At 60.8% G+C, this 67924-nt stretch overlaps 3 protein-coding genes across 5 annotated transcripts; 2 read left to right on the top strand and 1 right to left on the bottom strand.

Moving 5' to 3' along the window:
• Positions 1–1095: 1095 nt before the first annotated feature.
• LOC132248891 (C-type lectin domain family 4 member F-like) lies at positions 1096–17049 on the bottom strand. Its single transcript, XM_059723442.1, has 5 exons — positions 11275–17049; positions 3632–3739; positions 3302–3388; positions 1345–1496; positions 1096–1206 (listed from the first exon to the last, which is right to left on the bottom strand). The coding sequence occupies exons 2-5, from the start codon at positions 3708–3710 to the stop codon at positions 1096–1098; spliced, it is 429 nt and encodes a 142-aa protein (XP_059579425.1). The 5' UTR covers positions 3711–3739; positions 11275–17049.
• Positions 17050–23468: 6419 nt separating this feature from the next.
• On the top strand, positions 23469–36833 carry LOC102559314 (RING finger protein 145). 2 transcript variants are annotated; one of them, XM_019490076.2, is made up of 10 exons: positions 23469–23817; positions 26522–26630; positions 28486–28577; positions 30545–30780; positions 31082–31254; positions 31594–31734; positions 32185–32367; positions 33623–33770; positions 34181–34537; positions 35465–36833. In XM_019490076.2, exons 1-10 carry the CDS (start codon positions 23676–23678, stop codon positions 36020–36022), a joined length of 2139 nt encoding a protein of 712 aa, XP_019345621.1. In that variant the 5' UTR covers positions 23469–23675; the 3' UTR covers positions 36023–36833. The 2 variants fall into 2 exon arrangements, with proteins under 2 accessions (XP_019345621.1, XP_019345622.1); XM_019490077.2 differs by lacking the exons at positions 23469–23817; positions 28486–28577 and having other exon boundaries at positions 26542–26630.
• A 3889-nt stretch (positions 36834–40722) lies between these two features.
• EBF4 (EBF family member 4) lies at positions 40723–61046 on the top strand. 2 transcript variants are annotated; one of them, XM_059721240.1, is made up of 18 exons: positions 40723–40878; positions 41243–41346; positions 46407–46563; positions 46749–46812; positions 46903–46958; positions 47202–47275; positions 47592–47660; positions 54591–54672; positions 55215–55332; positions 55858–55991; positions 56415–56511; positions 57823–57911; positions 58163–58228; positions 58325–58502; positions 58656–58841; positions 58952–59155; positions 59268–59342; positions 59918–61046. In XM_059721240.1, the coding sequence occupies exons 1-17, from the start codon at positions 40756–40758 to the stop codon at positions 59336–59338; spliced, it is 1872 nt and encodes a 623-aa protein (XP_059577223.1). In that variant the 5' UTR covers positions 40723–40755; the 3' UTR covers positions 59339–59342; positions 59918–61046. The 2 variants fall into 2 exon arrangements, with proteins under 2 accessions (XP_059577223.1, XP_059577222.1); XM_059721239.1 differs by having other exon boundaries at positions 40724–40878; positions 56385–56511.
• Positions 61047–67924: the final 6878 nt, after the last annotated feature.

The following is a 67924-nucleotide window of genomic DNA, read 5'->3' as shown; positions in this document are numbered from 1 at the left end:
CAGGATCTACGCATGGCAGTCTGGCGCCTTGCTGCTGCCTCTCTACAACCCCAGTGAGAGACTTGTCGTGCCCCTCGCTTAGGAACACTGAGGCAAAGAACTCGTTGAGGAGTTCAGCCTTGTCCCCCCTGTCTGTCACCAATTGTTTCTGCCCATTTAGCAGGGGTCCTATTCCTCCCTGGGCCTTCCTTTTACTCCCAATATATCTAAAAAACAATTTCTTGTTGTCTTTTACTTGGGTTGCCATCCTCAGCTCCATGGTAGCTTTGGCCCGCCTAACTGCCTCCCTACAAGCACGAGCAGAGGAGGTATATTCATCTTTAGTGATCTCACCCTGTTTCCACTTTTTATGTGCTCCCCTTTTGGCCCTTAGGCTGCCCTGGATTTCTCTGGTCAGCCATGGAAGCCTCCTGGCCCCTTTCCCTCTTTTGCCTCGCTCGGGGATCGTCTTGCTTTGTGCCCAAAGGATCGTTTCCTTTAGGCACAGCCACCCTTCTTGGGCACCCATCCCTTCAAAACTCCTACTGTGCAGTGCTTCCTTGACTAATCGCCTTGACTTCTCCTTGTCCACACCTCCACCATCTCAAGGCCTACATGCACAACCCCTTGTCCCCTGTCCTCTTCTACTCCAACCATTACTGAATGAGGAGCTAGGACCATGTCACGCTGGAGCCCACTCATCTTTGCAAAACTGGTCTCTAGAGCAGCGCAGAGGTCCTGGAAGCCTGCGATGGGGAACACTTCAAGAAACACAAAGACGCCACGGAGGGACGCCAGCAGAACAACCAAAGGGATCAGAGGTCTAGAAACCTGACCTGCGAGGAAAGGCTGGCAGAACTGGGTGGGAGCTTAGGGAGACCTTTCCAGCTCTGAGGGTGTTCAGCACAAAAGCAGGTCCCTGGAGAGCGGGGAAATCTCTGTCTGGGGAAGTCGGTCAGACAAACCCTTGTGTGGGACGGTGCAGACTGGGAGGCCCTGCCTGGAGCAGGGACATGAACTAGAGGTCTCCTGAGGGCTCTCCCAGCCCAAGATTATGCTCTGAAGCCAGCAGAAATTTCCAAGAGGCTCCACCCAGGCCAGAGTGTCCCAGTGCCGTTACCCCACCGTGTACTTGGAGCCATCCACCCAGCGCCAGAAGCCTTCTGCCTCACGGTCGCTCAGCCCAATCCAGTGATCTGCGCCTTTGACTTGCGTGGCAAGATACTCCTACCAGACACAAATAGCAGCATTAGTGTGACCCCGGCTACAGGGCAGCAATGTCCTCACTGCCAAGCCCTTCTCCCCCACGGCAGGGAGGCTGTTGTGCTGCGGTTGGGGAAGTCCCTGAGACATCCCTGTACTCACCTGCTCTTCCCGGGAGAGGACGGAGCTCAGGTGCGAGTTCTGGGACACGCAAAACTGCTCGGCCTCCTCCCAGGACCTTTTCTCCTTTGAGAAGTAGTAGAGGTTCCCCCCATGATGTCTCCAGCCTTGGGAAAGCTTGGTCACGACGTTCCCTGGAAGCAAATGTTTTAGATGGAAGCATGAGATAGTATCAGAAAGCGAAGGCGCTGCACCCCCACGTGCACAGACAGGGGTGCACGGTTTCCAGTGCTACATCCAGGGCTGAGTGGTGAACACCGACACTCTCAGCTCCACCTGAAACCAGGTGCTGGTGACTGCAGACCCAGCGTGTGCATGTGCAGTGCCCACAGTGTCACGGTGCTCGCTCCAGCTTCTGATGGGCCTCAAGGTGTCATCCCTGGTTGAGGCCTTGCATGGATCTCATCACAAGGGGACAAGGTCTGGGATAGACCTTCAAATGCTGGAGGCTGAAAGTGAGACAGGAACAGTGGCAGAATAAACCCTCAAGTCCTGTTCACTCTCCCTTCCAGCCTCTGCTCTCTGCTGCTGTGCGACACAGGAGACTGGGCAAGGGGGCCAAGGTCTGACCCAGGACATGGCAGTTCTTATGTTCTTATGATAAACCTGGGTTTTCACTATCTGCTCCTGAGCATCTAGCAAAAGCCTGGGGCCTGCGGCCAGGGGGCGGGGAAGCAGTGCAGTCACATCCGCCTTTGATTCCTGCTCCACCCAAACTTTAAGCCAAGTGCCTAGGAGTGGCAGTGGCATTTCTATCCAGGCAGTGCTGGGGGAGTCACTTCACTTCATGGCTCATCATAATCTACTTGATTTCTTCTAAACTCCTCATTCCATAAGTGTTAATGACCCTCTCTCCTTCCTTTTTTTAATGGTCTTGATGTACTGGTCCAGCTAGCCTTTTTCCTACAATTCTGCTGCTTGCTCACTGTTCCTGCTCAGGTTGCTCCTACCTCACAGCCCTGCAGCCTGTTTCTAACTCCAGCTAGAAACATGAATTCAGGCATGGCAGGAACTTTGGGGAACACATTGGATGTGCTCTGAAGATGCTCAAGAAGCTGAGACTTAGTTTTATGGATCTGAGAGATGCACATCTAATTCTCATGATGACAGAAGTAATGAAACACCAACTTTTGAGTATTTTTGCCTCATTTGTTATGTGTTTCTATATCTCATTTAGCAAAGTACTGTGTATTCCAATAATGTCAAATATATATATATATTTGCTTTGGTCTTAAACTATATAATTTAGCCCTAGGCCCCTAGCTTTGTAGCAAGGCTTCTAGTTTCCTTTTAACGGGAAAGGAAGATGTTGTTATATGTGATGATGCACCACACCGCCTGCACCCCCTTTTCAAAATCCTGGATCTGCCCATATCTAAGGCCACTCATGTGGGGGTTGAAATCAAATGTCAATCATGTGCCTTCCACTAAGAATAGGGCCTGTCCACATGGAGTCATTCCTGATGAGCTGTTTCTCATTATTAGCTCCCTGATTAGCTCTGTATATAGATATTCTTTTCCCAGAAACCTAATATCTGACCCTTGAATGAATTGGGCAGAGGCAATCCACTTAAAAGTCACCCAGTGACTTATTCAGGATGAATTCTGAGGTGCAGATAAACCTTGGGTGGGGCCAGCTCTTCCCATGGCTTCCTCCGTCCCCTCCATACCATCTCAGCACAGCTGGTGATCCCACACCCATGCCCCAGGCTCAGGCAGGGCTGGCTGTTCCCCCATCACAGAGGGCAGCGCTTTCATGTCCTGGACAAAAAAAATCCTGCTGTGCTCAACGATCCCATCAATGTGCGACTGCCCTGGGAAATGCCGGATGTTGGTGTCTCAATCCCGGCCTTTAGCAGGAAGGGAACACTCCTTCCCCTCCTTATGTTAGTTCCTTCCAACATCAAATATCTCTGCAGCTTTTGCTTCTGGTACTTACTGAACTGGTTCTTCATCACAGCACAAGGGGTGATGACCTCTTCCCAAAGGACCTGTAAGGGCGCAATTTTGCCCACCAGCGGCTGATCTAGAGAGCAGGGAAAAGGTGAATGGGAGGCTGCTACATGGGGCTGGACCTGGCAGGTCACACAAGGTGATGCCCAAACCCAGGTGGAACATGCTTGACCCAGAGCACAGGAGAAAAGATGCTCCTGGCACTGCAGTCTGATCCCTCCCAGGGACGCCACCCTTGTGCCCACTGCTACAGTCCAGTCGGAGGGGGCGTATGGGCAGGGGCTGGTGGCAGACAGGTTCCCATGCTGCTGCTCACCTGTCTGATCCAGGTCGGGCTTGTTCAAGGTGCTATTTTGCTTCCAGAAGTCCCGGATTCCCTGAACTGCTTCAGCCATTTGGTGCTTCTCCCGCTGCTCCTGGAAATCTAGGGGTGATCACAGACATCATAGAGAGGTCGAGGTTGGAAGGGACCTGCAGGGTCACATCTAGTCCAAGCCCTGCCTGAGCCAGGATCAGCCCTGTCCAAACCAGCCCAGACAAACCATCATCTAAGGCTACCATCACAGCAGACACAGCACCAGACATCACACCCAAACCTGCCACAGGGAAAGCAGGGGGGCTGTGGTGGCCAATGTCCTGCTGCTGTAGGGGCTGTTAAAATAAGATCAAGAAATCCCAGGCAGAGGCCGTGCCCCCACTACAGAGGAAGACGAACCCCCCTCAAGTCCGTAGCAATCTGACTAGAGGGAGACATTTCTTCCTGATCCCCTGCCCTCGTGCCACCCAAACCTGCCCAGCCCCTTCAGCCTCTCCTCCTACGACTTGCTTTCCAAGCCCTTGATCATCTTTGATTCTCACCTCTGCGCCCTCTCTCACTTCTCCATGACCTCTCTGAAGCATGGAGCCCAAAACTGCACATATTCACACACACACATTCAAAGTTTAGGGCTGGAAGGGACCTGATGAGATCATCGGGTCCAGCCCCGCTGCTCCGGGCAGGAAAGATTGCGGGGATCATATAACCCCAACAAGATGTGCAAACTACCCTAGATGAGGCCTGACCAGTGCTGGGCAGAGAGGCACCATCACCTCCACTGTCTTGCACCTGGTTCTTCTATTGATATACCCCAGAGCCACATCCACCGCTGGTGCAGCTACATCACGCTGCAGGTTCATATGGAGCCCGTGATCTACCAGGACTCCCAGATCCTTCCTCGTAGAACTGCCGTCCAGCCGGGGGTCCCCCATTTTGTATTTGTATTTTTGATTCTTCTTCCTGAGGTGCAGCACCTTGCACTTGTGAGCACAATGATGGGACAGGTGAGCGCTCATGTAGAACAGTGAATTTCCTTCAGGCCTCTGTGGGGGCTGCATTTCCCTCAAGGATTCACATTTTTTGCACACTCTTCCTCATTACGTGATATGCCGTCTATGTCTGGTAAAGCAGCTGTCGCAAAGAAGCTGGTAGCAGCTCTGCTTTAGTCCACACCAGGGCTCGGCAGCCCACAGCCCATGGGCTGAAACTGGACCTTGGAGGTCTGGTCTGGTCTGGTCTGGTCTGGTCTGGTCTGGTCTGACACGGGACATGGGTGTCACTGCCACCCACCCCCTCGGCAGAGCCGTCTTCCACGCCGGCACCTGCTTCCTGGCCACGTCTATGCTATCCTCATGGCAGAGGGGATGGGATCAGTGACCAGAGTCAATGCCAGGACTGGGGCTGCCACACCAGCAAGCCCTGGACTGGACTTCCAGACTTTGAAGCTGCATCTTCCAGCTTCAGCGTCTGTCAACGGTTGTCACCGATCTGCGCTCCATGTTAACAGAAGTCTTCTTTCCATAGACAAGAGAGACCCAAGGACCAGCCCAACTAGGGAAATTTCTATCCTGCGTAGGTAGGGGAATTTCTGGAAACCTTCTTTTCACTCGCATGGTTAGTACTGAAGACTCGGGTTCACCGCTGTTCCCCATGGGGACATCCAACGGATGGAAGACACTGGAGGAGATGCAGGATGCTTGGAACAAATCATCAGGCCTGAAGGGACCACTGAATCCAGTCCATCCTTTTGTCTGTAAGGCTGGAGAGTCTCATCCAGCAGCACAGCTGCTTCCAGGAGCATCCGTCCCCTGGGGTTTTGAATAGCTTTCCATTGCACTTCTCATTCCTACCATGTGTAGTAACCTGTGGCATGGGGTATGGACTATGGTTTCTAGGTGCTGACATGCTAAAAGACCTTCTCAGTGGAGTTCAGCTTCCTTCTACTTTCATGTTTGGGACTAAAACCTTTGGATCTGCAGCTTCTTTGGTGCCAAGTCTATGTATGTGATGTGAGTTCAGAGAGAGGTATGCAGAGAACAAGGCAGGGCTGTGCCTAATGGAAAGGAGGGCAAAATACCCACTGCAGAGCTTCCCTCCCCGCTCCTTGAGCTTCATGCTGTGTGAGGTGGGGACCTGCAGATCATATATCATGTCATCTTCTAATTAAAAGCTGTAGGAGTCCAGTTGCGCTAGGCTGTAGTAGCATTAAGCTATAGTCAGCTACGGTGCCGGAAAGAGATTTAGGAGAAAGGGGCCTCCTGACAGCTGGATCACCAGGTAAGAAAGAAAAGAAACACCCCAATGAGCAAAAAGACATCGGTCCAAAGAAGGGAGCATGAAAGCAGCCGCAGGAAAACTCCAGGACAAATGTAAAAAGTAAAAGCTCACTAATGAGACAGAGATAAGAAGCAACAAAAACCTAGGTGCACAAACTTGGCAAGTAAAACAAGCAGAGGTGAGCATCTTGACACAGGAAGACAGAACTGGCACAAGACGGAGGCCACACCAGTATAAATACAGGGGTTGGGAGACCGGTCCCTTGTAGAGACCTAAGGGAGCGTGAATAACTGTCTTCACCTGTCAAGGACAAGCTTCACTGCCTTGGACTGACTATTCATCGGACCCGCTGGTGCCGTGTCCAAGGACAATGAACCTTTCTGAGCTTTTGCCCCTGAACACAGATTTGAGTTGCTTTTTCCACGCTGTCTTTGGAGCATGGATGATGGCATGCAGAACACACAGACCCCAGCAGCCTGTACATCACCGCCGACAGCCACCAGACACCACCTGAGAAAACACCACGTGTCTCCGAACACCCTGGTGACCTAACCCTAACCCTAACCTCTGATTTGGTAAGTGGCGCACTGCCCTCTACACGGGTCCGATCTGCAAGGGCAGAATCCTCCGAGTTAGGTAACCCTCTTTTTTCCCCGCTTCAAGTCCCCCCGGACTTTGATGCAGTTTGGACCCTCTGGGTAATGGAGAAAGACGCTTCATATGGGTTTCAAAAAAGACAAAGGGAGACTTGGACAGGGATCTGCAGGGTCATGCTAGAAACCTTGAAGAATAGCAACAGAAGTCAAAAATGTAGGATTTTAAAAGCTATGCCTATTAGGTGGTGGAGACAGAAAGCAACCATGTTAGCCCAGCAAACTAGAAGGGGAGGGAAGAAGTTAGCTACTAACTTAGCTAAGTTAGCTAAAGACTTAATAAGGAAAAATAAGGAGGAAGCTACACAAGCCATGAAGCCTTGGAAGTCACAGGCGGTACTGGCAGGACAGCAAGATGCACAAACGCGTGGCATGCTACAAAAAGTACAGGAGCAACATGAAAAGTAATTGAAAATCTGCAGCGAAGAAAAGTACCACCCCTGGTAATAGGTCTTAGGGGTCAGCAACAGCCACTAAATACCCCTATAATCCCAGCAGCGCGGTGCTAGAAGTGGGAAAAATTGGCTCTGACAAAATAAAAAGGAACCAGGGATGACTGGGGTGGCTGCCGGAGCAGAGATCTGGACCTGAACTGGCCGCTGTCCTTGAACCCCTGGGAAGAAGCCACAGCACTACAACCGAGGGTGTTGGGTCTCTGTTGTGTCAGAGCTGAGGGTAGTCTTATGTAGAGTTGAGATTCATAGATTTCATAGACATTCGGGCTGGAAGGGACCTCGGCAGATCACCGAGTCCAGCCCCCTGCCCCAGGAGCAGGAAGTCAGCTGGGGTCATAGGATCCCAGCAAGATAAGCATCCGATTTTCTCTGGAAGGTGTTCAAAGTAGGTGCTTGAACCACCTCCAGCGGCAGTCCATTCCAGACCTTGGGGTCTCGGACAGTAAAGAAGTTCTTCCTTATGTCCAGCCTGAAACAGTCATGGAGGAGTTTGTGACCGTTCAATTTTGTCATGCCCTGGGGTGCTGTAGTGAACAGACGTCCCCCCAGGTCCTGGTGAACACTCCGATAAACTTACTAGTGGCCACCAGGTCCTCCCTGAGCCTGCGCTTTTCCAGGCTGAAGAGTCCCATGGCTCTCAGCCTGTTGTCGTAAGGTCTGTTTTCCTGACCTGATCATGCGCGTGGCTCTTCTCTGGACTCTCTCAAGCTTCTCCACATCCTTTTTGTATTGTGGAGCCCAAAACTGGACGCAGTACTCCAGCTGTGGCCTCACCAAGACCGAGTACAAGGGGAGAATGACGTCCCGGGATTTGCTTGAGAAGCATCTATGGATGCAAGCCAACGTTTTGGTCACTTTACTAGCTGCAGCATCACATTGCAGGCTCATGTTCATCTTGTGGTCAATGATGACCCCCGAGTCCCTCTCGTCCGTAGTGCTAATCAGCGTAGCACTGCTGAGCCTATAAGGATGCTGCAGGTTTTTCCTCCCAAGGTGGAGAACCATGCATTTATCGGTGTTAAATGCCATCAGGTTCTTGTCCACCCATTTCTTGAGCCTGTCGAGGTCAACCTGTCGCCCTCCTGTCCTCAGGTGTGGATGCTTTACCCGAAAGTTTGGTGTCATCGGCAAACTTGGCCAATCCGCTTCTGACTCCAATGTCCACATCATTAATGAAGATGTTGAACAGTATGGGTCCAAGGATAGAGCCTACAAAGGATGGACCTCACTGGTCACAGGACACCGCAACAATTGACTTTCTTCAACCACCTCCGACCACGGAGTCAATTCCCAGCCAGCAGATCATGGTGGACCCGAGGCCACAATTGGCCAGTTTCACCAAGAGGTGATCATGGCATACCAGATCAAAGGCTTTTTTGAAGTCAAGATATATGACATCAATCTCTTCCCCCTTGTCCAGGTGAGAGGTCACCTGGTCGTAGAAGGAAATGAGATTGGTCAAGCAATACCTACCCGCAACAAACCCGTGCTGGCTATCCCTCAGGATTTTGCCATCAGCCAGTCCATTAAGGATGGACTCTTTAATTATCTTTTCTAAGACCTTCCCGAAGATAGAGGTCAGGCTGATGGGGCTGTAATTTGCCGGATCCACTTTCCTCCCTTTCTTGAAGATAGGCACCACGTTGGCCTTCCTCCAGTCTTCGGACACTTCACCAGAGCACCAGGAGCTCTCGAAGGTCCGTGCCAGGGGCTGGGCTATGATGCTCGCCAGCTCCTTGAGTACCCTGGGTGTAGACTGTCCAGGATGAGTGACTTGAAGGTGTCCAGCCTCTCAAGGTGTTCCTTCACAAGGTCAGCATTGATGGGGGGCAGGGGATCACCCTCACCTGGACCTCCCTGTCCTGTAATGGGAAGGGCCATCCCATGGGACTAGTGAAAGTCTGACTCAAAGTACCCATTTAATAGGTTGGCTTTTTTCCTGGGCATCAGTCATCAGTTCTCCCATCTGGTTCAGCAGGGGCCCAACGTTGCCCTTGCTTGTCCTCCGGCTCCCCACATACCTAAAAAAGGACTTTTTATTGTCCTTGATACTAGTGGCCAGTTGGAGTTCAGTCCCAGCCTTGGCTTTCCTGGTTTGCTCCCTGCAGGACCGGACCAGAGCAGAGTATTCCTCCTGGGAGGTGGATCCTGTCCTCCATCCTTTGTAGGTCTGTCTTTTTAGACGCAGGAGGTCCTCCAGTTCCCTGGAGAGCCAAGGGGGCTGCTGTGCCCTTTTGCTGCCTTTCCTCCAAGATGGGATGGACTTTGCTTGTGCATCGAGGATCGCTCCCTCTAAGAGCAACCACTCATCCTGAACTCCCCTCCCCTTAGGATTGTGGTCCCTTAGCGCCTCACCAACAAGTCTCCTGAGCTTGTCAAAGTCGGCTTTCCTGAAGTCGAGGACTTCTGCATTGCTGACTGACTTGCCAGCTGTACGGCGGATGGTGAAGGTGATCAGCTCGTGGTTGCTGTCACCCAGCTTCCCTTCAATCGTTAGGTCACTGATTAGGTCGTCCCGGTTGCCAGTACCAGGTCGAGCAGCGCTTTACCTCTCGTCGGCCCGTAGACTTCTTGAGTCAGATAGAGCTCACCCATGCACGAGAGAAAGCTTTGCGACCCCTCGGATTTGGCCAAGTGCTCTTCCCACGTGATGTCCGGGTAGTTGAAGTCTCCCATGACAACCATGGACCAGGAGCATGATGATGAGTTTGTCTGGGCTGGTTTGGATGGGACAGATCCTGCCTCAGGCAGGGGGTTGGACTGGATGATTTCTGGAGGTCCCTGCAAGCTCCACTTCTCTCCGACTGCACGACTCCGTGACCTCCGTGTGAGAACGAGATTTCAGAAAAGCCCACTCTGAAACCTAGAACGGTGCCTGAAAAAGTGGGTGAGATAGCAGAAGAAATAGCGCAAGTAGAAGGAGAGATCGAGCAGGAAATAGAAGGGGCGAGAAAGATAAGATAGATAAGCCAACTGTCGCAGGAAAGCCAGGCCCTATCATTGCAGCTTACAGAAGAGCTTGAACAGATAAGACCACGAACTAGTCCCCATCTGATGTTTAGCTTTGCAGGGACTGAAGAAGAAAGTAAGAGGCCGAAGGATAAGTGTAGGGGGGACTGAAGATGGATGTAGTGGGGAAAAGCCAAGAAGAGAGGCACTAAAAGTCAATGAAGTTACTGCTTTAGTGTGTGCCGAAGGGCTGCTCCCTTAGAAGACATTCGTGATTTGATGGCTTAGACACACAAAGATGCCCAACAGGGCCAAGGACCCCAGCAGCCACATCCGCCATGAGCCTCAGCTAATGACCATTGTCCCAGCGTAGGAGGAACGAGCATCCTCGCTAGCTGCTGTGGGTGCCGACTACCCATTAGCACCCGCTGGCCCTGGGCTCGCAGGCCAGTCGCCTGCTCTGACCCGTTCTTCTGTGGCCTCCTGGCTCCAGACCCTGGTTTTGGCTTATTTCTGGGCTTTGGCTTTGGATTTCCCTGTGGATGTTTCCTGGCTCCTGACCCTGGTTTGGCTCTGCTCCCAGACTTCATTCACCCTGTGGATTATCATAGGATCACTGACAACAAGGGCTGGAAGGGACCTCGGGAGGTCACATCTAGTGCAACCCCCTGCTCCAAGCAGGACCAGCCCCAACTGCATCATCCCAGACAAGGCTTTGTCTACCCGGGTCTTAAACACCTCCAAGGATGGAGATGCCAGAGGAAGCTGCAGAGGCACAGAGGAGCCTTAAACTGACTCTGATGGTAGCTCCCGCACTAGCAGCGCCCAGCACTGATTTTGCTTTATACCCATTTCCTACCATAAAGAATTTCTGTGTGGTCAGCAGGCTTACTCAGGAGACACCTGGAGAAAGACCTGCAGCGTATTACAGTCAATCACTGACACCCCCAGAAAGTAAAAGAGGGACTTACGAGCGGCCAGCTCCGGTATCTTACTAAACTTTGCAAAAAGCACGGGCTATCGTAAGAACAAATCAGGTTGTGGTTAAAAATCATCGTGCTTTAGGAAAACGGCTTAGCCAAGATAATTTATCTATAGAAATATGAGTGGTTTGAGTTGTTTTTTCTGTGTCAGCTTTGGTGGGTGGAAGATGGCTTGCTAGTGTCAGCATCCGGAGCATACAGCCGCCTGTATGTGCAAAGCAACAGCAACCAAATAGTGCCAGAGAAGAACTGTTTCTAAGTTATAAAAAAAAGACGTGGGAGTTCACTTTGACCTGTGCCGACTTCCCAACTACAGCTGGACTTACAGGTGACTGTGATGGCAACCAGGGCAGCAAGGCAGAGGAGACTCAGCACAATGAGGACAGCGTGGAGGACGTGGAGCCTCTTAGGGGACAACTCCAGCAGGTTTCCTGGAAGGAGAAGAGGAAACGTACATCAGTGACGGGCACTTCCACCTCCCTCCTGAATCCTGGCCCCAGAACTGGCCACAGGGCCAGGTTCAGAGTGACGACGATAAACCTCCACATCCCCTCCAACACAGTTGTGCTTAACCGGGGGGTGGTGGTGCCAGAGCTGGGGTCTTTCTGAGTCCTCTGCAATAGAAAAACTACTCTATGCTTTTTCTGTAGGAAAGAAAAAAGAGAGAAAACAAAGAATTGGCTTTTTCCAACGGGCACCATGAGTCTGTCCAGGGGTGCCTTGAGTCTAGCCCTCGTTGTCTATGATTCTGTTATTCTGTGATTTGCAGAAGGTTTTTTAGCCTTGACGGCTCAAGCTACAGCCACAGGCACCATTAACTGCTGCTCAGACGCAGGCAGAAGGAGACAAAGACGCCCGGAAAGGTGTGAAAAGCAATCAGAGGTATCTTACCCTTCCTGAGAGACACGTCAGGGACGGATGGTTGAAACACATTCTCATAGATGTCGTCCTCCTCTGCTCTCATTTTCATGGTGGCCGTGCCCATCTGGCTGTCTAGGGGAGGTGGTCTTCTCACGATAGTGCAAGGGCCATGAAATGAGACCCAGAAGTGAGCTCACACAAAGCACGCGCCCTTGGACCACAGAGAAGAAAGCTGGCCACAGCTGAGACCTTAGAAATGCCCCAACTGGGGACAGCAAAAGAGCAGGGGAAGAATCATGTGCCCCGTTCATCACAAATCACGTGTCCATGGTGGCATCGGTTTTGTGCATCACATGATCCGTTCGGTGTAAAACTCCCCGCTGCACAGACACGTCCCGGCTGTGTTAGACCAGCAGTCCCCGAGCTTTGGGGGGGCCAGCCCTCCAGCCAGCAACTCCTTGATCCAAATCTAGGACAAAATGGGAAGGGAAAGGGGAGGATCTGCATGCACTTCTGCAAGCCTCGGGGACAAGAGCTTGGGACATCTGTTCTAGGGCCCTGATGGGCAGCGAAGGAAAAGTCTCAGCTGAGCTGGCCGGCGTTAGGAACTGGGGTGTGGGAGGTTGGGCAAGGCCACCTGATAATGCAGGCAAAGCCCAAGGGCCGGGTCCCAGGGAGCTGGAAGCACAGTGAAGCAGATGCTGGGGTGAAGCAGAAGCCGGGGTCCGGGAGCCACAGAAGTGTCTGCCAGGATGCAGGGACACAGATACAAGACACAAAGTAAGAAAGCACAAGAGGTCAGGAGCAAGGACCTAAGTCTTGGCCCAGAGAGAGTGCTGCGACTGTACCCGTTGCCTGTGGCCTTGGGGATGTCCCGACTGTAGGACAGAACAGCCCCGTGCACCGGGACAGCTCTTCTGTTGCCAAGCCTGCTTGCCAGCCGTCCCCTTGCCCAAGCAGGGGCACCAAAGGGGACTTGGCCCTCGATGTCCCCTTCCAGGTGAAGGGCCAAGAAGGGCTCTCAGCAGGAGTCCACGTAGGGCGAGGGACCCAGTCCAGAAAGGAAATGTCCGGTGCTGGATGCCTCCTTTGGGAGTCAGGGCATTCCTAGCACCGTTTGCGACCGGCAGCAAAAGGCTGAAGGGGTCGGGCACAGTAAGCGCGCTCCCCGGCCCCAGTCTGAGGGAGCCTTTTTGTTCTTCACCTGCTTGGTTTATGGCTCAGCACCCCCATGGGAAGGGACTGACTGTGCACCGCGTGGGCGCCGGCGTGGCTCGTGTTTGTAGCACAGCGGTGTCGTCTCCTACCCCCAAACCGCTCCTGCTCACGAGCACGAAGCCTTCGAGGAAGAACTGGAGAGTCTCACCCTCCTCCCAAGACTGGCGAGGAACGTCCGACACGATCAGGTGGCCACGGTCATTTTCCTGTGCAGGACTCACCACTGTGTGTGGGGGACACCGTGGCCATCTCTTCCTGCCTGCCCGAGGGGCCAAGTGTAGGACCCGAGCCTGGCAATGGGACATGCGCTCTGCAAAGCTTCTGAATAACTGAAATGAAAGCGCTCAGACCACAGAGGAAAAAAGCATCACATCTGCCTAGAGAGACCCACGGGGCAAGCCTCGCAGCACCCCCATGGATTTCATAGACGTTAGGGCTGGAAGGGACTGCGGGAGATCATCAGGTTCGGCCCCTTGCCCCAGGGGCAGGAAGTCAGCTGGGGTCAAAGGATCCCGTTGCAAACTACAGGCTCGTGGCTGCACCAACATTACGTGTTATACAGGCAACTTGGTACAACACATATTGCAAACTAGTGAAAACTAAGAGCTGGGTATAACTCAGTAAATCAAACACTTTCCCAGCCATTTGAGAAGAGCTGCTCCCAACCTCCTAGTCCTGCAGACCACAGTCAAACCACCACATTCCTCCGTGGATCATGGGGAGGAAGTAGCTGGGCTGGGTAAGGCCAGCGAAGCCCTTTCCACAACCAGCACCAGGAGACATGGCCCCTAACTCTGAGGAAATGGCCATGAGAGAGCTGGGTTCATGATGCTGGGAGAGATTTGTAGATAAAAGGGACACCATGCTGGAGGCACGACGGGCAGGGAGAGCAGCTCCGGAGTCGCCTGGGTGAGGGAACGCACCGTAACCAGCTGCAGCATCTGCTTGGGATGCAGTGGCAGAAGCTGAGGACCAACGGGGCAGGCAGAAGAGCAAGGTTCAGAGAGGAAGCCGCGTTTCCTGCCTCGTCTTGCCTGGAAGAATCCCAGAGCCACGGGGCTGGAAGGGACCTGTAGGGTTGCATCGAGTCCCAGCCCTGCCCGAGACAGGATCAGCCCTGTCCAAACCAGCCCAGACAAACCCACCATCTAAACTCTCCGTAAAACTACCATCACCCCTGACACAGCACCAGACATCACACCCGGACCTGCCACAAGGAAAGCAGGGGGACTGTGGCAGCCAACGTCCTGCTTCTGTAAAAGGACCCCAGGCCAAGGCTGTGCTCCCGCTGCAGAGGAAGGCAAAACCCCCCAGCCTGGGCTGCAGCAGCACCCAGTGCCTTTGAGGGAGGCTTAAAACCCCAATACCTGGAGATGTGAGACGTCCCAGAGGAGCGCCCTGGACCTTCACCAAGGGGCACAGCAAGACACCGAGTGGGAACTCAGCACAAAGGGGAACTCTGTGCCTCTTCCAGCTGCCACCTGAGCCATGATAGCACCCAGGGGAGACGATGTGAGGCCAGACTTCTTCAACTCACAAGCCCCCACTCCAGGGCAAACCCAGCCGGAAGCCCTGCAGGAAAGAACTGAGCGAGCGAAGAGGAAATTAGGGCTGGATTTAACCTAGAGATACCAGAGGACGAAAGCAGGATTGTATTTCTGATGCAGGACCCAACGGGCAGCACGGCAGGACCGACGACAGTCCATTACCCGAGTTCTTCGGGTGACTGGAGAACTGAAGGGACGGCAGGGCGAGAGGCTGAACTAGGACGTGAAGCCCTGGTAGCTTTGTCGAGCTTGCCTGGAGATGGATCACACTTCGAAGGGTGCATGCAAGGAAAGGCATGTCACAGGATGAGCTGGCCCTTGCAAGCCAGCTCACCCTCCCAGGCAAAGGGACGGAGCGTCTGGGTGAGCTCATTCAGGCTTGCTGGGAGATGCATGGGGGACCTGTCCTCTGCCTGGGGAGAGGCTCTTGAGCAAAGCAGCCCTGGGAACTGGCCACGTGTAGAAGAAGAGCCAGGGAAGGGCTAGGGAAGAGATCAGCACGTGGGCAGGAGAGGCACGGCAGAGCCCACCTGCACCGGGGCACAGGGCTGGGAGCTCCTGGCACGAGGTGCATGTGGAGTCTCCTCTGCTGTTGCGCTGGAGGGGATGTCCCCTTCCAACCGGGCAGGATGAAGTCGGGGAGCATCCCAGGATGGCTGCTAATGAAGGCAAAGGACTGTGGAGGACCAGGACAGACCCTGAGAAAGCACCCAGCTGTTGGGGCTAACACATGAGAAGATCCACCCCTCTCACTCTGTGCTGGTGCAAGTGTACATAGACACATACATCCGCCAGCCCGGAGCCTACCATGCAGGGGTGAGAGAACTGCAGCCGGTCCATAAATGCCAGGCACTCACATTAACATGCGCAAAGGGAAACCGCGCGGGCCCAGAAGAGCTGCAGCTGCAGGCGAGCTGCGCAGGAGGCCCGAGGCTTATGAAATATGGCCCTTCAGCACTGCACTCGCAACCAGGCTCTGTCAAGATGGGTCTCAGGCAGAAGGAAAGAGGCACCAAGGCTTTCTTGCGGGTGTCGAGGTGACTGGAGAGAGAACAAGCTGGGGGGAGCGGTAGATGCGCTGCAGAGTAGAGCTAGGATTTGGAGAGACCTTGACAAATGGGAGGATTGGGCCAAAAAATAGCATCATGAGGTTCAACAAGGACAGGACGCAGATCCGTGGCTTGAAGTTGCAGCAAGGTAGGTTTAGGTTGGATGGCAGGAAATACGACTTCCCTGGCAGAGCAGGGAGGCCATGGGAGAGATGGCAGGGAAGGGGGGACTCTCCATCACTGGAGGGTGCAAGGAGAGGCAGGACGGGCACTGGTTGGGCTGATGTAGCTGCAGCGATGTCTGTGCTCTGCTGTGGGGCTGCCCCAGGCTTCTGGGCTGTGCTGGTTGCCCCCCACCCCTTGCTTTTCCTACTATATATATGTCTGGGTGTTTTTAAGCCTCCCAAGAGTCGCTGGGTGCTGGCTGCAGCCCAGGCTGGGGACTTCACCCGGGCTGTGCCAATGCTTCCGCTAGGAGCAGACCTGGGGGGTCCTGGCTGGAGGGTCTTGCCCCGTCACTCAGGCACAGACTGACCCTGCATTGGGGGCAGGAAGGGATTTTCTCCCTGGTCAGATTGGTATGGATGCGGCGTTGCCTTCCTCTCTGCTTGGGCTTTCTTGGGTATATTGACAACATTTCACAGAAGCAGGACATCGGTCCCCTGCTTCCCCTGTGGCAGGGCCAGGTGTGACATCTGCACTGTGTCAGGGTTGAGGGTTGTCTTATGTCGGGTGTAGATGCTGGGTTTGTCTGGGCTGGTTTGGACAGGGCTGACCCGGGCTTAGGCAGGGGTTGGACCAGATGTGACCCTGCAGGTCCTGCCAGCCCCGCTGCTCCAGGATTTTATAAGCCCATGTCCACAAAGAAGAAATGGTTCAAAATTTCAGCAGTGGAGATACAGGTTTGGAGATTAGGAAGAGCTCTCTCTAGCTCTGAGGGTTGTTCTGAGGGTATCAGCAGATATCTGGAGAAGCTGTGGGATCTCCACCGCTCCACGTCTGTGAGTGCAGCTTGGGCCAGCGCCTGGCTGGAGGGTTCAGGCTTGCCTTGAGTTGGGGGTTGGTCTAGATACGACTATCTGAAGGCCCTGCCAGGCCTATTTTTTGTGCTGGAAAATAAAAAAAAAAAAGTCTATTATGGCTGAGAATGAAAAAGATGAATATTTTCCTAGGCAGAATTCCAGAGAACCCTGAAAAATCTCTCAAAGTCTATTCCTAAGTTGCTTGTGGAGATAAATTTGGCCAGAAAACAGCTCCTTTTATCCCTGGTATAGCAAACGGACCCAACTTTATTAAACAGCGTCTTTGTGTGAATTCACTGAAGACCAAGTTACATCAGCTGCATGCTGCGGTCACCTCTCTCTGCAATGCTTTATGGCTGTGAGCACAGGCGCCAACTTTTATTTTTGGCGAGGTGGGGGGGGCACTAAGTTGATGCCTCTGCCCCCCCCCCCCCCCCAACACAGCCAGAGCAGAGCCAAGTCAAGCATATGGGGGGGGGGCACAACTCTGCACCACTGCCCCATTGCTGCCAGGTGGGCAGGGGACACGTCACCATGGCAGTGCAGCCAGCGTGGGGCTCCCGGGGGGGCAGCAAGGTGGGGACATGCATGCGCAGCCCCCTGCATCCCGCTCCCCGCAGCCCCTTGCAGGAACTCCTGCAAGGGGATACCTGCCACTTCCCACGTTTTTCCGCGGTGAACAGAAAACCCAGATCCCTGGGGATCCGGGACGAATGCTGTCCCACAGTCATGCAGCCTGGGAGCGGGACTCGATGTTCCCATTTCGAGAAGTCCCACCCGATTAGGGACAGGTGGCCGTACCCTCTTCCCGAGGGAGGGCAGGGCCCCTGGGCCCCCACGTACTCGGTGCCTGTGGCTGTGAGGCATGGATGCTTAATAAGAAGTTAGGGAGCAGAATCGAGCATGTGCAATGTGACTGCAGCGTGCCTCGCACACTCAGCACCGGACTGAGGAGTCTGTCAAGCAGCAAATCAGTCAAGACACTGGAACCGATGAACCGCGTCGGCGGTTGTGCGACAAAGGAAGCTGCAACGGTTTGGACAATTCACGAAAAGGCCGGCCACCCCGGCCAACACCGTGATGCAGGGCGCAGTGGAGGGAAAGAGAAAAAGAGGCAGACCCAAGGAGACCTGGGGAACCAGTATGAAGGGCTGGGCAGGGTTCAAGTGACAGACGCACAAAGCTAGCCGAGCGCAGGGCGGAGGGAAGGAGGGTTGTTACGGCATCTGAGAGCCCCAGTGATCGCAGCGGCCTCAGGACTGACTTGACTTTGTGTGAATTCATCGATGATACGGGCCCGGCGGGTTGGGAGTTGCAGAAGAATCTAGCCTCGTACCCTAGCGATACAGACCTGCTCTGGCCAGCTTTGTCACTGGTCAGACGAAGTTCGGACTGTCCTGACTCGTCTAACTTCTCTCTCAGCTCCGCTTACGGTCCAACAAAAAAGCAGCATCCCACAAACCCTGCCTCCAGCAAGATCCTGTCCAATGGACGTGCTGAAGAGTTGGTGTCCGCCGACACAAGCAGCAAGCTTTAGGGCTGGTATGATAGGGAAAAGGGATGGGCTTAAAGCAGGAAAAGCAATAAATCCACGTTGAGTGTTTGGGTCGTTGCCTCTGCTATAGCAGCTGAGGATCAGGCAGGTGAAAAAACATTCGGGGAGAGAGATGAGGCCGTTAAAACCCCAAGAAGGCATCGCAAAAGCAGAAGAACATAAGAACGGCCGTGTCGTGGGGCAGACCCTGGGTCCGTCTCGCCCAGTCTCCTGTCGCACGGCGCGGGGGCAGACAGCAGAGGCTGGAAGGGGGGGTGACTGGGTCCGACCGGGTTTTTCCCCCGTTCCTCTCTCATTGCAGCCTCCAGCATTTGAGGTCCAAGACGTTCTGACATGGAGGCCGTGCCCCTCACTCCTACGCTCAGCATCTGCCTCCTGTCTGCTTTGTAGCCCTTCAAACTCGGGAACGTCCATTTTTACCGAGCAATTGTTTAGAAAGGGGCCAAACACTTGTGCATGCCGGCAGGTGCTGGGCAGCAGCACAGCGCCCTGCGAGGTGGCTCTCCAACTCCTGGGGTCCCTGGTGCTGAATTTGACAGGGGATTTCCCTCGTTTCCAACACAGCGAAGGGGCTGGCAGACAATCAGGTTGGGAAAGCTGTGATAATTTAACCCGGTTTGCTAAACATGCTGCAGCAGCCTGAGCTGTGCACCCACGGCATACGGCAGAAGCATGCTTTGTGTGGGAGGGAGGGAGCCAGCTGGTCTGTACATGAAGCATACGGTTCTTGTCGAAGCAAAAGAGAAATCCCAACCCGGAGATAAAGTGCAGACAGCCGCTCTGTGCCAGCCCGCCTGCTCCTCCGAGAGCCTGCGCTACAGGTCGCTCCATGCGCGGGCGACGTGTGAAGCCCAGAGGCCGAGACCGAGGCTTCCCCACAGGACCAGCCGTCAGGATTCAGCACAGCCGAGCACACGAAGCCGGAGGCTTTGTCCTCCCACTGCTACCGGGGCTTTTCCATCACAGATGGTGCAAGCAGCTGGAGAGGTAGAAGTGCTTCCAAACCCCCGTGCAGAGCGAACGAGAAAGTCCTGGTAGGTGAAGAAAACATCAGGACCACGACCACGTGGCAGCAGGCCACGTGAGTGCTCGCACCACCAAGCTCCGGTATTGAAAGGGGATGTCGCCTCTTTGGCCATGTTTTGGGAGGAAGGTGGCTAACCTTTTGCGGATGACACCAAGCTGGGGGGAGTAGTCGATGAGCAGGAGAGTAGAGCTAGGATTCAAAGGGACCTCGAAACATTGGAGGATTGGGCCAAAAGAAATCTCCTGAGGTTCAGCCAGGACAAGTGCAAAGTCCTGCACTTAGGAGGGAGCAATCTGCAGCCTGGGGGCGACGGGCTGGGCAGCAGCTCTGCAGAAAAGGGCCTGGGGGGACAGGGGACAAGAAGCTGAACAGGAGCCAGCAGTGTGCCCTTGTGCCAGGAAGGTGACTGGCATCCTGGGCTGCATTGGAGGAGCACTGCCAGCAGATCGATGGCAGTGATTCTTCCCTCTATTCGACACAGGGGAGGCCACATCTGGAGTGCTGTGTCCAGCTGTGGGCCCCCACTACAGAAAGGATGTGGACACATTGGAGAGAGTCCAATGGAGGGCAACGAAAATGGTTGGGGGCTGGGGGACAGGACTGGTGAGGAGAGGCTCAGGGAAATGGGTTGATTTAGACTGCAGAAGAGAAGGCCGAGGGGGATTGAATAGCAGCCTTCACCTCCCTGCAGGGGGGCTGCAAAGAGGATGGAGCTGGACTGGTCTAAGTGGGGGCAGATGACAGGACAAGGAGCAATGGGCTCAAGCTGCAGCAAGGGAAGTTGAGGCTGGATATTAGGAAAAACTTTCTCCGGAGGAGGGAGGTGAAGCACTGAAACAGGCTGCCCAGAGAGGGGGTGCAGTCTCCATCCTTGGAGGTATTGAAGACCCGGGTAGACAAAGCCATGACTGGGATGATGTAGTTGGGGCTGGTCCTGCTTGGAGCAGGGGGTTGCACTAGATGTGACCCCTGAGGTCCCTCCCAACCCTTGTTGTCTGTGGTCCTGTGATAATCCACAGGGTGAAGTTTGGAAAGGGGCTGAGGCTGGCTTGGCCAGCCGGCTCGCTGTGATAAGGGGATTGCGGCACTGTTGGGGGCAGGCACGGCAGCAGGGGTTCCCCCCTCCCCCAGTCCTGGCAGGAGCAAGCAGGGGAAAAAAGGTTGGGGTCCGAGTGGAAAGAGGCTGAAGCGAGGTGCGTGCGAAAAGGCGGAACACGTTTTTTGGAAATCTCATTTTTCATTAATCTAATATAAGCAATAAAATCATCAGTAAAAATATGCAAGATTAGCACCTGGCATCCGGAAAAATCCGTGCAGGAGAAATTAGATGAGCTTCCATGGATTTCCAAGTGAACCCAAGCGGCACCTGGCGGTGCAATAGCTGCACAGCAGGGAAAGTCACGTTTTCGGGCATAAATAAAACATGTTGGGGGTGTTTAAAATTACCACAAAGAAAAAATATTAAAATGATAAAATCAGCTGATAACATGGGTACACCGACTTGATTTAGCTAGCTGAATGGTGATTTTTGTAACGTGGTAACAGGAGAGGTGTAACGTGTGCAAGGGCCCTATGATGCTGTTTTGCGAAGGACGCTCTGAGACTACCAGCCACAATGAGAAAGGTGTAGGGAGGCCTCATTTGCAGAGCCCAGCAGGCACAGAGTTGCTTGATCCTGGCTTTACAGACCAGCCTGGGGGGCTGAGAGATTTGGGCACCTCCAATATCGGGCTGTAGATCGGTGATGGTCTTTAGGATCTAGATTTTGCCTGGGGTGCCCAGGTCCTGCTTCAGTCCCACGTCAGAAATCTGAATCCTCCTGTGGGTCTGCGCCGTGGTTGCTGTATGCCTCCACTCAGCATCCATAACCTGGAGGGGGGAAATAGTGGTACCCTTCCACAGATACCAGGAGGATGCACAGGTGAAATCATAGAAATCCTAAAGCCGCGGTTCTGGAAGGGACCTGCAGGGTCACAACTAGTCCAACCCCTGCCTGAGGCAGGATCAGCCCCGTCCAAACCAGCCCAGACAAACCCAGCATCTAAACTTCATAAAACTACTGTCAACCCCACCACAGCACAAGACATCACACCCAAACCTGCCCCAGGGAAAGCAGGGGGACCACGGCCACCAATGTCCTGTTTTTATAGAAGGTTTATGAAAGATGCTTGAGGGACCCCAGGCCCAGGCCGTGCCCCTGCTGCAGAGGAAGGGGAAACCCCCCAGTCTGCACCAGTCCGAGCAGGGGGGAAATCCCTTCCTGCCCCAGTGCAGCGCGGGGCTGAGCCTGAGCGCGGGGGCGAGACCCTCCAGCAGGACCCTGCGGGGTCGGCGCAGCAGGAGCACGGGCACAGCCCAGCCTCATCCCCAGCCCGGGCTGCAGCAGCACCAGCGCCTTGGGGGGAGGATTAGGAACAAAAACCCTGACACGTGGGGCAGAAAGGGAGAAAGCGGGGCAGGATTTTCTCCCACCCCATGTGGCAACCAGCAAACCCATAAGCCTGGGAAATCCCCGTGGTACATGACTGGCATCACTGCACCTGGACCATCCCCCCTCCCAGTGCCCATCCAGCCTCTCCTCGAGCCCTCCAGCCCTGGCCTCTCTTCCACGGCCTCCCTGATCTGGCAGTGAAGAAGTGTTTCCTGGTCTCCAACCTAAACCTGCTTTGGTGCAACTTCCAGCCATCCTCTGCGCCCTCCTCTCTGCAGCAGGAGGGACCGGGCGCTTTCCCTCGTCTCTCTGGCAGCCCCTCGGGGACTTGCAGGCTGCTGCCGTGGCCCCTCTTCCTTCTCCACCAGCTGAACCTGCCCAGCTCCAGCCTCTCGTCCAGGACCTGCCTTCCAAGCCCTTGACCATCTTGGTTGGTCGCTGCCTCTGGACCCTCTCTCACTTTTCCACGGCCTGTTTAAAACGTGGAGCCCAGAAACACACACGAGGCTCTAGATGAACAGCGCCGAGCACAGAGGCACCAGCACCGCTGCCCTGCACCTGGCGCTTGTATCGCTGCCGCCCAGATCCGCTCGGGCCTTTCGTGCGGCTGAGTCTGTGATCCACCGGCGCTCCCACATCCCTCTCCGCGGAGCTGCCCCGTTCTGCGTCGGTGGTTTTGGTGCTTCTTCCTGAGGCTCGTCAGCGCTGACCTCCAGCGAAGGTCCGTGAAGACGGAGGCGTGGGGACGGAGATTGTGGAAGCGCCTGAGTGCATTAAACGGTGGCTCCCTGCTAATGAGCCACGGTCACCAGGGAGGCAGAAAAGCTACCTGCCAAAATGAAGAGGAACTTCTCCACTGACAAGATCACCCGGCACCTCTGGACAGAAAACAAAACCGCTGGCTTCGTTTGGAGGTGCGGAGACCGGAGCTGTACGCCCCAGGGATTTACTCACTCCCCCTCGCTCGCCTGCCAGAATCTCCCACAATGCACTGCTTCTAGGCATCGGGGGGCCGTGGGATGCCCCCACCTGCACCCCAGCACGGGGCTCTGGAGAGCAGGCGCCCCCCCGTGTACTTGCCCCCCAGAGCACTGGCTCCAGGACTGAGCCCTGGGGGACGCCACTGCCCCCCGTGCGCCACGTTGACTCGGTCGGCCCCGCGGGGAGCCAGGTCCCCGCCATCGGGCCGTGAGGGCGTGGAGGCCGCAGTCCCCGGTTCTGCCGTGAGGACGTGGCGGGCTTTTCTTCAATGCAAGTAAACGATGTCGACCTCTCCCCCCGTCCAGGGGACGCACGACCTGCTCCGGCCTTGCGCACGTGCCAGTGTCACGTCTGGTGCGCGTGCACCTTGCACTACAGCCCAGGCCTCTCTGGACCTGGCAGCCACCCTCAGCCCCTCTCTGGTGGGCGCTGCGCGGAGGTGCAGTAGGAAACAGGACCTTGGCCTGCAAGTGCATCAAACACCAGCCAGGCCCTGGGGGGGAAATGTCTGGGGGGTAGGTGGGGGTGCCCCTATCCAAAATGGCTGCTTGGCCAGGCTTCAGTCAAGAGCCAGCCGGCCCTCATTCAAGATGGTGCCTGGCTAGGCTGAAGTCAACCTGCCCTCTCCCAAGATGGCCGCCTGAGCGAGGAGGTCGCCGGCCTGCCCTCACGCAAGATGGCCGCCCCACGAGCGAGGGCGGCCTCTTCCAAGATGGCTGAGGGAGCCTCCCGACCAATCAGAGAGGAGGAGGGCGGGGCCCGGAAGCGTGCCCTTCCCAAACATGGCCGCCGGGGCGTCGCCGGCAGGCCCAGGGCGGGCAGGGGGCGGGGCCGGGAGAAAGTGAAAGTGCCCGAGCGGCGGCCTGGGCCCAGCACGGCGGCGGGGGCTGGCCGGGGCAGACCCCCCCCAACAGGCGGGACCCCCTCCCCCTCCCCCGGGGCCCCCACGGGAATCCCCCTCCCCCTCCCTCACCACCAGGGAAGCCCCCCCACCCCCCAGGCAAGCCCCCTCCCCCACCCCTAGGGAATCCCCGCCATGGCACGGCTGGAGGCGGTGGCGAACGTGGCGCTGCGGGTGCCGGGCGTGGTGGTGCTGGACCTGCTGTACCGCGGGGACGCCCAGGCCTTCGCGGAGCTGCTGCTGCCGCCCCAGGCCCTCGGGCTCCTCTTCCACCTGGGTGAGCGCCCCCGCCGGGCTGGGCTGGGCCGGGCGGGCGGGCGGCGGGCGGCGGGCGAGGACCCCGCGGTGCCTCCCGCAGCCGGTTGGCGGCAGGAGTCGGTGCGCGGCCGCCTGCTGACTGGAAGCCATGAGACGGTGGACGCGAAGCCCCCGCGCTGCGGCCGAGCCCGCCGGGGGCAGCTGGGAGACATCAGCCTCGTCCGTCCACGCTGCCGTGCCGTGCCCGACCTCGCCGGCGCAGCCCGAGATGTGGACGCGGACGCTCGGAGCAGCTTCCCGAGACGTCGGGCAGCGCGGCGCTTCGTGGGAAGCTGCGTCCCCGCGAGCGCGCAGACGGGGCGGGTGGAGCTCGAGCGCCAGCGCCAGCCCGTGGCTCACGGAGCTGGACGTTGGTCTCCGACACCACGTGAGCGTCGGTGCATCGCCGGCGCTTTCTTCCCAGGAAGATGCTTGCACGCTTCTCCCCCCACGGAGAAGAGGAACAGCTTGAGCTCTATCCAGGAGCCACGGGCAGCTTTCTGTCTGCGCCTCCGTCCAGTTTCTCGGCGTCCTCGTGGAAACGCGGGCTGCGGGGGGATCGCGGTAACGCAGCTCGGTCCAGGTCCGGCACGGCCGGTTGTAGAGGTGAGCAGAGACCTAGAAGGATGCGGTCACGTGTGAGCAGTCACGATCCCACGGACAGGGAGGCACGAGGATGACAAACCAAGGACGCCTCGAAAGGACGAGCGTGGATCGACTTGGAGAGATAATAAGGTCACGCGGACGAGGGAGCTGGGGCCCGGGCAGCTGGCAGCTCCTAAAGGACGTGGCATCGGAGTCTCAACCGGCTGCCCCACCACCACGTGGGGTAGGAAGGACACAGGAGGCTGCGCAGGGACCTGCTTCATAGACCCACATAGGGCCCGGAAGGGAGATGAGTCGCAGGGGAAGCATGACCAGGGGCAGCAGCGACCGGGAGAGCCAGGGCGAAGCCTCAGACAGGCCTGGGGAGGGATGTTCTGGCCAGCGAGAAGCAGCTCCGTTAGCCTGTCAGGGTAGGAGGGATCGGGGGGGCCCTGGCAGAATCCCCCCCAGATGCTGGGGGAGTCCTGCACCTCTGCGAGCAACACTGGCAAGCAGCACTGGGGGTGCTGGAGAAGGGCCTGGCACTGCCTGGCTTGGAAAAGGGGAGACCACGTGGGCACAGGAGGCTGGCTCCCGGGCACGGCGTGGGAGTCGACTCGGCTTGGGCAAGGGTACAGAGCCTGCCTGTGCTGTGCCCGGGCAGGTACAGGGCAGCATCGGCCTGCCTGGGGATGCAGCCAAAGCCTGAAATTGCAGCCAGGCAGAACTCTGTTGGGTAGAGCAGGATCCCCCCCCACGGCCAAGTGGTTAGGGGCAGAAAACCCGGTTCTAGCTGCATGGGTGTGCGAGCCCATGTCTCCTGCCTCTCAGCTCCGTGCTGTCCCCTGCAGGCAGTAGACTGGGGATCCCTCCAGTCCTCCCCTGGGTGCTGGCTGTTCCCGAGCCATCTGAGAGCAGCTATCGCCCTTCGAGGCTTTGCGCCTGCCTCTGGTGCCAGCCTTTCGGCTTGCAGGGCCCTGGGCAAAGACTGCCTTGCCAGGGGCTGGCCTGAGCAGAGGGCAGAGGGGCTGGGCTGTTTGAAGCCCTGCAGCCTGCTTGCACCTGATGGTACCTCCTGCTGCTGCAAGGCCTCGGAGCCTGTCCCCAGTACAGAGGGGCATGAGTCTGTACCCATCGCCACCCCTCTGCATTGCTGCGACTGTATCAGCCAGGGAGCTTTACCAAGCAGTTAAACCTAGTTAGTCTACTACTTGTTGATTTAACTCTCTGATAAATAATTAAGGAAGTCCTGTGCAGACCAGGCCTCAGCTACCCCTTTGGCTCCTGGGACAAGATAACCCAGGCATCAGAGCTGGTGTCGCACCCTGACTGCAGGCAGGGACATGGGGCTGCATTTCTTGCAATAAGCGGATGTCATGTCAAGCCACCACGTATCCCTCTGATTCCCGGTGACAATGGTTGAGGTCTGGACCCTGGATTTGGCCCGGTTCAGCGAAGCTTTGTGTGGAGCAAATATCCCATCGGATGTGGTCCGTGACATGATGTTGCAGCTGTGCTGACCCCACAGGACACTGGCATTGCCACAAGCCATGGTGGGCAGGGGAAGGATGGCTTCTTCCCGTGATGGCGTCAGTTCACAAGTTGAGCCCTGTTGGGGCTGGTCAGCATCGCTTGGGCTGATCGAGCCACCCCGGGGTGACACCATTCAGCAGGTCCCGGAGCTGGTATGGCCCCTTATGCCCCAGAGGTGCTCTCTTTTCAATGAGCCATCAAGGCAAGATCCTCATTGCCTCTTCTGCTGCGGCGGGGCTGCCCAGGCCGAGTTTCACTGCCCTTTTACATCCCACCCTCCCTGTCTGCACCCCTGGATGTGAGCTCCACTTCCCTCGTGTTCTGTGTTGCTGCCTCTCGCCCCAGAGGCAGCTGCATTGCAGCAGCGGGGGAAAGGATCCCAGGAAGGGCAGGGGGAGCTTACAAGTGGACCGAGATGGGTTGGAGAGCGGGGAATGGCTGTTCCCTGTTGTATCCTCCAGCACTGCCCGGGGGATGCTGGCATGCAGGGGCCGCTGCAGGGGAGGGCGGTTGGTGTGGGGCCACAGCCCAGCTCTGACCCATGGTCTTCTCCCTGCCTCCCCCAGGCCATGTGCTGTGTGCGGTGGTGCTGCTGCTTCCGGTGCAGTCCCTGGCGAAGCTGTACCTGCACGTCCTGACACTGCTGCTGCTCTACATGGGGCACCAGACGGCCAGGTGAGCTATGGGCACTGCCCTCCCCTGCCCACCCCACTGCTGAGGGATGCCGCTGTCTGCTGCCAGGGTCACCCCTGGGCATGCGGTTCTCTGTCGTTCAGCCGTGGGGTGAAGGTTAGGGTTATCACACAAATATTCAAAGGGTTTTAAAGACCAAGGGAGGAGCTGCAGAAGGATTTGGCACAATTGAGCAAATGAGCAACTAAATAACAGGTGAAATTTAACGTGGAGGAGCATAAAGCGATGCACCTGAGCAAAAACAACCCAGACTAGACCTACAGTGTGAGGGGCTCAGCAGTGAGCTGTTACCTTACAGGCAGTTCACTGAAAGCACCAGCTCAGGGCTCAGCAGCTGTCAGAAAGGCAAACAACACATGAGGGAGGATGAAGGAGGGAATGGTGAGCAAAACAAAGGATCCTGATGCCCCTTTATCCGTCCCTGGTGCAGCCACACCTTGAGCACAGTGCCCAGCTCTGGTCCCCGCAGCTCCAAAAGGAGAGAAAAGAACTGGAGACGATGCAGAGAAGGGCAGCGAGGAAGATGGGTGTGCAGGGGCGCCCCTAGGAGGAGACTGCGGAGGCCAGGCCTGGGCAGCCTAGATAAGAGACACTGGAGGGGGGACAGGAGATGTGTTTACAACATCCTAAATGGCAGAGAGAAAGTCACTAGGGGTTTATCACTGACCGTCTCTCACCAAACAAGGAGGGGTCACAGCAGGTGAGGAGCAGCTGGCAGTTTAAAACCACCCGGCAGTTTGGTTTCCCCAGCCTGGCGTTCATAGATGCTAGGGTCAGAAGGGACCTCAACAAATCATCGAGTCCGACGCCCTGCCTAGGCAGGAAAGAGTACTGGGGTCAGACGATCCCAGCCAGATGCCTATCCAGCCTTCTCTCACAAACCCCCAGGGTAGGGGAGAGCACCACCTCCCTTGGGAGCCCATTCCAAATTTTGGCCACCCTTAGTGGGGGAAGTGGGGACTGCTGCCCCCAGATGCGAGGGAAGCTAAGAGCTCAGGCAGATTCACCAAGGGGTTGGGCACGTCCTTGGAGGAAAAGCACATTAGTCGCTATTGAGCAGGGAGTGAGGGGCATGGCACCTGCATCAGACCTGTCTGGACCCTCAGTGCTGCAGGCTGCAGGGGAGAAGACAGGCAGCAGGACAGGCCCTACGAGGAGAGACTGAGGGACCTGAACCTGTTCAGCCTCAGCAAGAGGAGGCTGAGGGGGGACCTGGAGGCTGCCTACAAGCTCATCAGAGGAGATCAACAGCAAATAGGCAGAGCCCTTTTCTCCCCAGCACCACCTGGGGTGACGAGAAACAATGGTCATAAGCTGATGGAGAATAGGTTTAGGTTAGAGATCAGAAGGCAATATTTTACAGTTAGGGTGGCCAAAATCTGGAACCAACTTCCCAGGGAAATGGTCCTCACCCCTACCTTGGGCAAATTCAAGAGGAGGTTGGATGCTCACCTGTCTGGGGTCTTGTGAACCAGCATCCATTCCTGCCTGTGGCAGGGGGTCAGGCTAGATGATCTGTTCAGGTCCCTCCTGACCCTAGCTACTATGAAACTATGAGAAACAGGGGAAAACGCTGCTCAGACCCAGTGGCTCAGAGCTACGGCATCAGCACAGACTCCTGGCCTCAGGCCATGGGTCGTTACCCTGGCTGTGCTCTGAGCAGGGACCCGGCCTGGTGCGGTGGTCGGGGTGTCTGGGGCAACAGGCAAATAGGAAATCACAGCAGCAGGCACTTTTGGCTGGGAGGGGACCTGGCCCTGGGGCCAGGTGTTGGTGAGCACGGGTGGCTGGGTGGACACAGACCCCTGCGGTGAAGCCCCCGTCCTTCTGCTTCCAGGGACTATATCCAGCGGGAGATGGAGTACCAGTTCCGCGGGGCTGTGTACCAGGACCCCGTCGCGCTCAGCCGTTTCATCACCGCCCTGACAAGTGAGGCGGCCTCGGGGCCCGGCCCCCCATCCCCCCTCCAGCCCAGGGCGCTTGCAGAAAGGCCTGAAAGAGGGAGAGTGCTGGGGACCTGTCCTGGGAGCAGAGCAGATGCCAAGGCCAGAGGTTTCCTACTTCCCTGAGCAGAGGAATGGAGCCCAGGTCCCACTGTCTGGCCGCAGGAGCCCCATGTGGTCTCTGGCCACCCACCAGTCCCTGTTAGAGGCTGCAGTGGCCTGTCCTGGATCTTGCAGCTGAGCTGATATCACTGGACAGCAGGTTTGAGGCGGGGTGGAGAGGAGGATGCCCTGTTCTGAGGCTAGTACCCATGTAACTAGCCTAGGCATTGCTTCGCTGAGCTCCCTGCTTGGAAATATCTGGGGGACTGTGGCTGTCACCCTGCCGAGAGCTGCAGAGGAGACAGCAATTATTGGAGTTCCTGCAAGATCTTTCTTGCCCAGACCCCAGAACCCCATGCCCCGAGTCCCATCATCCCCAGCTAGTACAGAGAGACAAGGCTGGGGTGGGACACAGCCAGGCTTCTGTCACCCAGGGTCTGCCTACTAGGATCACCAGTGTTGCTGCCTTCCTCTTGCCCCTTGGGCAGCGGGTCAGTGTTGACCCACATCCCACGCAGCACCGTGATCTGCCCAGAGCCAGACAGGTGAGCTGAGCCTCCAATTTAGATTTTTCTCAGCTGAATGGTAGTGAGAAATGATCGCCCTGGTGTGGAAAAGGGGTGTGTCACCCCTGAGCACCCCACTGGTTCACAGCATGGGTTCAGTCCCCAGTTGTGGCCTGTTTGCACTGGTGAACCAGGGTGCAGTTGGAGATCAAGAAACACTGCTTCCAGGATAGAGCAGGGAGGCCGTGGAGGAGACGCCAGGGAAGCGGGGGACTCTCCCATCCCCGGAGGGATCAAGGAGAGGCTGGACGGGCACTGGGCCGGAATGATCTAGGTGCAGCGATGCCTGTGCTCTGCTGTGGGGATGTCCCAGGCTTCTTGCTTCCCCCAGCTTTCAACTCCATGTGTCGCAGGGTTTTAAGCCTCCCCCCGAGGTGCTGGTGCTGCTGCAGCCCAGGCTGGGGATGAGGCTGGGCTGTGCCAATGCTCCTGGCACCAACCCCACAGGGTCCTGGCTGGAGGGTCTTGCCACCACGGTCAGGCTCATACCAACACTGCACTGGGAGCAGAAAGGGATTTCCCCCAGCTCAAACTGGTCCGGACTGGGGGAGGGATTTGCCTTCCTCTGCAGTGGGGGTGTGGCCTGGGCTCTCTGCAGCGTCCATGACCCCCCCACACCCCCCGGCAGCAGCAGGACGTTGGAGGCTGTGGCCCCCCTGCTTTCCCGGGGGCGGGGGAGATGCCTGGGGCTGTATCAGGGGTGACTGTGGTTTTGCTTAGAGGTCAGACCCAGGGTTTGTCTGGGCTGGTTTGGATGGGGCTGTTCCTGCCTCGGGCAGGGCTTAGACTGGATGTGACCCTGCAGGTCCCTGCCAGCCCCATGGCTCTTGGATTTCTGTGCCACTGTAACAACCACTGCCACTGTCAACCTGAAAATGTCACCCTCCTCCACCCTGCAAGCTGCGCAGGGGACGGGACAGTGCAGTCTGTCTGAACAGCACGATGCCTCTGTGGCCCGTGGGCCCGTGCTGTCACGCACCCCCAAGTGTGTTGGATGAGCTTTTTGCATGTCACATTTCAGTTGCAAGTGGAGGTTTGAGTGCGTGGACAAAACTCTCACTGGCCCCGTTGACTTATGTTGGGGATCAGGAGGCATTGCTTTCTGACTGACCCTTCAGAGCTACAAAGAGAACCCAGGAGTCCTGGGTGAGCTCAGCTCATCCGCTGCAACCGTCTCTGATGCTAGAAGCAGCTGGTGCTGAGGGGAGCTACAGGTGTTGGGAGGAGGCCAACAGGGTCAAGCCTGCCATGCTGAGCCTCACCTCCTCTCCCTTTCCCTTCACAGGCCAGGTCATTGCATGTGCTCTGTGCTGCCTGCTGATGCGGACGCGGCAGCCATGGCTCTTCTCGGCCCCGCTGCTGCCTCTGCTGGCCCGGCTCAGCGGCCTGCCCCTCCATGCCCTGCCCATGGCCAGCATCTTCGCCATGGCCCTCACCACCCTCCAGGTGCTCTACGTCATGGCTTCCCACATCCTTGTGCCCTTCCGCCTGGCTGCCGCAGCCTGCAGAGAGGTGGCACAGGTGAGAGCCAGCGCACGGGGTCGGGGGGGTGAGTTAACCCAGGAAGGGGGTTCAGGGAACTGCTGAGCCAGGCCTGGGGAAGGGGCGCAGGACTCCAGAAGGGGTCTGGCCCTCAGTGGGGTCTGGCTGGGTGAGGGCCAGGGGTGGTGATAGGGTTTGGGACCCAGAGGAGCTATCTGGTGCCCTTGTTCTTGCTTGCTTCAATCTGGAAGAGCTGGAAGGACCCTGCCAGGGGCCTGCCAACCTGGTCCCCAGCCCAGGTGTGCTGGTGCCAGCTCATGGAGTGCCCTGTCTCTCCTAGGTCCTGGAGCCGTACCAGCTGATGGTGCTGGGCATGGGCCTCTGGAGCCGGCTGGCCGTGCCCATGCTCTTCCTCTTCTTCTGGCTGGTTCTCTTCGCCCTGCAGCTGTACTCAGCCCTGGCCTCCAGCGGCCCCCCCACTCAGCCGGGGCTCATCTTCATCTTCCTCAGCAGGTAGGAGGGGGCTGCACCCAGGTGTAGGGCCCCAGTCAGGTGGGCGACATGGGAGGGGAGCTCTGCTCAAGGGGTCTCTGACTGTGGCCAGGCCACACAGCAAAGTGTGTCATACCCATGATGTGGGCTCTACCCCCAACCCTGCAGAGGCACGGCTAAGGCACCCATGAGCTCGGGGCACAAGCACCCACTCCAGGACATGGCATAGATGCCCAGAGGCCTGCCAGGACTTGCCCGTGGTCTGCAGTGGACCCTGGCAGGTTGGGGGTCCCCCACTCTCTTCTGCCCCTCCCCAGGGGACTGCGGAGGCCATGCTCACACCCTGCCGTGTGTTCTCAGTGTGGCCGAGTGCTGTAACACGCCCTACTCCCTGCTGGGCCTGACCTTCACCGTCTCCTACCTGGCCCTGGGCATGCTCAACCTCTGCAAGTTCTACCTGGGTGGCTTCGGCGGCTTCCAGAATGGCAATGTCATGCACAGGTGAGGGACGGCATGGCACCGGGGTGGGGCTTGGGCCCCGGTCATCTACTCCCCAGCAAGAGAGCCTGGCTGGCCAGAGCATGCCCAGCTCTGGGACAGGGGTGTCCAGCTGGCTCTGCCCCTAGTGCCAGGTCCTAGCATCTGAGTGAGAAGATGCCACCGCCACCTCCACCTGCTTCTCCAGGGATGTGGGGGAAAGACTCGTGAGTCAAGGGGGCCGCCATGGGTTCTTCACAAGGCCCCAGTGCTGTGAGCGTGGGTCTCGGGGCATTGCTGCCCTTGCTAAGGATGTGCCCTGGCCCATTGGCTTCAGGTGAGGGACCCTGGGCTGGGATTTGAGCCGGTTTCCAGCTGGTAGGGGAAGGGCTGTGGGGCCACATGAAAGACTCTGCAGCCGCCAGGTTGGCCCACCACTGCCCATCTGATCCCTTTGCCTTGCCCGCCTCACAGGGGTGTGACAGAGGGTGTGATACTGCTGCTGCTGGCTCTGCAGACAGGGGTGCTGGACCTGCAGATCCTGCAGAGGACCTTCCTCCTCAGCCTCATCCTCTTCATTGTGGTCACCTCCACGCTGCAGTCCATGATCGAGATCACCAACCCCATTGTGCTGGCACTGGGGGCTTCACGGAACAGGTAGCGCCCAGCCTCTCCCTCCCAGCAGGAGGGGCACCCCACAGCACGGGGCCACATCACCTACAGCCTAGGAAATGACTTGCTGGGTGGCACAGAGGTGGAAAGGGATCTTGGAGTCCTAGTGGACTCCAAGTTGAACATGAGCCGGCAGTGTGACGAAGCCATCAGAAAAGCCAATGGCACTTTATCGTGCATCAGCAGATGCATGACAAATAGGTCCAGGGAGGTGATACTTCCCCTCTATAGGGCGTTGGTCAGACCGCAGTTGGAGTACTGCGTGCAATTCTGGGCACCGCACTTCAAGAAGGATGCGGATAACCTGGAGAGGGTACAGCGAAGGGCAACTCGTATGGTTAAGGGCCTGCAGACCAAGCCCTACGAGGAGAGACTAGTGAAACTGGATCTTTTCAGCCTCCGCAAGAGAAGGTTGAGAGGCGACCTTGTGGCTGCCTATAAGTTCATCACGGGGGCACAGAAGGGAATTGGTGAGGATTTATTCACCAAGGCGCCCCCGGGGGTTACAAGAAACAATGGCCACAAGCTAGCAGAGAGCAGATTTAGACTGGACATTAGGAAGAACTTCTTCACAGTTCGAGTGGCCAAGGTCTGGAACGGGCTCCCAAGGGAGGTGGTGCTCTCCCCTACCCTGGGGGTCTTCAAGAGGAGGTTAGACGAGTATCTAGCTGGGGTCATCTAGACCCAGCACTCTTTCCTGCTTATGCAGGGGGTCGGACTTGATCTATTGAGGTCCCTTCCGACCCTAACATCTATGAATCTATGAATCACAGCACGGGGCTCCCGCACTTCCAGGGATCTGCCTGTCTGGAGCAGGGCACGGGGGAGTGTTCCTGCCCCCGCCAGTCTGCCAGGCTTCGCAGCCCTGTCTTGGGTGTCCCAGCTGCCCTCCCAAGAGGGTGAGCTTGAGACACCCTCCTATCACATCTGCCCTGGAGCGGCTCTGGAAGACACAGAGCCTACACCTGTCTGAACCCCCTCCTCGAGGAGCTGGGGCCAAGACAGCAGCTGGCTTCGGGAACGGCATGGCCCATTTGCCTAGTATGCCCATGCCCTCTTGCAGCTAGGCACCCTGATCAGGCCTTAGAGGCCCTTTCCCTTTGGCCCGGTGCCTCAGTCACCCGCTGCTTTCTGCCCATGGGGGGAGAAAACCTGCTGGCTCACAGCGGGACCTGGGAGGAGAACACCCAAGCCCCGCTGGCTGGACCGTGGGGCAATGACCCGTCTGCTGTCCCTGCAGGAGCCCATGGAAACACTTCCGTGGCATCACCATGTGCCTCTTCTTGCTGATCTTCCCCTGCCTCATGGCCTACAAGGTCGTCTGCTTCTTCCACATGAACTTCTGGCTGGTCATCCTGGTCTCCAGCTGCATGCTCACCTCTCTGCAGGTATGGCGGGGCCCTCCTGGGTGGCTGGGCCCCAGGCCGGGACATCCCTCTGCAGATAAGACGGGTCCCTGTCCTTGTCTCGGTCCCCAGATTCCTGCTTCCCTCCCCACAGGTGGCTGGAGACTTTGCTCCCCCCCTGCAAGCACGACAGGGTCCCCTCTCTGCACCGGCTGCCCCATTCTCCTGTGCTTTCCTACCTGGTCCTTCTAAAGAGGCCTTGGCTGACCATGGCCCTGGCTCCCTGGGGCACTGCCTGCCCCCCTCCCACCTCCTCTGATGCTCCGCACCTTTCTGCAGCTCCCTGCAACCGCCGGCACAAAGCTTTGCCGAGAGTCACAGGGAGCTTGGGTAGCGGGCACCCACATCCGGCGGCCCTCGTGACCAGGCCATGTCCCCCTTCCCCTCCCTAGATGATGGGCACGCTGTTCCTCTACGCCCTGTTCATGATCGAGCTGCTGCAGGAGGAGCCGCTGGAGCGGATGGATGAGGTGATCTATGCAGTGAATGCGGTGAGCCGTGTGCTGGAGTTCCTGGTGGCCATGTGTGTGGTGGGCTACGGCACCTGGGAGCTGCTCTTTGGTGAATGGAGCTGGGTGGGTGCCTCCGTCATCATCGTCGACTCCTACTTCAACATCTGGCTCCGGGCCCAGTCAGGCTGGAAGAGCTTCCTGCTGCGCCACGAGGCTGCCAAGAAGATCAGCTTGCTGCCGCGAGCCACGCAGGGGCAGCTGCAGGACCACAACGATGTGTGCGCCATCTGCTTCCAGGTGATTCTCCCCCTGCTCCAGCCGTGGCCTCCCTGTCTTTCTGCCCTGGGGGAATGCCAGCAGCTCCAACCCCTGCCAGCCTGACCTGGTTCTGCTCCCACACGCCCAGCTGGGGGACCTAACAGGGAGATGCATGCTCCTGCTCCCAACCTGGAGAGGGGACAGGAGAGGTCTCCCCATGCAGGTTAGAAGCCCCTCTCTGCCTATGTGCAGCCTGTGGATGGGCCCTAAACCCCACTCAGTCCTGCAGCTTCCTGCTCACATTGCAGCCTGGCACCAGGCCTTCACACTGCCCTCTGTGCCCCCTACTACCCCAGGGAGCCGTGTGGAGAGATCAGGGTGTTGCTGCCAGAGATGCCTCGGCGTCACTTCTCAGGCACAGGCTCTCTGCAGACTCAGGCACATGCTGCAGCATTGGCTCCGCTCAGGCCCCATCGGGGAGGTTTGCTCCACCCCCAGGAGTCCTGGACGCCTGCCCAGTTGGGCACGGGGAGTCCAGACAGGCCCTGGGTACCAGCCCCCCATTCCCATGGGGTGGGAGCAGACAGCAGGGGGGGTTTCCAGCCCTTACAGCTGCCCAGCAAAACCTGGAGAGCAGCCCATAAGCGCGGCATGGCGGCTTCCTCCTGAGCTTGCAAAGGGCTGCAGCAGTGAGCCCAGGTGTCTGTGGGGTGGGGAGGCTGGCAGGGACCCTCAGCCTCAGCCTGCGGTGTCACAGGCACCCCATCACCCAGGAAGGTCACCAGCTGTGACCACTGGTGGGGGGAAGGGACCTTGGCTGTGCTCCCCACAGAGAGCCTGGCCCAGTGTGGCAGGGTCTGTGCTATGCCAGTCAGTGTAATGCTGCGGGTACCATGTAGCTCCTGCCAGCCTGGTGAGGTCTCCCCAGCTGGAGCTCTCCCCTGAACCCCCTTCTCTCTCCCCCAGGGGATGCACATGGCCGTCATCACCCCCTGCGGCCACTTCTTCCACGACAGCTGCCTCCGCAAGTGGCTGTATGTGCAGGACACCTGCCCCATGTGCCACCAGCAGGTGAAGCCCCCAGCCACCCAGGACCCACCGCCTGACCACCCGGAGCAGGACTCTGGGGCAGAGGAGGCAGCAGCACCACCCCCAGGGCAGGGGAAAGGAGACGACCAGGCCACTGCTAGCCCAGCCCCAGGTGCTGGCCAGGCAGCAGAGGGCACAGAGTCTTGCTGGCTGGAGCAGAGGGAGCCTGTGCCGGCCAAGCTTGGAGCAGGGCATCAGCTCATGGACCAAGCCGGGAGCAGGATTACATCACCGAGGCAGGGCAGCACCCCACAGCCAGATGCCAGGGCTGTCATGTCAGGACCAGACCACTTCAGGGAGCCCAGCCCGGTACCTCCAGAGGCCATGTCCAGTGGGGCAGAGACCTCAGAGCAGAGCACAGACAGCAGCCTCAAATCCCCTGCCAGCTGTGACCACAAAGCCAGGGACAGTGTGGGCTCTGATGCCCCCTCCTAGCACCATTCTCACAATAAAAGAGCCCTGGGAGTCTGTAGGCAAAGCCTTCTCACGTGCCCACCAGGCCCACCCAAAGGCACAGGTGCCAGGAGAAGCCAGGTCTGGGCAGGGGCAGAGCTGCCCTCGGGACCCGCAGAACCAGCCGCAACATCCCCCACTCCCCACTCGCTGTGGGTGTGAGCACCCCTGGCTGGATGGGGCATCACAGCCAGAAGTCGCCGGCAGCCACCCCTACCCGCCAGCACCAGTGGGAGCCAGCAGCAGGTGCCACCACAAGCTTGTCTGGATGGGCATGTCTCCCCTACCCAGGGCACTGGAGCCCAAGGAGAGGTTCCCAGCTGAGCTGGGGGCAGGCTCCGGCATGAGCACTCTCACCTCGAGAGGTATCATTCCTCCTGGCTAAGGTGCCTAGTTTGACATCAGCTGCCGCGACCCACCCCAGCCGTGGCCATGTGGCAGGTCAAGGCCAGCGGGTCCCTCTATTGGGGCTGCAGTCCCTCCTCCCTCCCATGTATTTATATCCCGCAGGGCTTTGTGTGGCAGACACCCCCTGCTGTGGGCCCCGGGGGAACGCAATTACGCCGTGGTGGAAGGCGCCTTGATTTGCAAAGCCTCAGGGATTAGCAATTAGCAGGGACCCGTGGTTGCGCTGCGGAGACAGGCAGGCAGCGGGGCAGGGACAAAGCAGGCTGGGCGGGGACCCGCTTCTCCCAGTGCTGGGGTCTGAGGGCACGGGACTGGCAGGGACAAGCGGTGCGCTGTGGGGGTGCTCACGTTGACAACTCAAGTGCAATTAAACTTTAGAACCAGGCCATGGGCTCTTGGATCATGTGTCGGGCTCTGCGCTGGGCCACGTGGCTGTGGCAGGTGCCCCTTGCCTGGTGCCAGCTGGGCCCAGAAGCATGGCATCCAGCATGGCACATGTGGAGGAGGCAGTGGGGCTGGGGTCGGGCCCCTCGACTTGACCACGGTGCCCTGCTCCAGCTGGGCAGCACCTGCCCACCTCCTCCAGGCAGGGCTCTGCCCTCCTCAGGGCCAGCCCCTGCTTCCCACGGGGCAGCGGGACCCAGCCTGATCCTTCCCGTGTGGAAGCAGAGCCGTGGCACTGCCATGCCTGGGTAGAGATGCTCACAGGAGCCCAGGCGAAGGCACTGCTCTCCTGGCTTGGGGCTGGGTTGCGATGGGCCTATCCAGGCCCCGCTGTTAACCCGGGCACTGGGACATCTGCCTCAGCCTGCAGCTGCTCCAGTCTCGCGCCTCTGCGCTGCCCACGGGGGCAGGCACTTGCACCAGCTGCCCAGGGCATCTCTCTGAGCATCCTCAGGCCCCATCAGGGCAAAGAGGCCCCTGTCGGCCCGGGCACAACACGCGGGGCTAGCCAAGCTCAGGGTTGTGCTCCCTGGCAGCTCTGGGGCTCTGTTCCAGGCCCCCCGGCCCCATTTAGTGGGGACATTGTGCTTGCCCAGCTGGGTGTTGGGGGCGCCAGGCTGCAGGGAGCTGCCCCCCACCCCCACCCCGCAGCTGTGCCAGCAGCACCCGCCAGGCCCATTAGAGTTGCAGGGGGAGGGAGCAGCCCCCCTGGAGCCTCAGTCATCCCTGGGGACTGAGTAAATGGGCCCCCCCACCCGGTTCCGGCTGCCTCTGCCCGCCCAGGCACTTAGCAGTGCCGTGATGGCAGGCGCCCAGCTGGGCCCGCGCAGCCATTAGCTATGGGGGGGGGCATCCGCCCATCACGCCTGGTGTGGGGGGAGGAAGGAGTCCCCAGCACCACCAGACAAGGCAGGTATAGCCAAGGGAGGCTTTTGCCCCCCACCGCAAAGCCTGTGTCTATCTGTCCATGCTCCCCTGCGGCCGCGCAGCAGCTCCTTCTGTGGGGTGCCCCCAGCCCCGAGCATCACGGAGCTGGCTTGAGCCTGGGCCTGAGCCCCTTTGCTGGCTCTGGGGGGTGGTCCCAGCCTGCCCCCTCCATACACCCTGCCCAGCCAGCTCCATGCGCAGCTTTCCATTAGGGCGGGTGATGTCAGCGCAGGGAACTGGGGTCCCCAGGGACTGTGCGGGAGCCAGATCCTGCTAATGGGGGTAGAGAGCTTGGGGGTAGCCAACAGAGACCCCCTTCCAGCCTGGTGTTGCTTTCTGAGCACCAGGGGAGCCTGCCAGCTGGCCCCGCACACACTGGGAGGTCCGCCTGAGACCCCCATCTGCACGCATCCAGCGAGGCCTCCCTGCCACCAGCTCCGGGGCCTGCAGCTGGGGCAAGCTCCCGGGTCTGTAGAGGCACGGAGCTTCCCCCCAGGATCAGAGCCGACAAATGAGCCATCTCAGGGCTGCAGCAGAGCCTTGCCCAGCACCAGGGAGCTGCAAGAGGGAAGGGGGTCCATGCCCCAGGCAGTTGCCCCTTGGTCTGTGACCTCCCCCCGGGTGGGGGCAGCATTAAGCCAGGGGCTCCTTGGCTTAAATCCCAGCTGCGGGGGCCTGGGAGCATCCTGCCCGGGCACGGTGGCATCGGCAGCACCCTGGGTCTTTCCATTAAATGCCCCAGCTCGGGGCCCGTCGGGTGAGGGGGGAGGCTGCAGAGCAGAGCTGGGGGCTGCTGGACCTTACCAGCTGCCATGAGGTGGGGGGCACAGCCTCTTCCCGGGACCCCCAGTGCAAATCTCAGCCAGCTCTGTCCTGCCCTGACCCTGGCAGGGCCCCAGCTTTGCCTGGGGCCATGGGAGGGTGTTGGCTGTGCCAGGCACTGGACCTGGCTGCTGGGTGCCAGGGGCACCTCTACGGAGGTAAGCCGTGTCCGGGATGCCGCGGCCAGTTGAGTTGCACGCCCGTGGCGCCAAGCAGCTTGCCCCAGTCAGCCTCCGCAGCCCCAGGGTCCCTGGAGAGTCGGTCCAGAGGGGATTTGCTCCAGGCCGGCCTGGACCCGACCCTGCCAGCAGAGGGGCCGACCCGGGATGGAGACTCCACCGCGTCTCCAGGGCTCGGTCCAGTGCTTGACCCCCCTCAGAGCCAGCATCTTGCTCATCCCCAGCCTCAGTTCCCCCTGCTGCAGCTAGAGGCCATTGCTCCTAGTCCAGTCCCCTGCGGCCACAGAGGAAAGCCGGTCTCCAGCCTCTCTGCCATTGCCCTGCAAGGACCTGCCGCCTGTGACCAAACTCCCTGTCTTCTCTCCTCCAGACTCAGGCCCCCCAGCTCCTTCGCCCTGTGCTCATCTCTTGTCTCCCAGGCCCTGACCATTTGGGTTGCTCTGCGCTGGGCTCTTCCCAACCTGCCCACATCCTGGAAGGGCCAGGCCCAGACCTGGGCCCCTGACTCCGGGGGAGGCTTCCCCAGGACTGCTGGAGCAGGAGACCTGCTGCCCTGGGTTGCAAGGGATGCTCCTGTCAGTACCGGCCGGTCTGTTTGCACCACAGACCCCAAGCCGAGACCCCCGGGCTCGAGACACACCAGCTCCTGCCAGGCCTGACAGGGGCTGACACCCGCTGTGGGTCACAGGGCAGCCTCAGGAGCTGCAGCCTGTAGGGTCCTTCTCCCCGCCCCCCATCCCTGCCCCAGAGTCCCCACCCCACTCCGCAGCCTGGGTCATTTTCCGGGCCAAGTAGAGGGTTCAAACCCACAGCAGGGTGGGGGGCAGGGGGGCTGGGTGCAGGGCTGCCCTGACCAGGGGGCTGGGGGTGTGCACGGGTCGGGGTGCAGGGCTCCTCCAGGCCAGGGCATGGGTGGGGGGCTGCACTGGGGCTTTGGAGGGGCACCAGGTCTGGGGGCGCTCCGGAGAGGGCACGGGGGGCCAGCAGCTGGGGGGGCACCCCATGACCCAGTAGATTAGGGGGGCACTGGGGGTGCCTGGTTTGGGGGTACATGGATGGCAGCTGGGGGTGCAGTTTGGGGGTGCATTGAGAGGGGGGGTTGCAGGGGACTCCAGTTGCGGGGGTGCGCTGCTGGGGCTGGCCAGTGTAGGGGAGCTTCCCAGGGGAGCCTGGGTCAGGAGGGCTTGTGGGGGTCCTTAGGGGGTGTCCAGTTTGGGGGTGTCCAGTTTGGGGGTGCCCTGTTCAAGGGTCCTGGGGTGGTGCCCAGTTTGGGGGTCCTGGGGGCAGGTTTGGGGGCTCTGGGAGTGTCCATTTGGGGGTGCCTGGTTTGGGGGTGCTGGAGGGGACTGGGGCACCAGTTCAGGGGCCCTGGGGGGGTTCCTGGTCCAGAGATGCTGGTTTGGGGGCCCTGGGTGAGATGCCTGGTTTGGGGGTCCTGGGGGTCTGAGTTCAGGGGCACCAGTTCAGGGGCCCTGGGGGGGTTCCCAGTTCAGAGATGTTGGTTGGGAGTCCTGGGGGGGAATGTCCAATTAGGGGGTGCTGGTTTGGGGCCCCTGGGGGTGCCCAGTTCAGGGGCTCTGGATTCAGGGGTGCTCCCGGGGGGTTCCTGGTCTGGGGGTGTCGGTTTGGAGGCCCGGGGGGGCTGTGTTTGGGGGTGTCCAGCTTGGGGGCGATGTTCAGAGGTCCCGGGGAGGTTCTGGGTTTGGGGGTGCTCGCAAGGAGTGTGCAGGGTGGGGTCCCCCGGCGCCGGGTGCGGGTCGTGGCCGGGGGTCGCGGCGGCCGCGCTGCCCGGCGGAGCCCGCCCCTGCCTCCCCCCTCGCTGCTCGCTGCTCGCTCGCTCGCTCCGTGCGTCCTCCCGCGGTGATGTCAGCCGGGCCGGCTCGGGCTCGGGCTGCGGCCCCGGCCCCGGCCCCGGCCCCGGCCCCGGGGAGCGGCATGGCCCGGGCGGGGGGCGCGGCGCCGCGGGCGCTGCTGCTGCTGCTGCTGCTGCCGGAGCCGGGGCGGGCGCGGGGGGGCCGCGTCCTGCGCCCGCCGCTGCTGCTGCTGCTGCTGCCGCCGGTGAGGAGCGCGGAGCCCGGAGCGCGGAGCCCGGCCCCCGGGACGGGATTCCCCGCCCGCCCCCGCCCCTCCTCCGGCTTCCCCCTGCCAACTTCGGGCCCGGCCCCCTCCCTCCCTCCTTCCCTCCCTGCCTGCCTGCCTGCCTGCCTCCATCCCTCCTTCCCTCCCTGCCTCCCTCCTCCTCCTCCTCCTCCTCCTCCCGGAGCGGAGCGGAGCGGAGCGGAGCGCAGCCCCCGGCGCCGCCCGCCCGCCCGCACACTCGGGCGCAGCACCTGGCAGCAGCGCCCGGCCCGACCCGACCCGACCCGACCCGACCCGGCCCGGCCCGGCCCGCCGGCCCACCGCCCCCATGTTCTCCCTGCAGGACGCGCTGCCCCGCGCCGGGCTGGCCATGAAGGAGGAGCCGCTCAGCGTCCGCGCCTGGATGCCCGGCGCCGGGATCCTGGACGCGGGCACCGCTGCGCAGAGGTAAGAGCCTGGCACTGCCCGCCCGGGGCCGAAAGTTGGGGAGGGACAAGGAGCCCAAGCATCCAGCCGCCCTGGTCCCGTCTTTGAGCCCCGGTCCTCACCAGCGCCGGCTTCTGCTCCCCCAGACTACGGGCATCCCCTGCTGCTGCTCCCCTCAACTGCGGGCGTCTCTGGGACGCATCACCAGCTTCTGCTCGGGGTCTCTGGGACGCTGCGCTGGCTTCTGCTCCCCTCGACCACGGGCATCTCTGGGATGCAGCGTGGTGGGCATTGCCGCCCCAGGGTCTCGGTTGCGTGCGTCCAGCACAGCGGGCGCCCTCAACGCCTTTCTGTCATCTGGGAGCTGCCCGGAGACGCACTTATGAATTTGATTCCTGCTGCAGTCCGGGGCGCAGCACGGAGACGGGCTCTGGGAGGGTCCGGGGATGTGCCAAGCTTTGTGGGGCCCCGCCTGGCCTGGCCAGGCCACCGGGGACGCTTGCCCTCCTGCCAGGCCTCTCGTGCCTCCGAGCCCTGGAGCTGCTCGAGGGGCCGGGGGAGAAGAGAGCCAGAAGCACTGAGCGGCTCTCATGCCCTGCCCTAGAGAGGTCCGGGAGGCGCACTGCCCTGTTGACAGTGCCTGCGGGGTTCCCTGTCCCCACGGCTGTCCCTGTGCAGCCGGCCGGCCAGCTGGCCAGGGCTTTCCAGCTTTATGGGACCGGCCGTCTCCCTGGGAGAGCCGCGGGGCAAGCTCCAGGCACATGAGCCCGTCCTCCAGTCTGTCCAAACTGAGAGGCTTTCCCTCTGCTCATGCTTGCACCCAGGCAGGGTCTGTCCTGGGTGGAACCCTGAGGGTCCCGAGGGTCCCGGGTGCAGCAGGGTCTCGTCTCCCTGGACCATCGCTCCTGGCTCCAGGGACCGGCGGAGAAGCACGAGATGCCAACGAGCGTCTTGAGCTGCCTTGGGGTCTCACAAGGAGTCACCTCCCCTGGTCCCAGCAGGCCCAAGCAGCCTTGACCCTGGAGGCCGGCAGAGCCCCTTGGGCTGGACCAGCAGTGCTACCCCTGCTCCTGCCCTGGGCCAGCTGCCGCAGCGGCTGAAGCCAGGCGGATGCTCTCAGGGAAGCCAGCGAACTCCAGCTCCTTCCCCCCCCTCACAAACGAAGCCGCGTGCAGGATTTCAAGCCAGCACTTGCTACGGAGCCTCGTTTGCCTCCGCTCCCAGCGCCCAACCGGGCTCGGGGGAGATGAGCCAGGGCAGGGGCTGCAGCAGCCCAGGGGTCACTTTTGTCCCAGGGCCTGAATGACCCGGAACAAATGACCCCGGGGTGTGGGGCCTGGCGGGGCCGGACGCGGGTTCGGCCTTGCAGGGACTCGTGCCCAGGGATCTGCATCTCCACTTGAGCAAACCCAGGCAGGACTTCCCAGCTGGTGCCCCCCTCCGACCCTGCTCCACGGCCTGCCCAGGGGACGGGGCTGGGCTCGGACAAGGGGGCTCCTCCTCTCTGCATGCATGCCCGGCCCGGGACACAGGCCAGACAAGCCCCTCGCTGGGCAGGAGGAAACGCCCTGCCATGGCGCAGCCAGGCCGAGGCTTGAGCACCAGGGCAGTGGGTGCTGGAGAGAAGAGAGAGCACTGGGGCATGTGCAAACGTGTGTGCAAAAGGTGCTGGGATGGGTGGCAGCCGTGCTGCCCTGGCACCGCGGCCACATCTGGTTTGTCCAGGGATGGTGGCGAGGGGGACGGGGCAGGGAGTGGGGAGCCCAGGAACATACAGGGGTGTGTGTGTGTGTGTGTGTGTGCAAGTGTGTGTGTGCAAGGCTCTGTACACAAGACCATAGAAGCAGACAGGAAGGAGAGTCTCAGGGTGGTGTTTGTGTGTAAGCGTGTGCGTGCGGACATGTGTGCATGTGTACACTAGTGCAATTGTGTGTGGACACATGTGCACACCAGTGCATTTGTGTTTCTGCATGTGTGTATGTGTAGATGTGTGTGTGCGCATATGTCCCCACACACATTTGTGTGTGAATGTGTGCATGCCAATGAAGTTGTGTGTGTGTGGACGCGGTGCCAGTGCAATTGTGTGCATGTACGAGCATGTGTGTGGGTGCGTTTGCACACCAGTGCAGCTGTGTGCCTGTGTGTGCATACACATCCCCAAATAAACCCCTGTGAGCTCATTTGTGGGCTCGTTTGTGCTCCATATGCACATGCGTATCCTTGCAAGCAAGCAGGGTGTGGAAGCCACAAGAGCACATACATGAGCCCACATCCAGACCACAGCCCACAAGTGTGTCTGGCGTGTGTGTGTGCAAGTGTGTCCCCATCCCTCTGGGCAGGAGCTGAGCGTGTCCCCCTGACACCTGCCGGGAGTGTGCGTGCCCAGGGGAATGTGCAGTCCAGCCATGCCCGCGTCTCCCTTAGCTGGGCCGCTTCACCCCCACCCCACACTCACCCTTTCCCCGGTGCCACGACACATGCAACACGTGTCAGCCCAGGGCTGGCCCCAGACCCCGTCGCCGCACCGGCTGGAATGAAGCCGCCAGCCCCTCCGCTCCTAATGGCCTCCCCCACCCCCCCGCGCCCGCGCAGCTCGGCTTTCCTGTAAGCGCTGCGCGCCCGGCCGGGGCCCTGCTAGGAAATGCTCTGATTCCCTTTAATAATTCATGGGGGCTCCATCTACGGATGGCTCGCCGCCTCCGCTGCCCGCGCCTCCAGGCAGGAGGGGGAGCAGGGAAACTGAGGCACGGAGCAGCTGGGGGTGGGGGGCTAGTGCCAAGAGACCCCTGCACTCCTCTGCAGCTGCCTGGCTCCACTCCCGCCATGCCAGGCCCACTACTGTCCATCCCTCAGGGCCCCGGTGCTGAGAAGGGGCCGGATCAGGCTCATGTGTGCATGTGTGTGTGTGGATGGGTGGGTGTATGCTTGCCACTGGGTGTGTTCCAGCAGGCTCACGAGTGGCATTCAGCATAAATCAGCGTGTACAACCGTGTGCCGGCCTGAGCATGCTGCGGGCATAAGCATGTTACTCAGCATGTGCCTGGGTCTGTGTGCACACATGAACGTGTCCCGTCACACATGTCTGTGTATGCTTCTCTGCCTGGGTCAGTGCACCCGTGCCCTGCTTCACACGTGTGCCGGGCCACAGAGTTCTGCATGTGCATCGGGCCAGGCAGCGGCCTGTCTGCCTTGGTGGGTGCCTGCCCAGCGCCACCTGCACGAATCATCCCTGCTCTGTGCCTCAGTTTCCCCAGCTGCACCATGGCTGGGGGGAGGGAGGGGGGTCCCCGCCTGGTTTGTGCCCGTCCCTGTGTCTGTGTTCGGGGAGACGGGGCCGCGGCCACAACTCCCAGACTAGCTCACCACAGTGCCCGGGGACTGCGGAGCAGCGTGTGTGTGTGTGTGTGTGTCCGTGGCAGACTTCTGGGCTCTGTGTATGCAAGTGAATGTGTGTGCATGTGCGTGTCTGTCCTGGACACCCAGGTTCTGTGTGTGAATGCGTGTGTCCCAGGCACCTGGTTTTGTGTGTGCATGCATGTGCTTGTGTGTGTCTCAGACTCCTAGGTTCTCTGTGTGTGTGCATGTGAATGTGTGTGTCCCTGTCCTGGATGCCTGGATGCTGTGTATGTGTGTGTGTATATATCCTGGACACCTGGGTGCACGTGTGTGTGTGTGTGTACCAGATGCTTGGGTTCTGTGTGCATCCATGTGCATGTCCATGCTCCCCAGACACCTGAGTTCTGTGTGTCTGTGTGTGCATGCATGTGTGTGGGTGCATGCGTGTGTGTCCCAGATGCCTTCGTTCTCTATGTGTACATGTGTGTGCGTGCATGTCCTGAATGCCTGGCTTCTGTGTGTGTGTATGTATGTGTGTGTGTCCTGGATGACTAGGTTCTCTATGTGTGTGTGTGAGTGCACACATGTCCCTAGGTTGTGTGTGTGTGTGTGTGTGTGTGTATGTGTGTGTGTGTGTGTCCTGGATTCCTGGGTTTTGCGGTGCGTATGTGTGTAGCCTGGTTGTGTGCATGCACATGTGCATGTCTGTCCTGTTCTCCTGGGTGTGCGTGTGTGCATTCAGCGCAGGTCTGCCCTCCCCAGTGCCCACCAGGCCGCAGGTGCAGCGCCAACCATCGTGCCAGGTCAAGAACCGCCCCCCACCCCACGGGCAGCTCAGGTTTCGCCCCAGCCAGGCCCCCCACCCCGGGCCTGGTGCCCCTTCAGGCCCTGGAGAGCTGGCGCTGGGCTGAGACCTGCCAAGCTTGTGCCACCCCGTGGCATCCTGGAGAGCAGGGCTGGGGGTATGAGGCAGGTGAGGTCCTGGGAGGATGCTGCTGTTGCTAAGCAACGCGCCTGGTACCCAGGGCAGTGGGTTAACCCTGTCCTTCCCGGCGGGTGCATTGGGGCTGCACGGGCCGGGCCACGGTAGCCAGGGCCTGGCTTCTTCTCGAGATGCAGTGCATTTGTGTGCGTGTGCACTTGCGTGTGCATGATCATGTATGTGCATACATGTGCACACAGATGTGCATGTGTGTGCACGCATGGATATGTCTGAGCCCAGGGGCTAGATGAGCAGGGGGCCGCGGGTTAGGAGTGAGGGCACCCCTGGCTGCCATCAATGCGGGGAGCAGGACACACGCCATTCCCATCCTGAGCCTGTCCAGCAGGGGGCAGTGACACACACAGTCACACATGCCTACACACGCACACAGCCCTGCACACACCTGCACCCATGTCCCCATGTGCACGCTTGCACATGCGCACACACTAATTCAGACCCCCCAGCTCCCTCTGGACCCCCCCACTCCATGGGGGCTTGGAACTGACCCCCAGAGCCCCCCACCACCACCGTACCCCTGCTTGTGTGCCCCCAGGGCCAGGGATGGGGAGTCCCGCTCTGCCACTGACTGCCCACATGTCCCTGGTCATGTCCCCTGTCTGCCAGCGCCCAGCACCTCGGCCTGGTCCCTGGTGCCTGGACAGCACCAGGCAGGGGCAGCAGGGTCTGGGAGGGCACGGGGCAGGGTCTGAGGGCTGTGGGGGGAGTCTGGGGGCCGGGGTCACGCTCCCCCCTCTCCCCACAGCGGGGTGGGCCTGGCTCGTGCCCACTTCGAGAAGCAGCCGCCCTCCAACCTGCGCAAGTCGAACTTCTTCCACTTCGTGCTGGCCATGTACGACCGGCAGGGCCAGCCCGTGGAGATCGAGCGCACCTCCTTCATCGACTTCGTGGAGAAGGACCGGGTCAGGAGCGAGGGGCACCGGGGAGCACCCGGGGGGCTGTGGGGTGGGGAGGGGGAGGAGGTTTGGGGTCATGGAAGGGGGTGGAGGTGCTGGGGGGGGTCCAGACAGGACCCCCGTGCACCCTCTGGGCTGGGCTGTCATGAGTTTTCCCCCTGACCTTTGCCCCCGACCTTTGCCCTGCCCAGGAGCAGAACGGTGAGAAAACCAACAACGGGATCCACTACCGGCTCCAGCTGCTCTACAGCAACGGTGAGGGGGAGCCCACGGGTCGGGACTGGGGGCGCCAGCAGGGCTGGGGGCAGGGGGGCACCTCACTGACCCTCCCCTCTTGCCCCGCAGGGATCCGGACGGAGCAGGACCTCTACGTGCGGCTCATCGACTCCATGTCCAAGCAGGTAGCGCCGTGCCAGGGCTGAGGGGGCTCGGGGGGAGCCTCCCCCAGCAGCTGGGGTTTTCTGGGGGCAGCTCACATCAGCCCCCCCATACCTGCCCCCATCCCCTACCTCAGCCCCACACCCCGGCATGCCTGGCCCTGCCAGGCCCAGCTCCTGGGGGGCTGCGGGTCAGGAGTGAGGGGCACCAGCAGGGCTGGGGGGGCTGGGGAGGCCAGGCCCTGCGCTCACCCCCGGCCCCCCCAGGCCATCATCTACGAGGGGCAGGACAAGAACCCCGAGATGTGCCGCGTGCTGCTGACCCACGAGATCATGTGCAGGTGGGTGCTGGTGCTGGTGCTGCCGCGGCTGGGGTGGAACCGGTCCCCCCGGAGCACGGCTAATTGCCCCCACAGCACTGCACTAACGAGCCCAGGGGGGGCCGGGGGGCCTGTTTGTGCTGGGCTGAGCCCCGGGGGGGCCCTGCCTGCGTCTACCCACTAGGGCCCCCTCCGCCCCACCCACATTAACCCTTTGCTGGCCCAGCGGGGGGGGGAGTACTGGGGGGGGCCTGTGGTGCTGCCTCAGTTTCCTCTCCTGGGGGCTGGGCCCAGCCCCCCGCGAAGCAGTCACTGGCTGTTCCCCCCCCCCCCCCAGCCGCTGCTGCGACAAGAAGAGCTGCGGGAACCGCAACGAGACGCCCTCCGACCCCGTCATCATCGACAGGTACGGGGGGGGCAGGGGGGGGCCGCCTGGACACCTGGCTTCCAGACCTCTCTGTGCTCCTCAGGCTCAGTTGAGCTGTGCCTCAGTTTCCCCACGTGTAAAGGGGATGCAGAGAGGGGAGGGGACCCGTCTCTGCTGCATGGAGTTGGGGCAGGGGCTGCAGGTCAGGAGTGAGGGGCATCGGTAGGGCTGGGGGGGCATGGGGGCTGCGGGTCGGGAGTGAGGGGCACTGACAGGGCCACGTGGCATCTGAGGCTGCACGTGCCAGGGGCACGCCTGGGCCAGGCACACACACAGGCATGTGTCAGCACACTGCACACAGACATGTCAGGCATGTGCCTCATGCCCACACAAGTGCCACATGCATGTTGCGCACATGCCAGAAAGATGAAACTTTCAGGTAAGTGTTGTGTGTGTGATGTGCACACACAGACATGTGATTTGCACACCAGAGTCACACCTGTGCTGTGCCTATGTGGACACACCATGTGCACATACCATGCCCACGTGGAGAGCACACATGTGTGCACACACGAACCTCCCTGCACAGGAATCTCCCACGTGTCTCACACACACACATGCCTGCCCGGGCTGGGCTGCACACAACAGAGCTGTGTGCATGCCACCCACACAGACCTGTGATTGTCACACCCCTTTACACAACTGCTTCAAACACAGGCACGTCAAGCACAGACAGACACGTTACACGGCTGGAGGCAGCTCACACAGACACGTAACACACTTGTCACACACACACAGGTCAGGCTGATGTCACATGTGGGCACAACCCCCACAAACACAAGCATACACATGCCAGGCCCAAGCCTGCCAGGCCACACACTTCCCAGACCAGCCATGCCCAGACACAGATGCCCCGTGCACACACAGACATTTTGCCCTGCATCATGCCAAGCACATAGAATCACATGTTCAAGCTCCTTACATGAGCGGGGACAGGCTGCACTCAGACACACAGGCTCTTTGCACATGTGAACACAGGTATAAATGCATATTGTGTGCTATCCTGTGTGTGTGCAGCCTGCCAGGAGTGTGCATGACACCTAGCATAAAGAGGGCTTGCACACATGTGCCTCTGCTGCGTGTCTCTTTCCCTATGCTGCTGCTCCTTACACACATGCTCACACATACACATGCACACACACATTGCATGCTCTGGCACTGCTGTGAGCCCCTGCATCCAGACATGCCAGGCACACATATGAGGGTGCCGTGACCACACAAATGGGGGCGCCCATGACCCACTCGTGTTGCTGGTTGGTACCCAGTGTCATGGAGAGGAGTGAGGCAGGAGCCAGATGTGCCAGGGGAGCTTGTTAGCTAATTGCACATGCAAATTCTACCCCCGTGCACTTGGATGGGCTTGCAGCACCACTCTGGGGACATGGGATGTGGGGAGACATGTGTGTGCTCCCTGGGGGCTGCGGTGAGGATGGGGACAGGGAACCAGGCCCTGCCAAAACCCTGGGGCTGTCTGTGGGCTTGAGCCCTGGGTTGGGGGGAAGTGTACACAAGCAGGTGTGTGTATGCACATGTGGGTAGGTGTGTGCATGTGTGTGCATGTGGGGTGTTTATGTCCATGTCTGTGCAAACATGCATGTATGTGTGTATGTAAGTATGCATGTCCATGTTTGCATGGGTGTGCACATGCACATTTATATTTGTGCCTGTGCATGTGTGCATTTGCACACACATGCATGTGTCTCTGCACAGTTCTATACAAGTTGTGGGTGCTTGTGTCAGGGTCTGTGTCTGTCGGGGCCTTAGGGAGGTTGTGACTGTCCCCAGGTGAGCCCAGCCCAGCCTGTGCGTCAGGGGTGACAGGGTAGGAGCATGTCCGGGCACACGCGCGCATGTGTATCAGTAGGGGAACACATCCATGTATCACTTGCTGGCCAATGTGTGCCGCACGTGTGCGACAGTGCACATGCACAGGCGTGGTTGTGCCTGCGTGAGCCTGCAGCACATCTGTCAGTGCGTGTGTGCGTGTCGCAGTCTGCCTTCGGCCAGCATGTACATGTGTCAGCACACAGGCAGCCACAGCGCACACATGTGTGGGCTTTAGTGTGGGGTTGCTCATGTGCAGGCATTCCTGAGCATATATGTGTGTGTGTGTGTGCACACGCAGGGGTCTCTGCATGTGTGTGCACTTGGGAGCATGCATGTGTGCATGCATGTGTGTGTTCATGTGTGTCTGCATGTGTGCACGTGTGTGTGTGTGTTTACAGTTTTGCACATGCATGCATGTGTCTGCATGCAGGTGCATGTATGTGTGTGGCATATGACCACCTGCACATGGGCACAGTTGCCTGAGTGTGCCGGCCTGCGTGTGCGCAGTCTCAAGGACCCTGGACAGACGTGTTCGTCTGTCCCTGGGCAGTGTCCATCTCTCCATCCAGCCCCCATGGCAGCTGCTCCCCCCAACCCCAACCATGCCATGCCAGGGACATGCCGGAGCCCCCAGGCATTGGCAGCAGGGGGCAGTGGAGCCGCCGTGACCCCCGGGCACCACGTGGCCTTGGTGTGTGCAGCGCCACGCATGGCCAGACCTGCCTGCCCAGGGCACAGGCCCGGGGCATCCATCCACCCACCTTGCGTCTTCCCATCCGCTCGTCCCTCCATCCGCCCTTGCCCCCGCACTCCCACCGGGTGCCCCCGGCCCTGGGACCCGGGTCCCACGGCCCCGCCACCCCGGGCGATGGAGCCTGGATCTGGAGGCAGCCTCAGCTGGGATCCAGCTGTGCATGTGCAAGTGCATATGTGTGCACGTGTGTGTGCAGGCCTGTGCATAGCCATGTGTGTGCACGTACGCATGTGTATGCATATGTGCGTGCACATGCATGTGTACACACATGAGCCCTTGCATGTGTGTGCATGTGTCTGTTCACATGTGTGTGCATTTGCCTGTGTGTGTGCACACAGGTGTGTGCACACATGAGGGTGTGCAGTTGTGTGCATGGGCCTGTGTGCATGTGTGTGTATGGGCCTGTGTGTGCACATATGTGTATGCACATACCCAGTTTTGTGTGTGCACATGTGCATATACGTGCACATGCATGTCCAGGGCCAGGCCATGGGGACCAGGACATATAGATGGTCTTCCAGCGAGCAATAGCCGGGGGGGCAGGGCTAGGGGGATGCGTGTGCATGTGTCTATGTCCATGCCATGGGCTGGCGTGTATACACATGGGGGGACAGTGCATGTGCTGTGCTCCCGAACACACTCCGGTGCCCCCACTCCGCGCTGCCCAGGGGCAGTGACTAGGAACAGCCATCCCCTGCCAGGCCCTGCCCTGTACACATGTGCCCGGGCCCACGGCTGGCTGCCCCGACCCCCTCCACCCTCTCCTCGGGGTAGGTTGTTCCTGTGGATGGCAGTGCTACAGCCCGGCTCCACCCCAGAGCTGGGCGCATCTCTGCGGCTGCTGAGAGCTGAGGGCCCAATCCTGAGCTGGGACCCCCCCGCCGCCAGGCTCTGGACACCCCTACCCCTCCAGGCCAGCCGCAGGGCAGGAAAGCCCCAGCCCTGCCCCCCAACCCCCCAACCCTCCCCCCAGGCCCCTCCGGCGTGGAGAGGCGGCTTAAGTGCCCTATCAACATGTTAATCAAATTACTTAGGAGCTAAAATTGACGCGTTTTTTCATTAATTATCCAAGATTAGCCTAATTGCGCATTCAAATTTATGCGCACGGAACAGAAGGTGTTCGGCGCCGGGCGCCCAGCATTTGCATATTAAATGGGGAGCGCAGCACATTAGCTATGCTAATGTATGCGCATTGTCTTTATTTTTAACTCCCGGCCCCATATGCGCGGCTGGCACGGAGGGGGGGCAGGGGGCTGCCGGGAGCCCCTACCACGACCGGCGCTGGGGGGGGGCAGCACCAGGCCTGGTGCTGGAGTGGGGCAGGCACCACCGTCGCAGCCTCTGGGTCACCTGTGCCTGGAGCCGCCCAGGGACCTGTTACGGGCATGGGCGGCTCCAGGACAGCTCAAGGGTCTCTGGGCTGGTTCTAGGTGGCTCTACGACGGGTTTGGGGCTAGTTCTAGACCTCTCTAGGGCAGGTTCAGGGCTAGGGCTAGGTGGCTCCAGGCTGGTTCTAGGTGGCTCTACGACAGGCTTGTGGCTGGTTCTAGACCTCTCTAGGGCAGGTTCAAGGCTAGGGCTAGGTGGCTCCAGGCTGGTTCTAGGTGGCTCTACGATGGGTTCGGGGCTGGTTCTAGACCTCTCTAAGGCAGGTTCGGGGCTAGGGCTAGATGGCTCCAGGCTGGTTCTAGGTGGTTCTACGATGGGTTCAGGGCTTGTTCTAGACCTCTCTAGGGCGGGCTCAGGGCTAGGGCTAGGTGGCTCCAGGCTGGTTCTAGGTCGCTGTACAACGGGTTCGGGGCTGGTTCTAGGTCTCCCTAGGGAAGGTTTGGGGCTGGGTCTAGGTGGCTCTGGGCTGGTTCTAGGTCGCTTTATGACAGGTTCGGGGCTAGGTCTAGGCAGCTCCGGCGCAGGCCCTAGACTGAGCTCTCAGTGGGGCTCGCCCCCAGGTCCCAGCCTCAAGAGGCACTTGCCCTGGGGGTTGTGGGGGCTCCGACGAGACCCGAGGGCCATGGCCAGGCTGGTTCCCCAGGGCTTGGGGTCACAAGAGGGCAGTGGCCTGGGTCCGGGGTGGGGGGCATCCAAGCACAGCCAGGCCCCAGACTGGGTGGGTGGAGGGGGTCTCCCCCCCTCCCCTGCCCGTGTCAGGGTCCCCCCCCCCCCTCCCTGCCGCCGGCTGCAGCTCAATCAGCCGCTAATGGGGCTGCGCTAAGTGGGCTCCTTCCCGCTGTGCCGCTGCCATCAGCTGAGCTCAGCCCCCTCCCCCCTTTCCTCTGCTCCCCCCACCCTTGTAACCCCCCCCAGCCTCCTCTCTCCTTCCCCTGCCTGACTGTTCCCAGCCCTGGGTGCAGGCTCCTGGCAAGAGCAGCACCGGGCATGGCTGGACATGGCGGGCAGGGGGCTGCGGGTCGGGAGTGAGGGGCACCAGCCAGGTGGAGTCCCTGGGGCTAGCACCCCTCCACCCCCCGGAGCCTGCAGCTTTAATCCCGTCCTGCCCAGGACTGTGGGGCTGTGCGCCCGCCCCACCCCACAAGCGCCATCTCGAGCTGGGCCCCTTCCGCGTGTCCTGGGCCCTGGTACTGCCCATGGGGGGATTCTCTGTACTGCTGTATGGGCATCTGGGGGTGCATATGTGTGCATGCTGGTAGATCCCTGCCTGTGTCCAAGCGTGCATGCATGTGTGCAGGTGTGTGCATGGGGGGCAGGGGGGCAGTACCTGTGTTGGGGGGATGCCTGTACATGTACGGATCCTTGTGTGTGCCCCAGTGTGCACTCATGTCTGTGCCATGCCCATGTGCCGGACCCCTGCACTCCCTGCAGCCCAGCTCCGGGTGCGAGCGCTGCTGGCTGGGCACTGGCACCGGCTCTTGGAGGGTGTGCACACACATGCATACAGACACATACATGCACTTGCACACACATGTATACACAGGCACACAGACATGCACACACACGAATGCATACACATGCACACACGTACACACACAGGTGCACATGCATGCACATGCAGACACGTGCCCACACACCCCTGCCGAGACACATGCAGACACACACATGTGCACAGGCACACATCTGCAGCCACACTTGCACATGTGTACACACACACACACATACATACACATGCACGCACGCACGTGGCCTGCACTCTCAGGCTCTGTCTTCCCAGGATCTTGGCATGTGTGTGTGGAGTGGGGGTGGGGCTAGTAGACCCCTGCCCTCTGCCTCCGTCCTCCCAGTCCGGGCATGGTGCCCCCTGCCTCCCCCCCCGGCCATGCTGCTCACGCAGGAGGCAACCCCCCTCAGCCCCCGCCATCCATCCTGCCCCCCCACCCCACCCCCCTGGCTCCGTGGCGACTGTGCCTGGCAGGCACCTGCCCCATCAGCCATTGGCTGAGAGGATCCAGTAGTGATTGATGGAGCTGGGCATGGGGCAGGGCATGTGCAATAATACACGTGTGCCAGTGTGTTCCACTATGGGTGTGTGAGCGCTGGTGCAGGTGTCTGTGTGCATGTGTGCGGGGGCTGGGGGAGAGCGTGTGAGCATGTGCACTTTTGTGTGCATGTGTCAGGTTGTGGGTGTGCATGTGCACAGGTCTGCGTGTGCAAGTGTGCGTAGCCACACCCCTCCTGGCTAGGTTGTGCATGAGCATGTCCTTGTGTGGGCATGTGTGACCCTGGGCAGCCGGCGAGACCAACCCAGACAGCAGGGTTTTGTGTGTGTGTCTGTGTATTCTCGCACATGTGTGTATACATGTGAGTATGTACTCATATGTGTCTGTGTATGTATGGGTACACACTCACATGTGTGCATATACCACATGTGTACACTCTCCCATGTGCATATACTAGCACGTGTGTGTGTGCATGCACTCGTGTGCAGGCTTGTGTGTGTGTGTGTGTGTGGACATTCATGTGCCCCCAGTCCCTGCATGTGCCAGGTGCTCTGTGCACCCCTGTCCGTGACCAAGTCTGGGGGTTGCATTTACATATAGCTGCATGTGCACATGTGTATGCTGGCATGGAGGTTGGCGTGTGCATGCTTGCACTGACGTGTGTGTGTGTGCACATGCCTACAAGTGCGTATTGACCTGCCCTGCACATGTGCATGCACTTGCATGCACGCATGTGTCCAGGTGTGCTCGCCTGCAGGGGGGCTTGCCTGTGTGCACAGGGGGCAGCTGGCACATGCATGTGCATGTTGGCGCATGCAGCCATTGGCACGTGCTGGCCTGCGGGTGTGTGCAGAGGGCTCCTGGCACCAGCACCCCCCGCTCCGTGACCCCAGCACCCTGGCACTGATCCCCCCTCCCCATTTCTGCCCCTGGCAGGTTCTTCCTCAAGTTCTTCCTCAAGTGCAACCAGAACTGCCTGAAGAACGCTGGCAACCCCCGCGACATGCGGCGCTTCCAGGTGCGTGGCAGCCCCCCCACCCCGCGCCGGAAACCCGTCTACACCAGGGCTCCCTCTTCCCCACCAGTGGCGCCAGCCCCCAAACAGCCCTGGGTGCCCAGGGAGTCACAGGGCAGAGGGGGAAACTGAGGCATGGACACGGGGGGCTGAGCCCATGGTGCTCACAGGTGAGGGATGTGCCCCGTTCGCCTGCCCACGCGTGGCTGTCCCATGCCCTGCTCCCATGGCCCTGGCACCATCATCAGGGGCTCTCAGAGTGATATGATAATTGTGACATTTCTGCATGATTAACGACCCAGGCAATTTAGTTGCGCAGCACTGGGAGCACAGCCAATCCCCTGCCTGGATGAGCCATGCGGGTGCGGGTGTGGGGAGGGGCCCTGGGCAGTGCTGGGCCCCTCGGCCACCAGGCCTGGGCAGCAGGGGATGCCCGGCTGTGAGCGGCAGTGCCAGCTGCCAGCACCGCCAGTCCCACAATGCACCAAGGCAGTGGTCTGGAGGGAGGTGGGGGGCGCGGCGTGTGACTGGCTCTGTGCCCACAGGTGGTGGTGTCCACAACAGTGAACGTGGATGGCCACGTCCTGGCCGTGTCCGACAACATGTTCGTGCACAACAACTCCAAGCACGGGCGGCGGGCGCGGCGCCTTGACCCCTCCGAGGGTGAGTCCTGCTGGGGTTAGGGGTCAGGTACCCCAAGGGGGTATGCTGTGGGTGGAGGGGGCCTGGGCTGCGGCAGTGGTGGGGGCTTCCCCATGGCCTCCGTCATCCGTGCACTGCTAGCTCTTCTGGGCTGGTTCCCCCATGCAGACACACATGTGCATTCAGGCGTGCTCCTGCACATGTGTACACAGGAATGTGCGTGCACACGTGTAAACAGGCATACAGACACATACGTCTATACAGCCACGCACCCATGCACATGAATGGATGCACCTATGTACTTATGCATGCATGTACACACACCTATGCACACAGGTGCATGCACATGGATGCACATGTAGTCCCTCATACCCTCAGGCATGCACAAGCTCACACCTGTGCACTCAGACATGCACTTGGACACATGTTTACACAGTCATGCATGTGCAGGCATGTCTGTGCACACAAGCACACACATATGCATGCACATGAATGCACCTGTGTAGTCATGCACGCACACAGATGTGCTCCTCCCACCCCCGGCAGCTGCCACGCCCTGCATCAAGGCCATCAGCCCCAGCGAGGGCTGGACCACGGGCGGCGCCACCGTCATCGTCATTGGAGACAACTTCTTCGACGGCCTCCAGGTCGTGTTCGGCACCATGCTGGTGTGGAGCGAGGTAGGCCCGCGTGTGCATGTGGGTAGGCATGTCTGTGTGTGCATCTGTGTGTGTGTGCATGTGCACGCATGTGCATGAGCGCATGGGTGTGCATGTGCACGTGTTTCTGTATATGTGCATGCATTTGTGCATGTACGCATGAATGTATATGCATATGTGTGTGTGCATATACCTATATGTATGTGCACGTATATCCATATGTGCACATGTAGATGTGTGCATGTGTATGCATGCTTGTATGTGTGTGCATGCATATGTGTATGTTCATGCATGTTGCATGTGCAGGTGTGTGCGCGCCCGTCGTATGCATGACCTTTTCCAGGCACTGTGAGGGTGGGGGATCGGTGGGGGAGTCTGCTGTGGACACCAGGCCTGACACGGCTGTGCCCCCAGCTGATCACACCCCACGCCATCCGCGTGCAGACGCCGCCGCGCCACATCCCGGGCGTGGTGGAGGTGACGCTGTCCTACAAGTCGAAGCAGTTCTGCAAGGGGGCACCCGGACGCTTCGTCTACACTGGTGAGTCCCGGGCCCCCCCACGGAACCCAGGCATCCGGCCTCTCCGTGTGCCCCTGCATGTGCCACAGCCATGGCGGGGGCCTGGGTGGCTGCAGCCATGGGAGGGGAGGGCTTGTGGATGGGTAGGTGTGTGGGGGGACAGGTGGGGCCAGGGGGTAAAGCTGCTCCCCCCGACCAGGGGCTCTGTTCTCTGCCCCGCTGGGGCTGTGCAGGTTTGGATCCATGTGTGTGCACGTGTGTGATACCATGTGTGTGCACGTGTGTTCCTGTGTGCATGCATGTGGCCCCATGTGCCTGTGTGGGATGTTGTACACATGTGCATGTGCTCCTGTGAGCGTGTGTGTGTGATCCTGGGCAGGTCTGTGCATGTGTGTGGGTGTGATCCCATGAATGTGTGTGCGTGTGTGATCCTGTAAGCACGCGTATATCATCTGTGCATGTATGCGTGATCCTGCTTGTGTGTCCACATGCCTATGTGCAAGATCCTGTGTGCATTTGCACCATCCTCTGTGTGTGTGTGATCCTGTGTGAGTGTGTGAGAGAGAAAGTGAGAGAGGAGCAGCATGTGCCTGATGCTGTGTGCACCTTCCCCGCTCTGTGCACATGTGTGCAATGTGTACACATGTGGGAAGGAGAGCACCGCCATGTGTGCCTGGGACCATGTGCACAACTGTGTGTGTGTGTGTGTGTGTGCATGCATGTCTGATGCCCTGTGCCTCTCCCCTTCCCTCCTGCTCTGTCTGACACCGCGTGTGAGGCTTCCCTCTGGGGGGTGGGTGTGACACCGCGTGTGCCTGACACCCGGTGTACGCAATACACCAGGTGGTATCACCCCCAACCCCTGTTCATGGATATATCTGACACTGTGCATGATCTGAGTGTGTGTGCACAAGCATGTGACACTGGGTCTGTGATTCTGGGGGGAGAGAGAATCTTATGCATGTGTCATGCATGTGTGCATGCATGTGTATGCATGCGTGTGTGTGTGCCCCTCTTGGCAGGGGGCTGTGGGGGCAACACGTTACCACCCAAGAGGCCACAGCCCACACGGATATGTGGCACACAAGCAAGCCAAGGGGCACACACGTGTCCAAGCATGTCCCAGGCTGGGCACAGCACCACTCCCAACCCCCATGCCCAGGGGACACTGCCCCCCGCCCCCAGACCCTCCTGTTGTGTGCACCAGGCCGTGGAGGGTGGGGGTGTCCAGCAACCGGGACACCAGGGGCCTTCCCCGCAGGGCTGTGGGGCAGGATGGGGGGTCTCGGGGGTCCCTGCACCCCTCCTGGGATCTCACCTGCCTCCCCCCAGCGCTCAACGAGCCGACCATCGACTACGGGTTCCAGCGCCTGCAGAAGGTCATCCCCCGGCACCCCGGGGACCCCGAACGCCTGCCCAAGGTAGGGGCTGGCTGGGCAGGCGGGGGCCGCAGACCCCTGGGTTCTTCCCCTCGATCTGGGAGGGGAGGGGGATTCAGTGGCTGGAGCCGGGAGTCTGGGGACCCGGACACCTGGGTTTTCCCCTGGCTCTGGCGGAGAGGCAGGTCCCGTGGGCTACAGCAGCCAGCCACGGCGTTAACCCTGCCACCGCCATGGCCATGGGCAGGAGGGGGGCTTGGGGCAGGCCCCCCATGCCCGCTCTGTGCCCCCAGGAAGTCCTGCTGAAGCGGGCGGCCGACCTGGTGGAGGCGCTCTACGGGATGCCCCACAATAACCAGGTATGCCACGCACCCCCCACACACCCCGCCCGCCTCGGGGGCATGCGTGACACGAGCTGGGGCAGCCTCAGCCTGGTGACCCCCCTCACCCCCCAGGACATCATCCTGAAGCGGGCAGCGGACATCGCGGAGGCCCTGTACAGCGTCCCACGCGCCCCGAGCCAGCTGACGGCGCTGGCGGGCAACCACGGGCACGGCGCCGTGATGGGCGTGGGCTCCTTCGGCGGGCAGCTGGGCGTCAACATCGGCGACGCCGCGCAGGGCGCCGAGCAAGGTGGGTGCAGGGCGAGGGGCTGCCCAGCCGGCCCCCGGGGCAAGACCGGGCACCCGGACGCCTGGGGTCTCTCTCAGCCAGCGCTGGCGGGGGGCAGCGCCAGGCAGGGTGGCACCGGGGTGGGGTGCCCCCTCACCGAGCCGCTCCCCGCAGGCTACGCGCGCAGCACGAGCAGCGTGTCGCCCCGTGGCTACGTGCCCAGCTCCACGCCGCAGCCGGGCAGCTACAGCACGCTGTCGTCCGGCATGAACGGCTACGGCGGTGCCGCCATGGCCGGCCTGGGGGTGCCTGGCTCCCCCAGCTTCCTCAACGGCTCCACCGCCAACTCGCCCTACGCCAGTGAGTCCCTCCGGCCCTGCCGCCACCCCCGTCCCACCTGAGACCAGCTCCGGGGCCAGGGGCTACGGTGCCCGGCCGTGCCCTGAGCCTGCCCACCCCCCCCGCCCCAGTCATGCCTTCCAGCCCGCCGCTGGGCACGTCCTCCATCAGCCTCCCGGCGGGCGCCGGAGCCTCCACGCCCGCCGGTGTCTTCTCCTTCTCCCCCGTCAACATGATCTCGGCCGTCAAGCAGAAGAGCGCCTTCGCGCCCGTGGTGCGGCCCCAGGCTTCCCCGCCGCCCCCCTGCGCCAGCGCCGGTGCCAGCAGCCTCCAGGGTGAGCGTCGCGGCGGGGCGCGGGCCGGGGTCTCTGCTGCCCGGGGCTCGGGCACCACCGGGGTCCCCGGGACTCGGGGTCTGGGGCACTCACGCTGCCCCTCTCCCCCCAGACCAGGCTTTCGAGGACTCGGACAAGTACCACGGCCCGGCGCGGGCGCTGCAGGGACTGGCCTATTCCTAAGCACGTAGGTCACTGCACGGCGCCCCCCCCCGCCTGCACGCGTGTGCCTGCATGTGTCTCTGTGTGTGTGCAGGTGTGTGTCTGCCTGTGTATGCGTGCGCATGTTTGCACGTGTGCGCATGCATGTACATGTGCATGTGTGCTCATATGTGTGTAGTGTAGTGAATGCACCTATGGGTATACATGTATGTTTGCATATATGTATGTGTGCGCACCTGAGTGTGCACACATGTATGCATGCATGTGCATGTGTGTGTCCATGAATGTGTGTACGTGTGTATGCATGTGTACACATATGTGTATGTATGTGTCTACTTGCACACGCACATGCGCATGTATGCATGTGTGTATGTATGTGTGTGCATGCATGTGCACACCTGTACATGTACATATGTGTGCATATGTGTACATATATGCATGCATGAGTGAGGCCAGGGCGGGCCTGAGGCAGCACCATGCTTGTGGGCCTGGCTCCTGCGCTGGGGGCTGAGCTGGGCCTCTCCCAGCCAACTCGGAGAGGGGTCATGTCACCCGGGATCCTGGCCCCGCACCGTCTAACCCCTGCCCCTTCTCTTGCAGCTGCGCCGGAGCCCGCGTGAGCCAGGGCTGGATGCCAGGAGCAATGCCCAGACCCGGCTGCACCCAACCGCGGGCGAGGGGGGGTCACACCCTGGCCATTGGCACCTGGCACCAGGGCCCACATCCGGAGTGACCGGGGGGCCTGGACCAGCCTCCGCTCGGCACAGAGCTGCCCGGAGCAGGGGCCAGGTCCCTCCGCGGGGCAGCGCCCCTGTTCCCCCCACCCCCCGAGCAAAGCAGCCGGTCCCTGGCAGCCCGGTGCCGGCCCAGGGACACTGCTCAGGTAACCCCCACCCGCCCCCAGGGGTGCAGTCGAGCCCGGGGCCAGGCCAGGGTGCTGCCCGGGGGGGGTCTGTCTGCGGGGAGCTTTGAAAGGGAGTCAGAGGACGAGGCCGGGGTGGCGGGGGCCGAACTCCCAGGGTCTGGGGCCGTTTCCTGGGGGGAGGGGGCACCACGCGGGGCTGAGCTCCAGGCCTGTGCACGGTGCTGCATGCCAGGAGACACTGGCCCGGCCCCCCTGCTTGAGGATGCCCAGCCTGCCCCCACAGCAGACTTTGGCCTGCCCAGATGTTCCAGCCCAGATGTGGAGCTGCCACCCCCAGCTCCATCGTCCAGCCGGGGAGCTCAGCCCCAGGCCCAGGCGTGCGGGGGAGCCGGGGACGCTCAGGCCGGCGCATCAGGGCTGCTGTATATAGGGGCAAGCCTGGGAGCTGGAGGGGGGCTGGCCAGCGTGTCCCCCCACCCACGTGTCCTGCATTGCGTGTCCCTCTGTCCACGTGTGTGTGCTGCAGCTGTGCGTAGCCGTGTCACCCTCCCCGCAGTCTCCGTGTCACCTGTGTACAGCCAAGACCCCCCCCATGAACCTCCCAACTAGCAAGCTCTGAGCGCAGGGCTCCTGGTCCCCAGCCCCAAGCCCCATCCAGGCCTAGAGCCCCCCCACCCGGAGACCCCAGACCCGACAGGGCAGCTGGACAGACTCCCCCAGCCCCATGGAGGCCAGCAGGAGCTGTGCCCCCCCTCCGCTGGGTCCCTGGGTCAAGGGGCCAGCCCAGGCCCCCCATCCGGACCCCCGGGACCCGGCGCCGGGACCAGAGACGGGTTTGGAAACCGAAATAAAGCGACTTGCACAGCCGGCGGGTGCACGTGGGTCTGTGCCGCGCCGGGGGGCACCCGCAGCTCACAGGGGTTGGGGGGTCCTGGAGGGCAGGGGTGTCAGTGAGGACCTGCCCAGGGTGGGGGGTCCAGCTCCTGCCGTGGCGCTTGGAGCATGCCTTGCACCCCTGGGCGGGGGGGTTGGTACATGGACCCAGCACATGCAGGTGCAGGGTGGGGGGTGACACAGGCCACGGGCTGCCGGAGCCGCCCCTCGCGCAGCCGGCTCTGGCGCTGCCCCAGGCCTCCGCCGGAGCTGGACGCGCGTTGGAGCCAAGGCAAACATCCTGCCGCCCCCTCCGCCGCCCACGAGAGGAAGCCCGTGTCCCCCCGGCCTGGCCCTCGCCCAGTGTCATGGAGCAGCCCGGGGCTGGCGGGGGGAGCAAAGGCCCCTTTCAGGGGGCAAATGGAAGCCAGACTCGGCCCCCCAAGTAGCTGGAGCCTCCTGGCTCTGCTGCACACAGGGAAGGAGCCTGGGGTGCAAATCTGGAGGAACAGGGGGTGGGGGGTGTACCCCGGTGCCAACTGCTGGGTGAAAGCAGAAGTGCCAGGGCTGGGGGGTCGGAGGGCCAGACCCCCCAGCCTGGGGGAGCTGGCACTAGTGACAAGGCATGTGCATGTGTGTGCAAGGTGCCTGTGGGCGCTGGTGCTGCCCCAGGACTGTGCCCCCAGCCGTGGTGCATGCCAGCGTGAGGCACAGGTGTGTCCCACCCTGTGGGGACTTGTGTCTGTGAGTGTGCACCAGCCTGTGCTGGCCTGGGGTGCAGGTGCGTGTACACTCATGAGAGAAAGCGTGCATGTGTATGCACACAGGGTGGGGATGTGCAAACGTGGGAGGGAGCATGTGCGTGTATGCACACTGGGTAAGGATGTGCACGCACATGGGAGGTAGCACACTTGTGTGAGGGGAAGCACACACATGAGAGGGAGCACTTGTATGTGGGGGGGGATGGGAGATGTGCACACAGGGAGCATGTGTGTGTGTGTGGACAAAGTCGGGGGGGGAGGTATGTCCGCATGTGGGAAGGAGCACACGTGTGCATTCACAGAGTGGGCGGACGAGCACGCACATGGGAGGGGCCACGTGTGCATGGGGGAAGCTCCATGTTTGCAAGGCTGTGGGCACATGCATGGTAGTGAGGGCCCATGTGCCAGGGCCAGGATGCATGCAAAGTGCTGTGTGTGCCCACAGGGGTGTGCATGCAGGGAGGGGGGCACATACATGGCTGGAAGGTGTGAGGGGCGGGGGTCTGCCCTGGCGTGGCCCTTTGGAGGCACCCACACGCCTAGCAGAGCCGTGGCCCCGTGTCCTAGCTGCTCAGCACCCACCAAGACCAACCCACAAGCCTTTGCCCCTCGTGCTGGAGCGGGGAGCCCCGAGCTGGGGGCACCAGGGGCTGGGCGAGAGCTGGGACCCCCCAGGACGAGATGCTGACCCCCTCCCCACCCCCACCTAGCTGTGTTCCTCAGCGCCCCGCTTCCCCAGTATCCCATCCAAACTGGATCCCTTAGTTGATCCTGCTGAGACGGAGCAGATAGGCCAGGGGCGCCGGACCCAGGAGTGTGGGGCTGGTGGGGGGGTCTCGTCAGGTCTTGTGTAGCCCAGCCACCCCCCGGGCAGGATCAGGCCTCACTGAACCACCAAAGCCGAGGGGCCACACAGCCTGCACCTGGGACGGAGACTCGACTGCGCCTCCAGGGCCGGTCCAGCGCTCAACCCCCTTGGATCCAGCACCTTCCTCATCCCCAGCCTCAGTTTTCCCTGCTGCAGCTCGAGGCCATTGCTCCTAGTCCAGTCCCCTGCAGCCACAGACAAACCCGTCTCCAGCCTCTCTGCCATCGCCTCTCTGGGATTTGCAGCCTGTGCTCAAACCCCCCCAGCTCCTCCACCCCACACTCAGCACTCTTGCCTCCCAGGCCTCGATCATTTGGGTTGCTCTGCGCTGGGCTCTTTCCAACCTGCCCACGTCCTTCTGGAAGGGCCAGGCCCAGACCTGGACCCCCGACTCTGGGGGACGCCCCCCCAGAGCTGCTGGAGCAGGAGACCCGCTGCCCTGGACTGCAAGGGATGCTCCTGTCCGTACCGGCCGGTCCTGTTTGCACGCAGCGCTCAGGACAGCTCCTGCGCAGCCCCCGGTCCCTCCGCAGCGCTGCAGCCGAGCCGGGCACTCCTGGGTGGCACCAGTGCCGGCCGTGCGCCTGTCCCAAGTGCAGGACGTGGCACTTGTCCTGGCTAAAGCTGCTCCCTTTGGCCCCGTGCACTGGCACCCTTGCTGCTCAGGCCCTGCACCTTACACACACACATATATACACATCTATAGACACACATACACATGCATACACACACACACACACACACACACACAGATATACGTACATATACATGTAAACATGCACGCGCACACATACATATGTATACACATGCACATATATGTGTGTGCATACACACATGCATGCAGACAGACACATGTATATATACAGACATACACATATATGTGTGCATACACACACATATATATACACACGCACATACACACTCACATACGTATGCGTGTATACATGCACATGCACACACACATACACTCACACACACACACCCCTTCCTCTTTGGCCCCCAGGCCACACCCCTGAGAGAGAGGACGGGCTGGGGCAGCACTAGTGCCCCGACGGGGACAGTGCAACAAGCAGCTGCCCCGGTGCAGTGCACACTGGCCCCACGGCCCCATCCAGTAACAGGACTCCAGGAGCTGGAGCTTGGGCAAGCCTTGCCCCCAGCTGCCAGCATCTCCCTGGGCCCAGAGGGATGCCCAGAGGCCCTGGGGGCTCTGGCAGGGTCCGGGCAGGGTCTGTGCAGGACGCGGCCATGGCTGTGGGCTGCAGGAAGGAGCTGGGCACTCATGGCCTCCCCAGGAGGAGGGAGCTGGGGTTTTCCAGGGCCAGGGCAGGGGGTCACGGGGCTCTGGCTCAGCCCCTCCCTGCTCCTCGAGCCCCAGCTGCAGCCCCCGGAGCCAAGCCCGGGCACGAGGCCAGGACCATCGCTTCCTCCCAGCACTGTGGCCCAGCGCGGAGGCACGGGGCCAGGACAGTGCAGAAGTGGCAGGGCTTTCGAGGGGGGGGGGGTGTGGGTGCAGCTGTAACGGGGGCACTGCACTGGTTTGAGACCGACCTGATGGGGGAGCCCTGTTAGCCCCCAGTGGGGAAACTGAGGCACGCCAGGACCAGAGCAGGACTGGGCCCCATCTCCCAGGGTCTTCATGCTCCTTCCTGCCTGCTGGAGGGGGGGGGCAGAGCCCAGAACAGCCCATGAAGCCCCCTCCCCAAAAAACAAGGGTCCCTCGCAGGCTTCTGCCCCCTCCCCAGCCAGGCCCGACCCACCGCCTCCGCGGTTCCCAGCTCCAGCTGGGCTGAGCCCTGGCCAACTCATCACACCCCCCACCGAGTGGCTCGAGCCTCCACATCTGAGAGGAAGGGGCATGCCCCCCCCCATGGCCTTTCTCTCTGCATCCCCCGCCCCTCCCCCCCGCGCACCCGGAGCCCCGTTATGTGCAACCGGGGCCGGCAATGAGATCCAGATGCCTCCCCTACGCCCTGGCCTATCCCAGCATGCACCAGGCCCCCAGCCTTGCATGGGGGGGCTGCTTCCGCCCATAAATCCTCCCCACCCCTGGGCAAATCGGATCCAGCTGTGCGCCGGAGGGGGGGGGGGGTCTCTGCTGCACGTACAGCCCCAGGCGCAGCGGGTCCCAATGGACTGACTCTGCGGTGGCCCGTAGGGGCCTGGCAGTACCTGGAGGGGCGGGGAAGAGCAAGTTAAAACAACCCCATCCCTCTGCCCCCTGGGCTTGGGCTGCTGGGGGGGTGGGGGCAGGTGGACAACATCCCCAGCAATGCCCCTTCTCAATGCCAACCCCCCCGCAGGAATGCACAGGCCCTTGCACCCACTGCACAGCCGAGGAAACTGAGGCACGGAGCTGGGATGTGACCATTCTGGGGGTCCACACCCCAAACAGCACCTGGGGCCTCCTCGCACCCAAGCCAGGCTGTGGGGGCTGGGGGCATAGGCACAGCCAGGGCAGGCCAGGCCTAGGGGGATGTAGGATTTTGGAAAGGGGGGAGACGGAAACCAGGCAGAAGGGATCATTTGAGGAGGGAACATCAAGAGGGTGCAAAAGGAGCAAGGGCCGGTCACCCCTGCAGAGCGGAGAGATGAGCAGGACAGCCCGTGCCCCTGCCCCAGGGCTTTGACCCCACAGACCCCATCTGCTCCCCCCCCCGCCAGGCCAAGTGCCCCTTGCAAACCAGCTGCTGGGGGGAAACTGAGGCAAGGGCAACCCCTCCTGCTGCTTGCAACAGCACTGCCCAGCAAAACCAGCATCGCACACCCCAGCCGGTTCTCACACCCAGAGCTGGACCCCGGGGGCCGCGGGGCAGCAGCCCCCGCAGAGGAAGGGGGGTGTTGGGCACAGGGAACCAGAAGCAGACGGCACTTCACGCCTCACCCACGCCGTCGGCCAACATGCGCCCGCCTGTTGCCGAACTTCTCCCGCGGAGTTTCCCCAACACAGCGGCTCCGGCTGGCGCCCGGGTGCGGGAACAGCTGAGGGGTGGAGGAGACAGCTGGGAGCCGCAGCACCGGCGCCGCATGCCAGGAGGCCTGGCAGGGAGCTGCTGGCACGGCTTACACACACACATTCTCACACGTGCACACGCCTGTGTGCGGGAGCGTACCTGTTCAGGCATGCCCATGTGCAAGCACACAGGCCTACACGCACACATGTGCACATATCTGCACAGGTGTAGAGGTATACACATGCGTGCACACACATACACATGCTCTCCCATGCACACACAAGAACATGTGTCCATGTACACCCTCTTGCAAGCACACATGCCTGCACATGCAAAGGGGCTCATATCTGCATCGATATGGAAGCATGCACACGCAGGCAGGTGGACTCATGCACACGCGCCCTCCAGGCCAGAGGGGCTCTGGTGCACACGCAGATAGGGTGGGTCTGCAGGCGGGGGGCTCAGGCTGGCACTAACGAGGCGGCGGTGGGAGCCTGACGCGGCCCAGACGCTGGAGCATGTGCTGCCAGGCTCAGGCAGGCATCACCGCGATGGCGCACGTGTGCCCCCCCGCCCTCTTGGTGCACCATGTGTGCCCCTCTCCCCCCGCAGCTACAGCGGCAAGGGATGGGGCTTGGAGGGGGGGTCCCACTGCCCCAGGCTCCCAACACTCCCCACCTGCAACTGCACCCACCTGGGCCCAAACCACAAAGACACCTGGCACAGGTATCCCCCAGCCCGGGCACCCCAGGACTTTCCTGCTGCACATTGCGGGTCTCGGCTCAGGATCCCCGGAGCTGGACACTGGGCTTTGCCTTCCTACCGGGGTGCGGTGAGCTCTTCTTCCTCAGGGCATCGCCCTGCTCGGACCCTGGGTCCACTGCCCGCTCCTAGCACGTGGCAGAGCCCTGGGGCCAGCGACACCCTATCCCCAGTACCCGCAGGTGCCAGCCCTGGTAGCCTGCCCCACAACCAGCCCCCGGCGATGCCCAACCCGGTGGATGCCAAGACCCCAGGGACGTGAAGGAGGCAGACCCAGGGCCCAGCTGGCCCTCTCTGCCCCCCACCCCAATGCACCCCTTTCTGCCCCCACGGGGTGCAGCCCCCCGCCAGCAGGGCTTGGCCCTGGCAATCACAGCCCCCCCGCCCGCGGCCGGGCAGGCTCCCGCCCCCGCGCCCGCTCTGCGCTGTTTAGATTAGCGGGTAACGTGCTGGAAATAATTGCCTTCATCAAGAAAGGTTAATGAGGCTGCCGCCGGGTGCAGTGTTGCCGGGGGCGGTCGCGGCTCCGGGACGTACCCCGCTGCCCGCAAAGTGGGCAGGGGCCCAGCTGCCCCCTCCATCGCCCCAGCTGCCCCCAAGCACGGGCTCCAGCTCCCCCTTGTCCCGTCCACAAACCACAGGGGCTCCCCTGGCTGCGGGATGCCAAAACCACCCCGTGCAGCACCGGGGGGGCAAGGGGGTGCTGCGGCAGGAGACGAGCCCTGGTGTCTGCCCCCTCTCCCCATCATGTCTCAGGGCTTGGGGCAGGCAGTGAAGACCCCCGGCCCTTGCCCAAAGTGCTGGCACGGCTGGGTGATGGGCCCTGCCGAAGCCCCCGAGCCCAGAGCTGCCGCAGCCCAGAGCTGCTCCATGGGGGCCGCGCTAACGAGTCCCCTGGCAGGTCCCGTGCCCAGGGGCCAGGAAGCAAACAGGGCTGCTGCTACGCGGCCTCCAGCTGCTTGGAAAAACACCCCCTTCTCCCCCAGGGATGCGCTGCCAGGTGGAGCCAGCGCCTGGCAGCCCGGGGCAGAGGCTGGGGGTGCCGGGAACCCCATGCAACGAGGGGGCTGGAGGCCTGGTGATGGGGGGATCCGATCCCCCAGCCCCTGCAGCAGCTCGGTCCCCAGTCCTGGCTGTGGGGGTGCTCCCAGCTGCTGCAGAGCCTGGGGGGGAGCCACCCCCTGCTCCCTGGTGTGTGGCCCCGATCCTGCCCCTTCCCCACATCCACCCCAGCCAGGACCCTGCGGGGTCGGTGCAGCAGGTGCATTGGTGCAGCCCAGCCCATCCCCAGCCTGAGCTGCAGCACCAGCGCCCCGGGGGAGGCTTAAAACCCCCTGACACATGGCGCAGAAAGTGGAGAAGGGGGCGACCAGCAAGGCCCAGATGCCTGGGACCCCCCACAGCAGAGCACGGGCATCGCTGCGCCTGGATCACCCCCCCAGCGCCCGTCCAGCCGCTCCTCGCATCCTCCAGTAAGGGAGAGTCCCCCCTTGCCCACCCCACCTGCCCCCATTGGGGGCACTT

The sequence above is a fragment of the Alligator mississippiensis genome, chromosome 2, assembly GCF_030867095.1.
Source record: "Alligator mississippiensis isolate rAllMis1 chromosome 2, rAllMis1, whole genome shotgun sequence".
NCBI classification, from domain to species: Eukaryota; Metazoa; Chordata; order Crocodylia; family Alligatoridae; genus Alligator; species Alligator mississippiensis.
This window is presented reverse-complemented; position numbering and strand designations above follow the sequence as displayed.

What these genes read in the sequence shown, in the direction of transcription:
- LOC132248891 (XM_059723442.1), bottom strand. Translation starts at nt 3,710, where the DNA reads ATGGCTGAAGCAGTTCAGGGAATCCGGGACTTCTGGAAGCAAAATAGC. An exon ending in GCCCGACCTGGATCAGACAG is followed by an intron (nt 3,389 to 3,631) that starts GTGAGCAGCAGC and finishes CCTGCTCTCTAG; the next exon opens with ATCAGCCGCTGGTGGGCAAA. An exon ending in TCCTCTCCCGGGAAGAGCAG is followed by an intron (nt 1,207 to 1,344) that starts GTGAGTACAGGG and finishes TGTGTCTGGTAG; the next exon opens with GAGTATCTTGCCACGCAAGT.
- LOC102559314 (XM_019490076.2), top strand. Translation starts at nt 23,676, where the DNA reads ATGGCACGGCTGGAGGCGGTGGCGAACGTGGCGCTGCGGGTGCCGGGC. An exon ending in CGGGCTCCTCTTCCACCTGG is followed by an intron (nt 23,818 to 26,521) that starts GTGAGCGCCCCC and finishes TGCCTCCCCCAG; the next exon opens with GCCATGTGCTGTGTGCGGTG. An exon ending in AATGGCAATGTCATGCACAG is followed by an intron (nt 31,735 to 32,184) that starts GTGAGGGACGGC and finishes CCCGCCTCACAG; the next exon opens with GGGTGTGACAGAGGGTGTGA.
- EBF4 (XM_059721239.1), top strand. Translation starts at nt 40,756, where the DNA reads ATGGCCCGGGCGGGGGGCGCGGCGCCGCGGGCGCTGCTGCTGCTGCTG. An exon ending in TGCTGCTGCTGCTGCCGCCG is followed by an intron (nt 40,879 to 41,242) that starts GTGAGGAGCGCG and finishes TTCTCCCTGCAG; the next exon opens with GACGCGCTGCCCCGCGCCGG. An exon ending in CGCCAACTCGCCCTACGCCA is followed by an intron (nt 58,842 to 58,951) that starts GTGAGTCCCTCC and finishes CCCCCGCCCCAG; the next exon opens with TCATGCCTTCCAGCCCGCCG.